The 61,697-nt window shown below is 32.2% G+C and overlaps 4 protein-coding genes and 1 non-coding gene across 7 annotated transcripts; 1 reads left to right on the forward strand and 4 right to left on the reverse strand.

Annotated features, from left to right (window-relative positions):
• Positions 1-4,062: 4,062 nt before the first annotated feature.
• LOC110649488 (partner of Y14 and mago) lies at positions 4,063-9,269 on the reverse strand. The gene is made up of 4 exons (XM_021804074.2): positions 8,894-9,269; positions 8,283-8,399; positions 6,370-6,612; positions 4,063-4,322 (listed from the first exon to the last, which is right to left on the reverse strand). The coding sequence occupies exons 1-4, from the start codon at positions 9,107-9,109 to the stop codon at positions 4,179-4,181; spliced, it is 720 nt and encodes a 239-aa protein (XP_021659766.1). The 5' UTR covers positions 9,110-9,269; the 3' UTR covers positions 4,063-4,178.
• Positions 9,270-10,678: 1,409 nt separating this feature from the next.
• On the reverse strand, positions 10,679-14,034 carry LOC110649487 (uncharacterized). Its single transcript, XM_058151030.1, has 5 exons — positions 13,628-14,034; positions 11,960-12,896; positions 11,717-11,812; positions 11,341-11,477; positions 10,679-11,173 (listed from the first exon to the last, which is right to left on the reverse strand). The coding sequence occupies exons 1-5, from the start codon at positions 13,846-13,848 to the stop codon at positions 11,011-11,013; spliced, it is 1,554 nt and encodes a 517-aa protein (XP_058007013.1). The 5' UTR covers positions 13,849-14,034; the 3' UTR covers positions 10,679-11,010.
• Positions 14,035-15,693: 1,659 nt separating this feature from the next.
• LOC110649485 (GATA transcription factor 26) lies at positions 15,694-17,085 on the reverse strand. The gene is made up of 2 exons (XM_021804068.2): positions 16,689-17,085; positions 15,694-16,247 (listed from the first exon to the last, which is right to left on the reverse strand). The coding sequence occupies exons 1-2, from the start codon at positions 16,861-16,863 to the stop codon at positions 15,871-15,873; spliced, it is 552 nt and encodes a 183-aa protein (XP_021659760.2). The 5' UTR covers positions 16,864-17,085; the 3' UTR covers positions 15,694-15,870.
• Positions 17,086-29,140: 12,055 nt separating this feature from the next.
• On the forward strand, positions 29,141-34,103 carry LOC110649489 (protein SUPPRESSOR OF GENE SILENCING 3). 3 transcript variants are annotated; one of them, XM_058151031.1, is made up of 6 exons: positions 29,146-29,331; positions 30,433-31,404; positions 31,574-31,868; positions 32,178-32,422; positions 33,288-33,442; positions 33,719-34,103. In XM_058151031.1, exons 2-6 carry the CDS (start codon positions 30,487-30,489, stop codon positions 33,942-33,944), a joined length of 1,839 nt encoding a protein of 612 aa, XP_058007014.1. In that variant the 5' UTR covers positions 29,146-29,331; positions 30,433-30,486; the 3' UTR covers positions 33,945-34,103. The 3 variants fall into 3 exon arrangements, with proteins under 3 accessions (XP_058007016.1, XP_058007014.1, XP_058007015.1); XM_058151032.1 differs by having other exon boundaries at positions 30,438-31,404; XM_058151033.1 differs by lacking the exon at positions 33,288-33,442 and having other exon boundaries at positions 29,141-29,331; positions 33,719-33,882.
• Positions 34,104-41,694: 7,591 nt separating this feature from the next.
• On the reverse strand, positions 41,695-41,801 carry LOC131182744 (small nucleolar RNA R71). The gene has a single exon (XR_009151004.1). It is a non-coding gene; the product is annotated as a small nucleolar RNA R71 (small nucleolar RNA).
• Between the last annotated feature and the right edge of the window lie 19,896 nt (positions 41,802-61,697).

Consider the following 61,697-nt stretch of genomic DNA (forward strand, 5'->3'; position numbering starts at 1 on the left):
AAGTACATATGCGAAGTCCACAATACCAGGGTTATAATAAAAAAAAAATATATATATATATATATATATATATATATATATATATATATATATAAATTAGGAATGTTACATAATTATTATAATAATTATTAAAATAATATTTATAATTAAAATTAAAAAAATAAAATAATTATAAAAATCATTAAAATATAAACTGTTATTTTTATATTTTCATATAAACCATTAAAATTAAACATTATAATTATAATTAATTACACTAACTAGAATGAAATACAATAAAAATATAATTTTCATATTATCGATTAAAATAAAAATTTTAAATATAATTAACTTTAATTATTTAAAATAAAAGGATAAAACATATATTTTTTTTACTTATAATTAAATAAGATAGAAAAATTATAATTATAATTATAATTAATTAAAATTAAAAAATATAAAAAAATATTATTTTTATATTCTCTTGTAATAATTAAAATTAAAAGTAAAAATATAGAAAAATAATTTTAAATTAATTTTTATTAAATATAAAATAAATTTGATTCCGATTCTACAAAATATATCAAACACCTTTAAAAGAAATTTGATTTCAATTCTACAATGAATTAAGTACAAATAAAAATTTATTATTTTATTTCTAATTTTGTTCGATTTGGATTTCAATACTGATTCTAATTTCAATATGTAAACCAAACGGACCTATTAATAGTTATCCTATTAATACTATAATAAATAATTATTATTATAAGGTAACTTATAATATATTAATATATATTAATTAAATATATTTATATCTATATTATATATAAAAAGATTTTAATTATTTCCATTATAATTTTTTTAAAAAAAGTTTTTGACGGATAAACATAATAAAAAAATATGTTAAAATAATTAATAAAAAAATTCAAAACATTATATTATTTTTATATATCAAAATTCGGATAATTCTCATCTGACAAGTAGCATTCTCTTTTACAGTATTGCCATATAATTAATACGTGGTATTTTTTTTATAGTATTGTTATGTAGCATTTTTTATTATTTATAAGTTATAAATTATTTAATGGTTACCATATTAATATTATAATAAGTAACTATTATTATTCGATAACTCACAATATATTAACATGTACTAATTATATATATTTATATTTATATTATATATGGATAGATTTTAATTATTTTTATAATGAAATCTTTATTAAAAAATTTAAAAGTAATAAATATAAAATTTAAAATAATTAATAAAAAATTTAAATATTAAATTATATATATATATATTAAAATTATTAATAGCCATGTGTATTAGTATGGACAATTTCCTTGTTATCATATATTATTATGGCTAGATCTTTTGTTTGCTTTTATGGATCTTCAAAAACAAATATTAAAAACCTTAATTAATTAATTAATTAATTAATTTTAAGACCCTATTTATTTTATAAAAAATAGTTGGTATGTGAAAAATATTTTTTTCATAAAAAATATTTTTTTTTTCATTATTTGAACACAATATTAAATTAATGATATGCGTTTATATATATATATATAAATATTTTTATATTTTAATAAAATTATTAAAATATATAAAATATAAAATAACTTCTTCTTCTGAAAAGAGGAAATCATTTTTCTTAAAATAAATTAATTTTCTTTTTGATACAAAAATATTTTCTATTTATATTTTTTTAGTGCCAAATACTAAAAAATATAAAAAAAATATTATTAAAAATATTTTTAAATTAATAAAAAGGAAGAACCGATAACAATTCATAGGATGACTTTGGAAATTCTTTCTATATATGGGTATGAAATGTAATTAAGAATAAAATGGAATACCAAGCTTGACCAAATTAGGTTTCTTCGATTAGAAATAATGAAATGTAATATAATATGATTAAATATTTATTAAAATTTAATAAAATATTTAATTATATTACTTTTTATATATTATGCCCTGTCAGGCATAACTTAATTAGAATTGAATATTTCATTTGGTTTAAAGTATTTAATTGAATATTTATACTTATATATAAGGCTTTTAAATCCAACTCAATATTCCTAAATATTATTAAAAAAATATTAAATTTACATTATGTAATTAATAATTTTTTTTATATTAATGTTACTCTATTAAATTCTTTTTAGTATTAGTATACTAAATTAATATTATATGATATACAATCTAATAAATATTAAATTTATATTATGTAGTTGATAATTTATGAATTAATATTAATATATTAATATTACATATTAATATTAAGGTAAATAAATAAAATATAAATAAATTAAATTAATAAATATAATATTTTATAAATTAATTTTACTACATTCGCTTGTATGTAAAAAATATATCCTTTTAATAGTTAATCAATTTGTTTAATTTACCTTAAATTCTAATTGATATTACTTAATTTTTATTGAATCATGATGTATGATAAAATTCACCTATTAAATACATAAGTTCAATGTAATTATATTTTAAATTTATGATAAATCGGAATTAAGCAAGAATTTCTCTTATCACATATCACTTATTAATAAGTACCGCATATATAAAAATCACATAATTTTGTATAAAAATGGGCGGAAAAAATCCACCTTGTGACCAGATTTTTAATTTGTAGGGATAACTTAAATCAGCCCAATTCCTAAATTTTCTGGTTGAACCAGCAGCATTTGACAGCCATTATAGTTAGATTTCAACATCTAACTTAGTTGTGACAATTACTTGACTACTTAGCAAGAGCTTATTCATATTATAATTGATATAATTCCCAATTGTTATTATGTAGTTTAAATTTTGGAGATATTTTAAAATGGCCTGAATTATCATTCGATTACAAAGTCCGTATTATTATCTGAATAGAATACTATGTAAGGTTAATAATGATAGCAGAGAGCACATGCCTGTAGAAATATTTTTTTTTCTCATGTCTTGTTTATGAATGTAAATTTTATAGTATAATGAGGAATATTGATTTAGAGTTAACTAAAGAAACCAATATATATATATATATATATATATATATATATATATATATATATATATATATATGCCTTATTGACCATATTTACACTACAAGTTTATATTTAGTTTTTTTTTTTTTTTATGTGACATCATTCATGAAGCATACTAAAATTTTCTGTATGAGATTGCAAATAGCTAAAATTTTATATAGAATTTATTGTCATTAGTATAATATAAAATATCAATTATAAATGATTTAAGAGTTATGTGTATTTAATCCTTTATAGGAGATATATAAGCAGCTTTTTGTGCGATTTAGGGAAAGTAAACTTTATTTTGTTTATTTTTAAATATTTGATTTTAAATTTCTTTTGTCATTTATATTTTATAAGTTATGTTTGGACACATAATTAACTTTTAAATTTTTGTTCTCTAATAATATTATGATTTAGTAATATAATGCTACTACTAAATAAATACCCTTAATTATTTTTGATATTATAGGCTTAATGCTTGATTTTTGAGATATATATATATATATATATATATATATATATATATATATATATATATATATGAAGAAATTTATATCTTTAGTAGCTATTATATTCGGTAAGTCCTCTCTTCTATGGAAATCTATCGGTTTAGTTTCATGTAACTATAAATTAATTAGAGGATAGGGTGTGGTAAAGGAAATATTATTATTTAATAAAAATTAAATTTATGTTATACAATTAATAATATTTTATAAATTAATATTTGATGTGAAAATTTTATAGATAAATATTAATATGTCAATATTAAATTAAATATTAATATTTCAAATTAATAAATATAAATTTTATAAATTAATTATAGCATATCAATTTGTATATTATGTCATGTTAATATTTAATAACTTGTCTAATTTATCCTTATTTAATTAAAAATTAATTATCCAAAAATACTGATAATAAATTTATATTGTATATAACAGGAATTTAGAGTTATATTTTGAAGAGACATATTGTTTTATATAAAAGTTGGCAAAAAAGTTGACTGAAGCGTCCCCCTCCAACGTAAATGCATATATATATATGGTGGCAAAAAAAAAAAAAAACTCATGAATCATAGTTAGGAAAATCGGGACAAAGAATTTCGAGTCCACAGTGCAGAGTTATACAGCTTCATCAACACAGTTAGTTCACCATAGAACAAACCCCATTCATGACGTTGTTCGTTCAGCCTTTTCACCCTCTAAAAGCTTTAGCTCCTGGCGCCAGCTTTCCACTTTTGCCAACTTCTCCAACTGCTCTGGCTTCATATCCTCTGGTGCAGTTTTCTGCTGCTGACCTTCTGCAATTCGAATCTGGACAAAGGGAACAACATTTGAATCAACCAATCATATAAAACAAGATCGGCAAACTCTAAGTTTTTGAAACACATTGGAGTCCCCGTGACTTCCAAATTTTTCATAAAACCAGTAGAGAGGCAACAAAGAAAGAAGCTATTTACAAATTTACAGGGTAGAACACTAAATTGTGTTACAAACAGTTAGTGATGTCAAAGGAGCTTAATCATATTGTAATTAACATAATTCCCAAAGTTATCATAAACCCAGCTGAGTCACTCCCTAGCAGTGTAAGTGCTCAGTCATTACAAAGCATCACAAGCCATCAATTTGGTTTTACACCAATAATATCCGATGAGTGAACATAGATCAAGCCACTGTTGTGCTTTGAGAAAAGATAAAACATAGGAAAGAGGAAAATTAGAACAAAGGGCAGAGTCTGAAGAAGCAGAGAAGAGAAAGATGGGGGGGGGGGGGGTGCGCTGGCACACAGAGAGAGAGAGAGAGAGAGAGAGAGAGAGAACTTGTATTGATTATCTTGAATGAAGCCAATTACAGCTCAATAACTCTATTTATATCCGTTTTGGCTTCAGTAACTAATAGCTTGTCATAAACCAGTTCAGCTAACAAACTAAATAAACTATTCTCAACTTTTTTTCCCTCTCCTTTGCATTTGATATTTACGGTGCTCCTCAGTCACAACTCACAACAGGCATGTACAACATGATATCTGAAAACTAATTTGGTTTTACACCAGTAGTGTCAACAATGGATGCCATCATTCTTGTAGGGAGGATAATTGAGCTAACGAGGTCATGTAGTAGAGTAATAAAAATAGTGGGTACAAGAGGGAGTATGTTATATAGAAAGGGTAAGTATGGAGAGATATTACAAGCACAAGGACTGTTGAACTCAATATAGATGAATTACTGGATACAGTTGGCTTTCGCCTAGGACATGCTTTTAACCATTATCTTTTGCTCCAGTCATGGATGTACTAATCAAGCATATTCAAGAGAGTAATTAACCATACAAGCTATTTATTGATAACATAGTTCTAATAAATGAAACAGAAGGCAAGATAGCTAAAAGCAGGAGTTGTGGAAGAATAAATAGGATCCAAAGGTTTTTCAATGAAGCAATGTACGTGCATTACAACCAGGAACAGGCAATAACTTATCATTAGATTAGATGTAGATGATCTGAAGCAGTCCCTATTTGTAATACCTACATTGTATTATACAAGGGTGATATTGAGGAAGCTATGGTGGAAGTGAATAGATAAATTCATTAATAAGAAGTGAAGGAGGCATCCAAAAATATAAAGGTGACTTTGGGGGTTTGGGGGGGGGTGGGGGGAGTAGTTTGAATAATAATTATGACAACAGAAGTAACATGGAAAGCACATTTGAAGAAAATGACTCAACACACAGAAAGTGAATATGAATATCAAACTATAAAACAATGAATTCTTAACAAGATTCCTTTAAAATGTGTGCGCACGTGTTTACACCAGATAATAATATTAGCCTTTTTTGGCATGTCTAGAAGGGGGGCCAGCTATGCAATTTCTTACAAGTGCATAATGCAGTGATTCAGTGAAGAACAAAAGATAAACAATATAATAACATGGAAGAATAAAATATGGCTAATTTATAAGATAGAGAATATATTTATAAATTATTTTTATTTAATTTTTCATTGTAAAATTAGGAAGTTTAGATTTTTATTTTTAATAAGAATTCTATAAGGTTTAGAATTTCCTAGTTAGTATTGGTTTTATGTTCCTAGTTTGAGTTTGTTTAGTATTCCTAATTTGTTTAGGTTTAGTATTCCTAATTAGTTACAATTAGACTAGTTGATAAACTATAAATACCTTTGCCTAGGTATTTTATTTGGAGAGCATATTATTATGATTATAATTGAGAATTAATAAAAGTTAGAGAATTTGTTTGTCCTCTAAATTTTAAGAATTTGTCTCTAGAGAATGTGTCTCTCTACACTTTTGAGAAATTGTTTCTCATCCATTATTCCCCTTTGTTCCCCTGGTTCTACATCATCATACCTTCTTTTTAAGTGCACGAATTCTTTTTTCAATATCTTGAGATGGAGCACTTGGATCTGAAGCCTCTGTCAAGTCTGCAGGAGGAGTACTAATGATAGGATTTGCAGAAACAGCCAGCTCATTCATTAGAGATGTCAATGACTTGACAGATTCTGAAGTGTGACCTACATCTTCAGCAGGTTCTTCATTTTCCATATTGCCATCTGCCATTGCTTCCACGTTCTTACCCTTTTCAAGTGCAGCCTGCTAACAATAATATGTTAATCAAACTTGCACTCAAATTTACAGTCAAGGACACATGAAAATTCCTTTTAAAAAATGCACTAAATATTATATTCACAAAGTTCTAAAGGACTTATTTGTAAACTTTGAAGCTTTAACAATGATAATAACTAGGCAAGAATTCACATAAAATTTAACTTCATTGACTTTATATAGAATTGACAGTGAAACCAGGTAACCTACTAGCATATTTATGAACTGCATAAAAGTGTAGGCAGCATTCATGACCAACTATCAAAACAAGCATCCTCCAATGTTGACTGGTGGCAGAGATACTAAATAGTTTTCAGATGACTGAGTAAGCCAAAATAAACTTTAGCACATAGAGAGAACAGGATGTAACCCTTACATTTTTGCTTGAAACACTGTGCCACTTAACCAAAACGCATAATGATTAGTAAATTACCCAGTTTAGAGCGCCCACAAGTTACAGTGAGACTGGTGCTGTAGGAAATCCGCAAATGTCGAGCAGTTATCGTTTAGCAAAAACAACTCATCTAAATTAAGTTTCCTACTACATGTGGCATGTCTTTTCTCAACCTACCTTCCTACTGCAGTCTGCAGAAGATGATATTGAGAACATTATTTGCTGTCATAGCAAAAATTTCTATACCCAGGTAAATCACATTAGTATCTGCTGACAAAATTTTTCTCATGCTTGTGGACTTCTTTCTACAACTTTTGGTTGCACAGAGCATCCTATTTAGTTCCACAGAGGAATACTGGATAGTGATGTGTTTTCAAGTCCCCATCTTTGTCATTTTTCTAGTCCCCACCTGTGTCAAAACTTATGTGGATGGAAGCTCCAATAAGAGCAAATCAATAAAGTTTAGCAGTTGAAAGTTTAAAAGTTGATCCCACAGCAATGTTAGGGATAATGACTTCCCTTCCAAGTATATTGGCACTCTTCTAAGGTGATTAGCTGCCTGAAATAAAGTACCAATTGAAATCCTAACAAAATTCCCTATGTTTGGCAAGTTGACCATTCCCAATGGAGCCGTTATGAGCATAACTGAGAAAACTTTCCAATATTTGACCAAACAGTATTTGTTTGATTCAAAAACTTGATCTCACTTCTTATCAATGCCAAAGGTAACCTGGTATATTCCCAATCCCAAGAGACCTCTTTATCCCATGCAAGGATTGAGGACTAAGGCTTGAACTGATAATAAATATCCTAATTTTTTTTCCTGATATCTGATACAGGAATACATAATTAGGGATTGGAGTTAGATGTGACTGGCATTGGAAAAAATTGTCAATATGCTTTGTATTTTGGGAGGTTTTTCTTTGTGCTCTCATGACTGGAATTCACAAGCAGCACATGCACAGATTGACTTTGATTTAGCAACCAACACTATCACAGCTTTTCTAAATAAAACTCAGCTTACTGGCGCAAGTGTGGACCACAATAAATCTGGTGCTGTCAGCTACATAATTACTCTTAACTGGCGCAACATATAGAGGTCGCAGGAGTAAAAAGAATCCACGATATAAAAATGTTACAAGTTACAGACCATTATTAGTTTTTCCACTTTAAGGGTGGAAAAATGAACTGATGAAAATAATGCCCATCACAAATAAGAACAGTGAAATTGAGGCAAGACCATAAAAACAAGCGAGGAACATACCTGTAACCTCTTCTCCTTCTTTCGTTCATTCCTCTTTACTGATTTCGTCTTAGGCTTTACATCCAGATCTGGGTCATAACCTGGAGGCACTACCTGAGATTGCATCTCCTTTTTCAACTGCATCACAAAAAGACAATGAAACAATATCATTTCATTTTCACTTTGCCTAAGAGAAAGCCATGCCAACTTAACTGAGCCTTTCCATTCCTTTAAATTGCTTCCATTCAAAAGGGTCTATTTCATCAATTTGATCACTTTCCAATATCATGTCAATAAGCGATAAAACATAGGAATGAGAAATCTAATCTTTCAAATTTCTTTTTATTGAATCAGCAAGCTGAAAACCATTTAATCAATAGCTACCAGAGTGGATGTTGCTTCCGCTAATAACTTTATTGTACATTGTAAAACGTCCCAACTACAAACAAAGCACTGCATTTAGCCATCTAATATGTTGGAATTAATCATACAAATTTACAAAGATTCAACTTTCTTCTTCAATTTCTGAGCAACCAAACATAAATTAAGCTACACTAGCACACTAGTCAAACACAAACCAAACTTAAGGGTTTTGTACAAAAACATGTACATGAAATAATTGATATTGATACCAGAGCGCCTTTAGATTGGTAGATGGCGACTTCGTCTTGAGGTACATAACCAGCGCGAATCCGAATGGGTTTTCGTAGAGTACCATCGGGTCGTCGGGTGGGAGCTACAATTCTCTCTCCTTCTTTTAGGGTTTTGCTTAACTCTGCCATTTTCTCGAGCTGCTCTTCTTCTCGTCGTTGTCCTCCTCCTCCTCTGCTGTGATTACTGCTAGCCATTGATTAATTAGTATTTCTTAATTGCGAAATCAAATTGGGTGATTGATTGATTGATTGAACGATCGATCAATCATTGATTGATTGGAATTTTCTGTTCTGAGTTCACTCACTCCCCTCCCTTCCTTGCTTCGCTACAGCTTTGCTGCAATGATTTTTAAAAAATAATAAAAAAAAATCCATTTGCATTTTTTAAATTTTTTTAATTTATTAACTACTTGATTCTTTAATTATTGATTATAAATTTTAATTCATTAATTATTATATTATATACTCATAATTAATATAATTTAAATAAAAAAAATTAAATATTTCATATGGAATCATGTGCAATTTTTATATAATATTTAGCAATGAATTAGTAATATTTATTTTCAGATAATGGCTTACTAATTATGACAAATAATTCCTCTTACTCCTCTTCCAACAAAATTTTAATAAAATATAATTAATAAAATTTTCTATAATTAATAAAATATATAATTCTTTTTTATATGATAGTTTTAAATTTCATTTACTATTAATTTAATTTATATAATTAACTGAATTGCTTTGTTAAATAACAAAAGCTTGCATTACAACGCATATAGATTTTTGGGGTAAAACTTAAATTCATGTCTATGTATTATATTGGATAATTTATAATTTAACTTTTAAAATATTATAAAACTAATATTAATTTATTTTTTAAATAAATTAATTTTGAGATATATTTTATGTTAATAAAATATTATTTTATTAAAATCATTATTAATTAGTGTATTAAAATTATAATAATTAATTTTATTTTATTTTTATACAGTTTAATATGGCCTTGATTTATAATTAATAAATAATTGATTTTAATTAAATAATATTTATTAATAGAAATATATCTTAAAAATTAATTTATTTTTATTAAAAATAAAAGAATTAAATTATATTTTAAAATATATTAAGTACTAAATTATATATATATATATATATATATATATATATATATATAATTTAAATTATGATTTTCAAATTTAAATACACCATATAAAGGCTCCATAAAATTTATTTTGTTTTATTTTCACTTTCAATGAAGAGTGGTTTACGAAATTAGTTAAAATTTTTAAAGAGGAAAAATAAGGAAAAAAATAATTTACTTTTATATTTTTTAGATAAATCATTAAAATAAAAAAATATAATTTTTTAAAGTATAGGAGAAAATAATTATTATATCCTCATTTTCTTTCTTAGTAAAATATGGAAGTAAATTAATGTAAATAATATTTTATTAAAATTAACTCTCTCTCAAGTACAACCATATGCTTATTATTTGATAATTAGTTTACATTTTCTAATTATTTAACAATTAGTTTATATTTTTTAATTATAAAACTTTATAAGCAGTTGAAACCTATAATTTAATAAAATAAATATTAAAACTCAACCACTTATATTTATCATTTAAGGATTATACTTTTTCAATGTGAAATTTATAATCTCAATAAAATTTTTTTTTCTTCTCTTTATTTTCCCCAATCCAATCAGAGGGTCAAAATTAAAAATCTGATGAAAAATTATCTCTTCGCTTAAAAAAAAAAGTTAAAAGAACAAATAATAGATAAAAATCATTACAAATCACTATGATCTAAGCCCCAATTAGGGCATTAAAATTCAAAATGTTTTCATGTACTCTAACAAAGTATCCATTTCCAACCCACCTTTTGTTCATTGATATACAAATACAAGAAACCTGGCAGTTTTTTTCACTCTGGACAATTAGCATAATCACATTATGTCAAAATTTTAATACTCTGCAGGTCTAGTGGAAGTATCTCTGAAATAATAGCTAATCACCTCTTCGAGCTCAATCGACACGATTTGTTCAGCACTGCTGAATGAGGTTGCAGCTGAAAGAATTTGTTTACAAATAATCATTCTCTTTTATCCTCTTCAGTTTCATCATAAACATCTGTGGTCCCAGCATTTTTCTCTTTCTTTTCAACTAAACTGATATCACCATCTGTCTTTCCCCTTGTTAAAGAATGAGCTTCTTCATCATCAGATTCCTCTCCCACTTCTTCTGAGTAGGCATACCTGTGTAGGTTGGCAGAAAAAGTCAGGCATAAAAAGGTGGTACAAGGACATTGTGGCAATGTGTTTTGGGTGAAAATTGGCCAGAGACCTGGCCCAAATGCTAATGCGCAGGCATTTTTAATAAGAAAAAAAATAATAAATTGAACAACTTTCAAAATATGCTATACCGTTGCGAGCTTTGAGATGGAGCCCAGAGATAGCAAATAACACAAAGCAAGGCGAATGCAACAATGTCCCAGAAAGCAGTAATGATCCATGCGCTTAACCAGCGCTCATTAAATGGATCGGTTGCTTTGAAGTAAACCTATAAGAAAGCAAATCAGATTGATTAAAAACTGAGCAAAACACATCCACAACTTAACGTTTAGAAGAGCAAATTATATGCATAAAGATACTTTACATCTATCTTCCAAGACAATCTTTGTAGATTTGTTTGCATTTTCTCATTATTTGTGACTCCACAAATAGTAATGAAGAATATAATTAGAAGTAAATCTAATAAATTTGCACAGAAACCGATCTGCTCTATGCCACAGATCATACCTCATAAGCTATCCAAGCAACAGAAGCTATCACTGCCACAGCTAGCGCATTTGAGAACTTCCTATAGATATCCAACTTAACAGAACTTCTTTTTGCCTGCATAATAATAATAATTTTGGAATCCAAAAGTCAGATGTTAGGAAGCAAAAATTGTAAAAATGACAACATGAAAAACAACAAGCACTGATAATAGCAAGACATTAAGATTTCAAACAGAAACAGATGACCATCACAAGTTATTACCTGTAGCTGCTCCAATGTCCTTGAAAGAGACGTAAATATCCACAGTATCAAAAATGCATCCAGGAATGCATCAGGAAGGACTAGAAACAATCTTGCTCTTCCTGATACGTCATTAATATTCCCCACATATTCAGTAATATCTAGCAACTCAGATGCCAAAAAATATGTAAATCCAAGAAGAAGCACCTTTGTGGTAAGACCACCGAGGGTGGGCCGCACAACACCATAACCCATTGAAATTGAGAGCATAAGAAGACGAGCTAATGTTTTCCTTATAGCTCCAACTGTCACAACCCAAGTTGTAATTGCAACTGGCCTTGTTCCTGTGCTGTTAAAATTTGCATACTCAGAATACCAAAGAATCATCTCGAATAATCCTAGGGCAATAACAGCTGTGATGCAATGCTGAAGTTGCAATATGTCCTTCCAAAACCTCATGTATTGGGTGAACCAAATAACACTAAGTAGAAGATATGCAAGAGACATGAGCACATAAAACTTCATTAAAGGGGCCATCCTACCAGGCAAATAACCATCAGGATTCTTCCAAACTGTCTTTCCACTCATTATTAGACCCTTGAGTTTCGGATCACAAGTGATAAAGAACAAGTTATACATTCCAGTTTTTGTGATGTTAACATACTCATCTCGAATGTTTGTAGATAAGTAGTTACCACTGAATTGTACATTCAAAACAATAGGCCACTTAATGTCTGTAGCTGAAGGTATCCTAATGACTTCACCTTGCTTGCAACCTTCCAGCTTAGCAAGATCAGGGGTACAACAAATAGATCTTTGTCCACCATAAGCAGAACCACCAATATTATTCCGATCAGCTGCCTCAAAAATCACAACCTGTACCAATCCTGTACTGTGTTCCATTTCTGAATGCTCATCAGCAGCATCCTTGGTCCTCCAAAAAGTGATATCCCTAAACCTGTTCGAATTGCATATACACACTAAATCAAACTTTCAAGATAAATGCATGAATTAAACAACCAGGAGAATACCAGAATGGATAACATCATATGGTCTTTAAAAATATGATGCATTGCTAGGAACACAACACAATTAAATCCAGGGATTAATACCTGCACCAATCTAAGAACCATAATCTCTCTCTCTCTCTCTCTCTCTCTCTCTCACACACACACACACACACACACAGCCCGCGCATGCCACTGACTACTTACAAATTATATTTTGGCTAAACTCAAAACATCTTTCATGCAATACAAATTATATTTTGGCTACTTAATTTTCCTCCTTAACATTTTGATTTTGCAGTTAATTGGAAAGCAAAGAATGCCATGCAACAATTTTGCGAAGTCACATAAATCTGTCTTCCATTTCTATAATTTTCACTAGAAACAATAACGTAGAATCGCTTTAATAAGATTGTAATCTGATAACTGGCTAAAACAAAAAATGCGTAGCTTCCATAATCTCCTGCTTTAGATTCCTCAGCTCTCATGGCACCTAAACTCAATCAGCAACCTCAGATCTCATGTAAGCAAAACCCACCCAATGCTTCTTTAAACCCAAAAACCCACAAATATTTTTCATCTATGCAATGCAACATCAGATCCAATTTTGACTTCCACTAGAAAAATCGAAGACCTTCAAATCACACATTTTTCCAATAATTCAGAAGGAATTGATAAGTACCTGATATAAGAACGGCCATTTGGGGTGGAAGAATCAGAGGCAAAAATGCCTTCGCTGCCACCGGAAAGAAGGTAAGCATTTCCAACTTCGTTCAAGGATTCTTTGTCGTAGATGTGGATAGAGGCATTGGTGAGATTTATTGTTGAAGATAGGAAGAAGAATGAGTATGTGAGAATGAGAAGAAGAATGGGATAAGATCTGCTTCGATATGCGAAATCCATGGCCAGAGAGAGAAAGAGAGAGAAGAGAGAGAAGGAGATGTTAGCGGCGAATTTGAAGGGGGAGATTCAGAGATGCAGGTGACGGTGGATGTGGACGGAAGGAGGAGGGAGTGTGAAAGAAAAGCAAGGATCGCTGTCGGTGAGGAGAGCACAAATGTGGGTTTACGCGCCAACGAGGACGTGATGGTCCTGAATTAGTCTATGATCTTTCTTTTTAAAAAAAATAGTCAAAATTAAGGATAATTATATATATTTTTTTCTTTTTTAGGACATGATTTAAAATTAACTTAATATATTTTATATTATGAAAATATGATATTAAGACATATTAAGTGTATTTTTTTAGTTAATTAAAAAAATTAAAATATCTATCAATAAAATAATAAAATCATTGTATTTTTAAAGAGAGAATTTAAATTTAATTATTAAATAATATATTATTAAAAAAGATATTTATAAGTTCTAAAAGAATCCGTAAAATAAAAATGAACATAGATAATATTTTGATTTATTAAAATTTAATTTTTTTGACAAGTTACATATTAAGAAATATTTTTATTTTTCTTTTATAAAGACATTTCATATAAATAGGATTTAAAAATTTTTACCAGAAATTTTAAATTTTAATTATTGGGTGTCCCATAAAAAAAGATGATTTATTTTAAGTCATGTGAAGTGGAGTGATTAGTGATATAAGATGAATCATCACATTCAATTAGATGAAAATAATTGAATAATTCTCATCAATCAATTTTCTTTAAATTATAGAAAATGACAATTCATCAATCAACTTTATTTTTATATATTATGAAAATGACAATATATCCATTGTATAATAATAACAACCAATAAAAATGACATAATTTGAAATTGCATGATTTTTCAACCATCAAGAAATTACTAAAATGCTGCAAATTGTCATTCAACTAATAATTTAGGTTAATGGTTATTATTGCCTCTTTCATTGATGGATTGGAAAGTGAAGCTGGTGGAGTATTAATTTTCCGAAGTTCAGGCCTGAAGGGCTAATAATTTAATTTAAGGTTAATGATTATTACTGAAAAGGCTAACAGATGGAAGCTTTCATAACAAAACACTGCAAACCAAAAGCCATTGCCTTTAAACATCAACCCAGCCAGTCGCGGGAGCTCAAAAGCAACAATCACCACCATCAAATAGCTACTAACAGAGGGGGAACTGGGTAGAGCTCATGCCTCTCAATCTTCTACAGCTTATTAGAGGAAGGGGAAGGGGGTCTGCAACCAAAAGAGCTAAGCTCAACGATCTTAAGATACCCACATTCACACATGCAAATAGACCCTTCATATGACGATGGACTCTGACGACGAGTGGTGCCATTCCAACAGAACAAAGCCACAAACATATCAAATTGATAAAACTCTTACCAAGTCCTTCAGATCTGTAGAAACCAGACAACAAAAGCTTATTTATTCCCACACCCAGATAGGGAGAGCTACCCACACTAGGTTGGGACAAAATTGTTTTTACTGAGGCAATTTGAACCTAGAGGCTTAGCATGATAATAGGTGTAGAAGCATTGCAGAAACATCAGAAAAGAGATACTTTCCTGGAAAAAATTTCAACCTGGGTAGTAATATAGACTAAAAAATATTCAAAATTTGAAAGCAGGAGCATTAAATAAACATTTTGAAACTGATACAAGTTCATCTAGATATCTAAAGTGCTAAGAGAACGATATTAAAAAAAATCATATTGATTCATTGAAAACCAAAAGAAATGCAAGAAACCCTGACCTAATCCACCAAATGAATATGAACTGTAGAATCAAATTGCTATCTACCTCAAGCAGAAAATCGTATAACATAAACACTTGGAATCAATGATTGATTAATATAGATAGTATTGATCATCAATTTTCCAAAAAGAAAAACATAAACTTCTTGTAAATCCAAGACAAGTACTTGAAATTCTCAGTAAGTAGAGGAATTAGATAGCCTAAGGCACTCATTTTGGCACCTCCTTAAACACACATCATTCCTGCTACTTTGATGAGGATCTATTTTGAGACTCATTGAAGCCAGAATCCATGATATCTACTGAAGACGGTTTGACATCATCCACTAGAGAAGATTGTGTCTCAACAGGTGGTGCAGGTTCTCTAGGAAAAGTAGTAGCAGTAGTAGAGTTGGGTTTGAGAAGAAAGCCTCCAAGACCAATTTCATTGTATGATATTTGCAGGTTGTTTGCATTATAGATAAGCAGATCCTCTTCATTTTCAGTCAAGATGAAAGGATCCTGCTTCAAAATATTTCGAAGATCCCTTTGGAGTCTTTCAATGGCTGTACTGCTCTGTTGAAACATTAAAGACCTCTTTCTCGAAGGTATACAAGACTTCCAAAAGCTTCCCTGGATTTCCCCTGCAAATCATAAACATTTCATTAAAATTCCAGCCTGATTTTTCGGTCCAAGTTTTAACAGGCCTGAAGAGTTGCTTTTGTGGTAGTTTGAAATTTTTAAAGACAATGAGGGGCTGTCAGGATTTTACAATACCGAAAATTTTGCTTAGACTCAATTTATCATGGATCTAAAACATGATATGTATGGACGTATTTATTTATTAGGTCTATAATAAATCAGGTTACATTTTTCCTTAGGATACAAATGTTGGACCATTAAACTATTAATTCATTATAACTACGGTGAATCCTATCATAATCAATGATCGAAATCTATTGACTGCACAACCATTGCGTGAAATTATTAAAGGAAATTCCACATTTACGTGAGTGAAAGTGCACAGGGTATATCTAATTTCTCCAATTCTTCAATGGTTTTACCCAATACCGACAGGAACTTACCTGGAATTTCACCTCCAAGCCCTTCTTTTATCTTGCAGCAGCTCTGGGGACATGAACATGATATTGCAAACTCTGAGCTAGATTTATTCCTTGTAGAATCATCAGAAGCAGTAGAATGGCAAGCCTTAGAGGAGAAGTTCTCTTCCACTTTCAATTTGCCTTCCTTTGGAACCATCCTTGAGCTAATTCTTACCCTTTTAGCAATTGGTTGTCCTTGGGCATGCTTAGGTGCATAGTTTGCAAGAGTTCCTCTTATCCTGTACCTTGATCCACAGGCATTGCATAGCACTGGCTTCTCAGGTGGTCCATTTCGCCATAGTGGAGTGCCTGTTCCAATGCTTGGTTGAATGAATTTTAGGTGAAGGGAAGCAATCTTGAACGAGAATACATAGAACGATACCAAGGCTTGGTGTGTTTCACGAAAAGTAACTCATATATGTAACATATTTTCAATGGAATTTATTTTCTAAAAAATTTTTTTTTATAAAAATATTTTCTTTTACATGTTTGTGTTATTCATGTATAAGAAGTCTTTTTTTTTTTCAAAATAACAATTTTCTCTTTGACTATGAAAAATTAACTATTTTATAAGCGTTCCAAATGTTAAAAAACACAAAAAAAAAAAATTCTATAAAATATTTTCACAAAACAAATAAAATCTAAATAAAAGCTCAGTGTTGCAATTATTTTTTGCTTAATTATAAGATTTCAAGTTTGAATTCTAATCGGATAAGAAATTTATAAGTAGATTTAGTCTATCACATATTTTAGAGATTAAACCGACCAAATTATTCCATGTTAATAAAATCATGAATAAAACATGTGATTTCATTTTTAATTATCTTTCTATAATAATAGATAAATGTGTGATTTAATTTTAAATTATTCTTTAATTATGGATGGAGTTGAGTGATTTTATTAACTTAGTCTATGATAACATAGTAGACAACATTTAATTAAGAATTTCTTTAATCAAAACTAAATGGATAAAAAATAAAATAAATGATTTTCCCTTCAAATTAGTGTCAATAATTTGATAATTAAATAAAATTTTATAAGATAAGTGTTTCTTAAATTAATTAATGATATATGGCTAACCTTATCATAAAATGAAAATTCATGCCATTAGAAAGCACATTCATATGGTGAGAATTTTTCTTGTATATATATTAAGAGTCAAGAAGGCTTACTCTGGATGCCACAATGGTAACAAGGCCCTTGTTTTCTCATATTGATATAATGTTCTCAAAATTAATCCAGCTTTCAATTTGCTTTAAACTCTCAGGCACACAAATCCAAAATCAAGCTGCAAGAAAAACGAAATTCAAGGAAAACTTCCATCTCTTATTTCCACTACAAAATAATCATAAATAAATTGAAATACAAGCAATTAATTACCTTCATAATATTCATATCAAGTAGTGAGAAGAAATCAACTTCATCAAAATTGGGAATTCAAGCTAGATCAAGAGAGAAGCAAGAACACCCTGCTAGATGATGAGCTTCGGGCAAAGCTGCTTCTCTAATCATCTTGATTGGCATCAGAGAAGACCATTGGATGTGGGTTTTGTTAGTGGTAGTGAAATTGAGATGGTGGTGAAATTTTTATGTGCTAGGGTTAATGAAGAATTGAAATATGATGGAGACACATGCACAATGGTAATTGTAGGATTTGATTAATTTCATTAATTTCCAAATGGTAAGTCTAATAAGGAGACAGATAACAACAATGAATTTGTTGGTGGAAGGAAAGGTTGATGAAATTTTATTAAAGTTTTATACCTAATAAGGGGAAATTCTTACAATTCTTGTCTTTTCTTAACCCATTTCCTTCTTTGGATTCTCTTAAAAAATAAATAAATAAACTTCCTTTTAATTGATAATTATGTGCTCAGAATTCAGACATTTGTATGCAATGTGTGGGTATTTATATATTATATATAATAGACTGAAATTGCTTTGCCAAAAATTAATTAGCAATCAAAGCCAATTAAGCTCAGTTTAATTTTCTTCACTTTTAAAGATGTAGAGAGTGATAATATTTTCATTTTAATATTTATCACTTCTATTTAATAAAAAAAATCTCATTATATATTCAATTAGTTGTTATTCAATTTAATGAACTTTGATTATTTTTTTTTTAAATAAAAGCTTTAAGGAATTGATTTCTTTTGTAGGAACTTTAAGGAATTGTTTTATGGTTTATATAATGTTTCATTTTGAGAAAGTTTGTTTTATATGATTTTTTCTATATATATATAAGCTAATATTTTCCATAAAAACTATTTTCTAAAAAAGTATTTTTCATAAAAATATTTTCTGTTGTTTGATATATGTCTAATATTTTATATCATTATTTACACAATCTACCGAGTCAAGTATTGTGAAAGTTTGGGAAGCGAGGTTAAAAAAATTGCTTCCGATTTTAAAAATGGGAAGTCATTTCTTCTCATTTCGAGGTTATTTCTTTTCACAAATAATTTATTTTCCTTTGATCAAATTTCTTAAACATCTCAAATATTGAAAAATAATATATATATATATATATATATATATATATATATATATATATATATATATTTCACAGGAAAACATTTTCCTTCAAACAAAAAGAGATATAATTTAAAAAGTTTTATTGTATTATATACATTCAATAAATGAATTACCAACTCAATAATTTTATATGAAATATATATAAATAAATAAAACAGTAAAATTTACAAGTTCTTCTAACATACATACAAAATTGAAATTAGTTAGCTAGAGTCAATCTCATATCAACAACTGGAGATTTAGAATTAAGACACTACATTTACAGTGGAACTCATTTATTAATTATTTTATATTTTTAGTTCATAAGAGATCAGGTTTGGATAAAAATTTCCAATGGTGTGAAATGCTATTGTCCCAATTATGAAGTCTTACATCATAATAATACAATATGAATAAAGTCAATTACGATTACAACTTATCATAGGCAAATTAAGTAACCAAACAATCATGCACAATAATTAGAAATTATTAGATAATAACAATGGAATTAGATATTGATATGGGTTAAAAATATTCTATTCCTTAGATGGCCATACGTGTTTTCATTAGTAAAGTCTTGATTCCAAAGAAATGATCTCCTTGATGCAGGTCATAACTTTTGATACCGATTGAATCCAACTCCTTAGTCTCACTATGAGGACCCCTCATCAAAACTAATTTGAGACTCTAAGCTCGTTCGCAAGAGAAATTATATAATAAAGCAGTGATTATATGTAGGATATACTATATGAGATGACAATTTAAAAATAGCGGACATGTATACATGTGTGGGTCTCAATGAGTCAACATATATACATTAGCGGATATCAAAATCTATAACTATTTTGCAATTTTTTTTAAAATAATAACTCTATACTTTCTTATATGTTTAGTTATCATTTTTTTGTCATTCTATATCAGGTGCTGACGTAGAATCTCAATGATATTATATAATTTCTCCATTCGCAAAGCCTCAAAATTAAGATCTCCTTATTTGACTAAGACATTCAGAATTGGAATTTCCAATAAAAAGATATTGTACTAACTCAATCGCACAAAACTTCTGAGCATTGCCAAAAAAATGTTGATTTTCATCGAGTGTGCACACAACACTTTCTACTGCGAAGTAGTTCCAAACAAAATATCACCTTTTGCTATAAGCTAATCTATGACAAGAGCTACAAACAGAATAATGACATAGAAGCTAACCTAGGACAGGAGTTGCAAATAAAAGAACGATAATCACCATGTAATACTCCATTTTTTGATAAAAACAACAATTTGGTCAATTGTAAGTGAGACATTTTTTACTGAGACGGTTTTTGACAAAATATCATCATTTTCCATAAGCTAACCTAGGATGAGACTTGTAGATAGAAAAATGACAATCACCATATACTACTCTATCTTTTAGGAAAACGACAACTAGGTCAATCATAAGTGAGACTTTCTATTGCATAGTAACTCCTGACAAAATATCACCATTCCCTATAAGCTAAGCTCGGATGGGACTTGCAGATAGAAGAAAGACTATAACCATATAATACGACCATCACCATATAATACTCTATCTTTTGAGAAAACGACAACTAGGTCAATCATACATGAGACATTTTTTGCTGTGGCAATTCCCGACAAAAAATCACCATTTCCTATAAGCTAACCTAGGATGAGATTTGCAAATAGAAGAACCGCAATCACCATATAATACTCCATCTTTTAAGAAAATGACAACTGGGTCAATCATAAGTGAGACGCTTGTTGTTGCGTAATTGCTCCTGACAAAGTATCACCATTTCTTAGAAGTTAACCTAGAATGGAACTTGCAAATAGAAGAACGACAATCACCACATAATACTCTATCTTTTAGGTAAACGACAACTAGATCAATCATAAGTGAGATTCTCATATATAAATACCGCTAAGATTCTAACTAGGAAGGTAAGCAAATAGATGTCAAAATTAAATGCAAACAGAAGAACGACAATCACCACATAATACTCTATCTTCTAGGAAAACGACAACTAGATCAATCATAAGTGAGATTCTCATATATAAATACCGCTAAGATTCTAACTAGGAAGGTAAGCAAATAGATGTCAAAATTAAATCTAGATGGCATGGAATTAAGTCAGCCCTTTGAGGGGGAAAAACACTCTTCTATGTTCAATTTTCAACTTCAAATTTCTAACTAAATCATCGAAGGTCTTACGGTGGGGAATCTCTCTCTCCACCAAAATCTCTGTTCATTGCATATGGATTCTATGTTACAAACATTTTGGAGTTAAAAAATTAAATTTTGAGATACTAAGATCTCTTACTTTTCAGAGTCATTGACTCTTGAATTACTAAATCAAAGTTTATTCACTACAATAAATTAAAAAAATTGCTACAAAAATTACCGACAAATAAATTTTATTGGTAATTACCGACTAATTATCGACTATTTACCTACAAAAAATCAAAGTCAAAAGAATTAAAATGTAAACTAATTACTACCGACAAATTACCGATGGAAACTTTACCGACGACTAAATTTGTAGGTAAATGTTGAGCTAAATTATTGCAGCAAAATTAGCGACCAAAAATAAATATACCGACGACAAAATTCGTTGGTGATTACGGACTAAAAGATATTTCGTAGCTAACTTTAAAGAGGAAACAAAAATAAAATAAAATTTTAATATGGCCAAAAACTTACCTACCAAAATGAGTAGTTGGTAATTACCGACTTTACCATATTTCGTAACTAAATTTAAATAAGGAAATAAAAAAATAAAATTTTAAAATAAAAAAAATTACCTACAAAGTATTAGTTATTGGTAATTACCAACTAAAAAATATTTCATAGGTAAATTTAAAGAAGAAACAAAAAAAAAAAAAAAAAAAACATGGCAAAACAATTACCTACTAAATTGAGTAGTTGATAATTACAGACTATAACCTATTTCGTAGCTAAATTTAAAAAAGAAATAAAAAAATAAAATTTTAAAATAAAAAAAATTACCTACAAACCATGAGTCGTTAGTAGTTACCGACTAAATAGGATTTCGTAGGTAAATTTAAAGAGAAAATAAAAAAATAAAATTTTAATATGGCAAAAAAATTACCTACCAAAACAAGTAATTGGTAATTATCAACTATTACTATTTCGTAGCTAAATTTAAAAAAGGAAATAAAAAAATAAAATTTTAAAATAAAAAAATTACCTACAAAGTATGAGCTGTTGGTAATTACCGACTAAAAGGGATTTCGTAGGTAAATTTAAAGAGGAAACAAGAAAAATAAATTTTTAACATGGCAAAAAAATTATCTACTAAAATGAGTAGTTGGTAATTATCGACTAAAACTACTTTCGTAGCTAAAGCTACAAAAGGAAATAAAAAATTAAAATTTTAAAATAAAAAAAAATTACCTACAAAGCATGAGTCGTTGGTAATTACCGACGAAAAAGGATTTCGTAAGTAAATTTAAAGAGGAAACAAAAAAAAATAAATTTTTAACGTGGCAAAAAAATTACCTACCAAAACGAGTAGTTAGTAATTACCGACTAAAATTTATTTCGTAGCTAAATTTAAAAAGAAAAAAAAAATAAAATTTTTAAATAAAAAAAATTACCTACAAAGCATAAGTCGTTGGTAATTACCGACTAAAAGAGATTTCGTAGGTAAATTTAAAAAGAAAACAAAAAAAAATAAAATTTTAACATGGCAAAATAATTATCTACCAAAACGAGTAGTTAGTAATTACTTACGAAGATTAATTTCGTAGCTAGATTTAAAAAGAAAATAAAAAAAAAATTAACATGCTAAAAAAAATCTCTCTTTTATAAACCATTAAACCTTGTAATGCATTCGTATTTTATAGGGTTTTAGAACATATTTTGCATACATTTGTCCTTATAAATAGTTATTTTAATATATTTTTAGTAATATTTTTATTTAGTTTAGTTTAGTTTTATAATTTTATAAATTTCAATTGTGATTAAAAAAAATTAATAATAAATATAAAACTACATAGTTTTATTTGAAACTACGTAGTTATGCATAGAAATTTAAAAAAGACTAAAATTGTAACACAATCAACCCCCTCGTTCTCTTTTATATAGTTCTTAACTTTCACTCTTTCAATTGCCTATAGTCCTAGTTACATTCTATATTTCTCTTCCCTTCTCTCCTTGATTCGGTTCCGTCAACTTGCTGTTTTGATTTCTTTTCTCGTCGGCTATTCTATTTAGACAAGGTAAGCATTTCTTTTTCGATTCCATCAGTATCAACACCGTCTTTGATTTCATCAGTCTCAACACATACTCATTTTCAGCGCTTCTTCTTTGGTTTCATCTGGCTTATTCCAAATCAATAGATTCGACTTATTCTCCAACTACTCATTCGATGCAAACTAATAAATAATATAAAAGTGATTACATATTTAATTTGGATAGAATTGATCAAAATAAAATAATAATAATAATAATAATAATTATAATTATAATTATAATTATAATTATAATTATAATTATAATTATTTTTAATTAAATAAAATCCATATTATGAAAAAATTACGTAGTTTTAATTTAATTATAGAGATTGACAAATAACATTTTATTGTATAATGTGATTGGATTGGATAAGCATGTATCGATGTGATAACAAATTTTTAACATATTTATATATAAATTAATTAATTATATATATATATATTTACTAATAATAGGAAATTATTATATATTTTCAATTAAAATTGATAAAAATATAATAAATTCTAATTATAATTAATTAAATAAAAGTTAAATTGTGATTACAAAACTACGTAGTTTTGAAGTCTTAGAACATAACCAACTTTCATTTGTTAGCCCTAGCCACCTACCCAGTCGACAGTCCTCTCTTCAACTCTTCGACCGCTTCTCTTCGGCCATTTCTCTTCAGATGTGAACTTCACCTCATTCCTATTTGGCATTTCTTCAATTGCTTCTTCTTTGGTTTCATTAATCTCAACACAGAATCATTGTCAGTAGATCTAACTCATTCTTAGCAGATTTGGCAAAATCGTTCTCAGCAGAACCGTTCTCGACAGATTCAACTCGTTCTCTAGCAGCTCATTCGCTGTAGACTTATTTTCTGCAAACTAAGGTGAGTTTATCTTGCTGCAGACTTATTTTTTTCGTTTACTATGCATTTTGCACATTACTGGGCGACTTATTTTTTTCGTTTACTATGCATTTTGCACATTACTGGGGTTGAATAATTGCCGATGGAATGTGAGTTATTGAGGTTAAAAAATTTTCATTTCTGATAAAGAATTAGAAAAAAAAAATACGGGACTAAGCGATTGAAGCCAAAAGAATATGGATGTTGAATAGTTCAAATTTGAGGCTACAGTGTCATCAATTCTCATCGATTCAGGCTAAGCTTTTGTTTGACATTGCGAGTCATGAGTAGCGATAGTAAGAAAGAGGCCTGCCATGAGTGATATGCAAAGAATCTTGTGGGCATTTGTGTGCATTTTTGAAATTTCTGAAATCAGCTTCTACGACGCTTAGGGTGCATTCGGTATGGATTACCCCTTGGTGCTCGTCAAGGTTGATATTTCAGCATTTGCATCCTATTAATCCGTTCAACTTCTAAATTAGTAGAACTTCAACAATGTATTTCCAGTATAGATGTCTAGTGATGATGCAATTCAAGTGTTGGGATGTATGCTGCTGTCATTTAAATTGTCTTGCCTGAGAGTTTCTTTTTATGAGAGTTTTATGCTGTTGTCGGTAAGGATTTGATGAAATCTTCCTCTTTGCCTTTTTTATGAGAGTTTTTTTTTTCTATAATATAATGAATACTAATATTAATTTTTTGCTAATAAACAGTGAATTTAAAAGATAATAAACAATGATTAAAAAATGATTTTCAAAATTTTAAAACTGAAAATAAAAAATAGTTTCTTGTTTTTATAAAATAAAAAACAGAAAAACAAAAATTGCAATTTGTCATGTAAACCTTGTGGCCATTGGGATGTTAAACTACAGAGAGATGAAATTAATAATGCATTTCTACAAAGAGATGTTAAACTACTGTTATTTTCCTGGAAGTGAGTTAATCCACAATGCATACATAACAACAAGAACCGCGAAATCTACATTGGTATTATAACAACAAACTTCTTGACTTCCATGAGAGTTATAATCTGTTAAAGTTAGCCTCTCTTCCATAAGTGATAGTGGCTAGAAGGGAAGAGCTCCAACAAACTACATCTGACACCATCGATGAGAATCAAATTTATTTGGATGTTGTTGAGGCTGGCCAGAAGAGACGGATGGTGTATGGGCTTGGATCACAATCATCTGTCATTTACCATTCACATCGAGCATCTTCTTCTAAGGGGTCCTCATCACATGATCCTCAATCTGCTGTTTTACAACAAGAAGTAGAACATTTGAAGAAGCAACTTGAAGAAGAGAGGCAATAGAGGCAAGCAGAGAAACAAGTTATTATTGAGCAACTTGAAGAAGAGAGGCAACAAAGACAAGTAGAGAAGCAAGCTATCATGGAGCAATTTGAGACACGTTTGGAAGACATGAGACAATCAATGTTAGAGGAGATGATGAGATTAGTCAGAGGCTTACCAATACCTCTACCTCCAACTTCGCCTCCACCTCTGCCAGATCAGGATTGATGGTTATTTATCTTAACTTAACTTATTAAACTTTAATATTTTTATATTATTGTTTAGTTTATATTTATTTTATAACATGTATGGAGTATTATTATTAATAATATTATTGGATTTTATTATTATTATTATTTGCATTTGTTATGCATTATTTATTTTTAAGCCATTAATAATTAAAATTTAATGCATAAAATTATTTTAAAAAAAATTCATCGATGAAACAATATGGTAGGTAAAAATTATTAAAAAAAATTACCTACGAAAACTATTTGGTAGGCAAATATTTTTTAAAAAATATTAAAAACTTACCAACGAAATAAAGTAGTAGGTAAATATTTTTAAAAAATATTAAAAAATTTACCTATGAAATAAAATGGTAGGTGAAATTTTTTAAAAATTATTACTGGCCAAAAAATTTGTTGATAATTCTTAGATTTCTAAATTTATTTTACCTACCATATTTCTTTTGTCGGTAATTGGGGACAAAAATTTTTGTTGGTAAATAGTCGGTAATTCATTTTTAGCCTACAACCCTCACGAAATTACCTACGAAAAAATCTCAATTTCGCTACAAAATTTTTGTTGGCATAATTACCTACAAACGCTTTGTCGTCGGTAAAATTACCTACGAATTTTATTTCGTCAATAAAAATCACCTATGCATAAATTTATGGACGAAAAAAATTTCGTCAGTAATTCGTTGGTAATCTTAATTACCTACGAAATAGAAGTAAATTTGGTCGGTAATTTTTGCCGCTATTTTTTTAATTTCTTGAAGTGATTGACTTGATATTTTTTTATTTTAAACTTAAATAGTAATTATTTATAATTTTATTAATATGAAGAACTATAAATTTTTAATGGATTAAAATGTTTTTTAAAGAAAAAAGTTAAAGACTAAAGAGTAGTTAAATTTCAAAATTTCAAGACTAAAGTATAATCTAATTTACAATAATTATACACTTTTATCCATCGTTTAAGGTTTTCATATGGTGATCAATAAATCAATTAAATCACTTAAATTATAATAAAATACTTTTTAATTTGAGTAATCTCAACTAATTAAGAGAAAAAGGGAGGTAATAAGATAAGTTTTAAAAAATTATAGAAATAATTATTGTGTTTAGTCCACTCCTTCCTCCATCCATCACCATTAAGGTATTTGAATTTTGAGGGTTTGATTTCTCTATATATCTAGACATACTTCATTGAATGATCCACACACCACAACATAAACATTAGACATTTGACATGTAATCTGGAAATCACCTTAGTAGATCTAACCATAATTTGATTTAGAATCGGAATAAAATTGAATCAGTGTAATTTAGAATCAAAATTGAATTAAAATTAATTAAAATTGGCATCGACCTCAATCTAAACTAGTTGGTTTGATTTTGAATTAAAATCATATCGAAATCAATTGGTTCATTTCCGTACTAAAAATTAATTTAATTTTCTTTAATATAGTCTTAGGCTCCATTTGTTTCACGAAAATAACTTATCTACATATGAAAAATGTATTCTAAAAAAATAATTTTCATAAAAGTATTTTTCATTATTTTGGTCGTAATATTAAACTAATGGTATGTATTTATATAATGCATATATAAGTGTTTTCACATTTTAATAAGATTATTAAGACTTAAAAATAACATAATTTTCTCTTTAATTAACAAAATATTTTCTATTAACTTATTTTTTAAAATATTTTTTCAAGAAAATATTTTTCATAAATTAGAAAACTCCAAGAATACACCCATCTTTTTCAACCCCATTTTTAGTCATTTCACCTGCTAAGAAGACTAGACAGAAAATTGAAATTCTTGGATTATTTTACCTGGAAAAATGCCTCTTTTTGTACAACATTTTAAGCATCATTTACAAGGAATTGCTGACTTACGGTTGATTTAAGTAAGCAGAAACATTGAAAAGAATATAATTAAATATAAAAATTGATTAAAAAAAATTTAAATTCTCGTAAAATTTTAAATTTCTAACCTGGTGTGAACATATTCAACAAAGGGTCCATCTTTAGCGAGTTGAACCTCAGCCTGAAAAAGATGGAAACTTTCATAATCGTGTGGCTCATCACGAGTCCCACGCATTACACTTCTTGTTGTTTTCTTCTATCTACCACATGTTTTTGTTCTTTATTTAAATTTTAGCATTTTAATTGCAGTGAGTTAAAATTTATTGATTAAAAATAACATCTTTACTTTATTAATCGTATTTTTTATTATTATTAATAATAAATTTAACTTTTAAAATACAAAATTTATTTTTAATTTATTAAAATATCAAATAATTTTAAATTTTATTTATTTGCATTAATCACTATCATAAAATTTCATACATAAATCGCTATCAGCTTATCGCAATCCTTTATCTAACTATATTTGCTAAGGTCACATAAGCGGAGTTAGATATTTATATAAATTTAGTGTCTAAGAGAGCTGAATGATAAAATAATTAATGATTGTCATTATTAACAAAATTAGGCAATCAAACACAACGTATTTAGCATTGAAAAAAAAATTCATTTTAAATATTATTAACAATAATTTAAATATATTATATAACTATTTCAAAATTTTATAATTAAAATATATTAAATTTAATAATATATTTAAAAATAATATTTTTTTCATACTAAATAAATCTATAATATGCTCTTTTTATAATGTTAAGATTTTGATCATGGATGTGAATTAGGATTGACATTATTCTCATTGATGGTATTATATGATGATGATTAATAAAAAAAATAATTATCAATATTAATATCAACACATAAATTAAAAAATATATATATTTTCTGAATTTAGTGAAAATACAATAAAATAAATAAAAATGACTTTAAAGGTTTTATTTGGTAATATTAATTATTTTAATAATTATTAATTATTTTATCAGGTATTACATATTTTAGTAGTTGGCTATCGTTAGATATTACCTATTAATAATTAATTATTTATATAGTATAAAGTTGATATGTTTAGTGAAAATAGTAGTTATATTAGTTGTTAAATAAAAAATTATTAATAAAAAATAAATATTAATATAAATATTATTTTATTAAATAATATTTAATTTAATTAAATTTTTATTTTTAAAATTTAAAATTAAATATATAAATTTTTTTTATTCACTCTAAACTATTGTGAATTAAATTTTTACAAATATAACTTCACTAAATAATATAAATAAAAGTTTTTTTTACTAAATTTAAAACACTGAACATTAAAGGAAAAAAAAAGGCAGCTATGGAAATCGAATAATTAAAAGAAAAAAAAAAAGCAGTTATGAAAATTGAGCAGCTTTTTTCTTTTAGCTCCTCTCCTTATCCTATATATAATGCTAGTGGTAAGCCATTATATGACGAAACACTGTCTGTACTGCGGCGAAGCTGATTTTCGTCTGATTTCATGATATCGGCAGACAGCAGGTACAGTCTCTTCATTTTCTATAATCCTTCTTTTTTAAGATTTTTTCTTTTTTTATTTACCCATCTCTCTCTCTCTCTCTCTGTGTGTGTGTGCGCGCGCTTTTCCGATTCTTTCTGCTTGTTAGGATGAATATTTATGGCTATTGCCTGATTTGTCAAGGCACATTCTTGCTTGTAATGTCTTATCTTCAATGGGAAAAGGGTTGTAATTTATGAGGTAATGTAATGGAATAGTTAGCTTCAATTCTCCTTGTTCTTTTGTTAGTAAGTTGCAGGACTAAATGTCTCTTTCAAACGCTTCTGGTTGGATTAGCTCAGGAAAGGTTTATTGGAATGATTTTAGAGATACCCATCAATAAAATAGGAGTTGCAACAGCGCCATTTTTCTTTCTTGAATTCTGTGCCTTCTTTTATTATCTTCTGATTTTGAATATAAAAAAAAAATGAATTTTGCTAGTGGAGGTGTGGAGAGACTCGTAGCTACAATACAACGATGAACAGTGTCGATTGAATTTTAAAAATTTTAAATATTTAATTTACTTTTTCTTACTGCCACGCATCCTGAAATAGAGGCTTGATGTGCTGCTAGTACCCGCGAGAAGAAGATGTGGGGTCAGCGGATTAATGGCAGTCACTCGGCTAGTTAAATCAATAAATGAGTATGAAAAAGCCTTGTTACCTACACGCATCCTTAAATGTGCTGGATGATACTTGTGCTATCTGTCTGTTGGCTTGCCGAGGTAGATTTGATTCGGATCGGTTAATCAGTAGTTTATTGGTCGGTATCCTGAGAACCGATTCGCCCGGTTCGTGTTTTGGTGGCCGGTCATATCACTTTTATATTTTCACTATTTATTTAATTTACTTTTGTAAAATTTACAATGCATATAATTGCGTACCATTTTTAGATTTTGTTTATTACATGCAATTTTGGTTATTAATCAATTCATTCTGGATGGACCTTCAAATTAAATTATAAGATTTGGTTACTGAAAAGATGGGATCCACTTGGTTGGCTCCAAATTTGTCCATAGCTGCTTGTTTGAGAAACAAAAAAGATTATTGAACTGATCCATTTTGCTGAAAAACCATGTAAACCAGGACAGTGTCTGATATAAAGAAAGCTTCTAGGTAAGGCACTTAACGACCCACATCATGGATGATAACAGTGATCCATTTCCCCAGCTGGGGAGTGTGTATAGAAAAGGTTCTGGTGGTAGCCATGTTAAACGATCGAGTAAAAATGTGGCAAATGTCATTATAGAATCTGCACACAGATACAGTGGAAAGATTGCTGCAGAAGGCCGTGGTCCTCAGATCTCTACTCCTAGTGCATGGGAACGTCCAAAATTGATGTATAAGCTTGGGATGCAAATAAATAGCAATGCCAAGACAAATCAAAATGCTGATTCTAAGAATTACTCTAGCTGTGGAAATGAATTTTCTTCTCAACAGAGCAGCTACTTTGAGCAGGGTCAGATTGGGAGTGCTCCTCAAGTTGGTTCCCGTAAGTTGAATGGTGGGGAAGAGAGGAAGATCAAAGATGAGATATCCAACTACCAAGTTGGTGGTGTTAGTGATGACAAGAATAGGATTGTTGATAACAGAGATGATGAAGAGATATTTGGCAGTAGTGATGATGATGAACTCTTTGATGATGATTTTGATTTATATACAAGTGAAAAGAGCACTGAGATGCGTAAGAAGAGCAAGTGGTGCAATGCATTCTTTGATGACTTGGAAAAATTGACCGTTGAGGAGCTGAATTCACCGGGAAGAAAGTGGCATTGCCCTGCTTGCATAGGGGGTCCTGGTGCCATTGACTGGTATCGAGGTCTGGAGCCCTTAATGTATCATGCTATGATGAGAAAGACAAGAAGGGCAAAGCTCCATCGCGTATTTGCTGAACTTTTGGATGAAGAGACACGGAAGAAGGGACTTTCACTCTCTCCACTTGGTGTAGCCTTTGGCAGGTGGCAAGGTCTAAATGAGAGAGTCAAAGATTATGAAATTGTTTGGCCTCCAATGGTTGTCATCATGAACACAAGATATGAGCAGGAGGAAAATGGCAAGGTAATGCCATGTCTTCTGCTTTGATAGCTGAATGATTGAGTCTATTTATTATGCTAAACTTTCATTTAACGAAAATGTAAGTACGATGAATAATGAATTTGTATAGTTGAGCAAGATTTCTTGAATTTGTTAATAGTTAATTGTTTTCTTCTAAACTGGATTCTAGCAGTATATTGGCATGGGAAACCGAGAGCTTCTGGATCATTTCAAAACATATGCTGCATTGAAGGCTCGACATTCATATGGTCCGCAAGGGCATAGAGGGATAAGCGTGTTGATTTTTGATGACACAGCAGCAGGTTATTTAGAGGCTGTTCGGCTGCATAAGCACTTCAAAGAGCAAGGAAGAGACAGGGATGCCTGGGATAGCAATCGATTTCCATTCTGTTCAGGGGGAAAGCGCCAACTCTATGGATACATGGCTTTGAAAGAAGATTTGCATATTTTCAACCTGCATTCCCAAGGTCCTCTCTCTCTCTCTGCCCACCCCATAACTCTGCATGTGCGTGTGTGAATATGCCGGCTAGTCAATTTTTAAGACTAACAGTTGGAATGCACCCTCCAAATCTGTCAAATATTCCATGCTTATTATGATTGATGATTTCAGGTATCTAGAATTTAAATGTGACTTGGGAACCATGTTGCTTCATGATAAAACTGATAGTGCAATATATTTCAGTTTCGTTCACTTCTCTGCTTTCTGATCCCATACTGACATTTGAATTCTGGCAATAACGTTTTTGTCCTATTTAACTATACGTATAATTGATTAGGGAGGTCCAAGCTGAAATATGAGATGAGGTCATACCAGGAGATGGTTGAGAAACGAATAAAGCAAATAAATGAGGATAGCCAACAGCTTGTCAGGTTTAAGGACAAGATTACTCAAGAACAAAAGCATTCGAAAGTTCTTGCTGAGTCTGTAAGCAGATTGAGTGAGGAGCTCTGTAAGACTATAGAAAAGAATCACAGCATGAGACGGCGAACTAAATTGCTGCTTGAAGAAAACAAAGGACAGGTGATTTTTCTGAATTACATGTTGCTGTTGTTATTACCTTGTCCTTTATAAAACCCAGCATTTTAGGTCAAAATGAAGTTCATGGAGGTTGTGATCTAATTGTGACTTCTATTGAGGCGCTAGTACCATATGCTCTGGTTCATAGAACATGTTAGGCAGCATTAGATGCTGGTATTTTGCTTAATCAATAGATTTGTTAGACGCAAGAAACCTATGAGACTGTTAGTTATCATGGTTTCTTTATATTAAATGTATTTCAAGGAACTGTGTGTATATACTTTACAAATGATTTATGCAGACATAGTCTTACATACTGGCATTAGCAGTGGATTTATGAGTATTTTCCACACTCAGGAGCTACATTATATTAAATTATTATTTGCTTTAATATTTGCATATATCTTAGTGAACTCTCATGCAATGCAGTATTACCCATGATAAACTTTGATGATTAAAGCACTGCCCCCTTAACTTTTACATATACTTGGGCCATTGCCGGGTTATCCTCTAAGAGGTGGTTGAATTTGAAGTCTTGTAAAATTTCACATTATCACAAAATCTTAGTTTCATCAAAAATAGTCATTCCTAGGTCTGCTTGGTATAATGTAAAAGTTAGGCCTAGTCCTTGCCTAGTTTGAAGGAAATTATTGCCATTAGAGTTAGTATAAGCCATGTTTTACACTGAAAATCCTTCAGATTAGAAATTAATCAGAATCAGGAACTCATAAAGTTTAATTAATTTTCACCAATTCAGTAGGAAGAACAAGCCAGGTTTTCCTCTCTTTTCTTATCCTCCTGTTTTGTACTTCTGCATCAGTTTCAATTTCTTACTGTTGTATTTCTGTGATAATGCATTCTTTTTCAGACGAATTTCCAAGAACAATTTTTCAATGATCAAATCAAAATTATCCATCAAGCTATAGATGCAAAAGAAGATAATTTTGAGAAGTTGCAGCAGGAAAAGTGGGAGAAATTTGAGCAGTCAAATGCAAATCTCTCGACTATAAATGATACAAATAGGTAAAGTGCATACCATATCAAGCTATGATGCTAAGCTAACATTGTCCTTTGAAAAAAAGTAGCTGCTTTGTTCTATTATGGAGGTGTTGGGATACAGATGAAACCAGTTACACGAACAAAAACAATCTAGGCTACAAAGCATTCAATCAGAATAATTGCAGTTCCTTTCAGTTTGTTAAGAAATTGATACCCTATTATTATATTAATTAATCAGAAAATCCATACAATTCTATGCTTATATGACTTGCAATGTTTTCGAAATCTGTGTGCAAATAGGATGGAGGATATGGTTAGTTTCATAAAATCCCAGGATAAAGAGAGAGAAGAATTTGAAGCAGAGAGGAAGAAGCTGATAGAGACTCATGAAGACAAAAAGAGTTCAATTATGAAGAGATATTGGGAAGAGCTGCTTGAGTTGGAAAAAGAGTTGGAAAATGAGCTAAAACAACTTATGGAAAAGTACAACAAAGATCATCCAGGGATGAAAACCAGCAACAACTAGCCATAAATTTTAAGCTGAGCAGAGTGGAGAAGATAGCTGAATACGGAATCTACACATGCATACATTGGTAAACATCATCAAAAAGGAGAGAATTCATTTTTCTTTTATGTTATGTTTGGATATTAAAATTTGAAATAAAGGGTTTGGATTTAATTTTTACTTGTTAATTTTAGTATAAATTATTGATAATTTTAGTATAAATTCTTGATCAGTATTCCTGTTTTGTTTCTGTTTTGCCTGTAATGGTATTGCAAAAGTTTCAACTTCTCTACTGTATTTATGTGATCCAATTCTGGAATTGCCATGTAATGAAATCTTGTGATTTTTTCGCCTGGAACTGGGTGATCTAATCAGGAACTGAAACCAGATTGAAAAAATTGATCTAAATTAACTTGATGGAGGCCTATTTGGCATTAAGTTTCTAAAAGCAACTTTTAGAAAAAATATTATTTTACATGCTATTAAAAGTTATTTTACTATTTTGGAGTTATGATTAGAACATATTAAGTTTTTAATTTTAAATTAATTTTTAATACTTTTTAATTAACATATTTAAAATATATATATATATATATAATTTTTTTTTTCTTGATAGCAATTTCAATGGCAGTGTTAAACAAGGTCAGATTTTAGTTTTTAAAATGGATCAAGATTGATTGGTTCAATCCAATTCATTTTAAAAAATATAATTAAATTTGATAAGACTGAATTGAATGGAATATGAAACTATAATCGAAGGTTTGAACCTGATTTTCTTAATAAATCAAAACCGAGGATAAGAAATAAGTACATTTATTTTTACAAAATATACCTTTTTCTAAATTTTATTTGTATTTTAATAAAATAAAACTTTTTGGACAAAATATCCCAAGCCCACATCAATTTGGGCCCATCCAAGTCCACCCCTGCTTCGAAGGCAGCAAGGTTTCTGCAAGTCCTCCGACAGTCCGCGGTGCTGAAAATGGAAACCGAGATGGAGAAGAGGAAACCAGTGGCTCTTTTCATGGCTTTTGGTAAAAAAAAGGCTATTTTTACCCAGTTGCTGTAAGTGCTTAACATCAAGTAATTTCACACTGTATGAGAATCTGGATGCGTCGATGGCAGGCATTATCTCCATTTATTGTGGATCAGTTTTACTAGCTTGGAGTTGCTCCAGAACTATTGAAAAGAGACCATTTGGTTTGGTTCCAGATAAAAAAGATGACTTCAGAATCAGCATAAATGCAGTAAAAGTGCTATCAATAGCCATAGCTTTAACTTATGCTTTATCTGCTAATGTGCTATCAGGAGCCATAGCTTATGCAATAAATGAAATTAGAAACTCTTTGGACTTTGGAGGATAACTCTATAATCTCACAAAAATTTTGTTTTTCGAGAAGAGATATGTGCATAATATGTTATGATATTGAAATCAGAGCACAGCTGAGTTCTCTAGAATGTCAGCATCGATTAATATAACAAGAATTCAAAGATACTGGCAGTTGCTCTCATATGTTTCTTACCAAACCCTTGCATCCTGCAAAATCTTCAAGAAGGATTTTTCCCCCCCGTTTTCTAGGATGCATCCTAAGTTTTATTAACTGGGTTTCACTCTTCTCGCTCAAAACTCAACAACCACAGAGGCATCTTCTCAAACGGAGTAGTAGTGTTCGTCAAGGTCAATGTCAAGTCCCTTGGTTCTTGCCACCGATTGTGTGAAGTGTTAGTAGTATGTCCTAGAGTATATTATTTAGTATGTATCTTATACATATTTTTATTAATAAAAGGCATTTTTACTTTTTCGTTTACATAATATATTTATGTGTAATAGAAAAGGTCCATTGATATTTTGTTAGAAATATTATTCTTAAGTTGTTAAGAATATGAGTGACAATATTTCTAGCACAAAGTATTATAAATAGGTTCACAATCGAGGATACTTCATAATAAGGACATGACTTATCCAGAAAGATTGTATTCATGTTTGTTCCCAAGTTATTTATATGAGATATAAATAAGATAGAATAGTGAGTCTCATGCCATATAACAAACATGATAGGCACTTATAAATGATAAGTAGGCCGAACCAGTGCATATAATCTTTAGACCTGAGATAGCACAGTTATCTTGTATATAGGTAGTTTGAGTTTGATACTGCTTTCATACTTGTACTGTGTATGGGTATATGGGCATCTGTTGGCTCCTACTAGTTATATATGGAGGTAGGTGTTGATCAAGATGGAATCTGTTCCTCTAAGTAAATAGAGATAAAATCCTATGTTCATTTAATTGTTCTTGATGTTTCAAGTTCCTGGCCAGGACAGATAGATTTATTCAGAAAAGAGTTTCTGATGAGAAAATCTTTTTAATCAAGAACTAGAATTAAAAGATAACAAAATATTCATAGCAAATGGAGTTTGACATAAACCATGACTCCAGCTTGAGTTGGGATTTTGTAACAAAGAGATTCTAGTGCATGGTAACATATGATTATAGGTTCATTTAAGGTAAACCTTATTACTAATTGGGTGGCCATGGCATGCTATGCTAGGTGTTAACCATGGTCTATAAGGTTCATAAAATGATTTAGAGAAATCATTTATGGTAAGAAATAGTTCTGATGATATTAAGAGTTGATATCATGTCTCATTGCCAATTAGTGATAAGCCTAGTAAGTCACACACATACACAAGTTATCACCTAATTAAATATGATTTAATTAATTAATTAATTAAAGAGTTTAATTGATTAATTAAATAGGTTTGGTTTACAATTAAATTGCAAAGTCCCTAGCATGACTTGAAACCAAATCTAGATTATTGGATGTATAGTATAAGTTAAATTTATATGTAAAGTGTTTAAATATGAATTTAATTAATGAGAAATTAATTAATAGAGATTAATTAATTAATTTATATTTGATATAAATTAGAAGAAGGAAGAAAAAAAATTAATTATTTTGGGTTAAGAACTCAAAATTAAGACACAAGGGCATTTTGGTCATTTCACAGTGTGACACGTGGCACCATGAGATGGTGACACATGGGATTACACATAAGCTTGCCAAATGTTTTTAATCATGTAAGATGATTAAAATTAAGATTAAATATAGGTTTGACACTTGGCACAATGTGATTGGGTCACTTAAACCTAGAGCTAATCAAAGGGTGACATGTGGCAAGGGTTTAATGTGTTAACCTAGCTATATAAGTGTTGTTATGAAAAAGAAAAACAACCAGCAGCCACTCCTCTCCTTTGTCACGCCATTTTGAGGCTCTCCATCTATTCTTCTTCATCTCTCATCAATTCAAAGAGATTAGCCATCAATCTCTTGAATTAAGAACACTAGAAATTGTTTCTAGTGTCCTGTTTACATCTTTAATCTCTTAAAAGGCAGAGCTTGAATTTCTAATTAATAGAAAAAGCTTTAGAAGCTATTCAAGGGCTGCCATAGGTGTTCTTGGTGTGGACAAACTAGAGGGACAACATCTAGTGTCCTGAAGACAAATCTCAAAGGCACAGACACGCTGCAGTGCATCAAGAGGTTAGTGTAATCGTTTTTTATTTAATCTATGGTTCTAAAATTAATCTGATTAATTTTAAAATCTTAAATGGCAAATACAGATCCAAAACGATATTAAAAGAGTTTTAATATATTGTTTATCATTGAAATCAATTAGATAAAAATAAATCTTGCATGATGCATGTGACCCTAGGTGAAAATTTTTGAATCAATGGTATAAACTTGTGTTTTTCACGCTTCCGTTCCTTCAATTGGTATCAGAGCCACTATATTTGCCATTTAAATTGATGTTTATATGATTTAATTGTGTGTTTGATCATGAGATCAAAAGTTCATTGCTGGTTGCAAAGCCAAGGAAGAGGCACAAATGATGAACACCATGGTGCGCATGGTTGATGCACCACAATGGTGTGCAAAGGTAAATGGATGGTGAATGTGCAATTGTTGTATGATCTAAGATCCATTTTATGTCTAATTAAATTGTTTAATTAGAATTTTTATCACACAATTAAATTATGATTCAAATCAGAATTTTAAAAATTGTTTGAATGTGATTCAAATCTGAATTTTAAAAGTTATTTGAATGTGATTCAAATCTGAATTTTTAAAGTTGTTTGAATCATATTTAAATCTGATTTTTTAAAATTGATTGAATAAAATTCAAATCTAATTTTTTTAAAAAATGTTTGAATGTGATTCAAATCTGATTTTTTAAAAAATGTTTGAATGTGATTCAAATCTAAATTTTTAAAATTGTTTGAATGTGATTCAAATTTGAATTTTTAAATTTGTTTGAATGAGATTCAAATTTGAATTTTTAAATTTATTTGAATCATATTCAAATCTGGATTTTTAAGTTAAATATGAGATATTCAATTTAATTTAAGTATGTATGTTTTATTTAATTGTTAAATAGTGATATGCATGATGGATGATCATGGACTATAAAAGACCAATGTGATTGGATTTATTTCTTTTATGTTTCTTTGGGATTGTAAATTAATTAATTTATTTTAATTTATTTTGGGCATGTATTATTAAGTTTGTAATAATTTTTGGGTTGTAATTTCATTTATTTATGTTCTTGTAAATTCACCTTGGTATGCCAAGAATTACTATGTAATATTGGATTGCAAGAAGTTCAAGGAGGTCAAGAGTATTGGTGGGACCAGTGGGAGGAATTTAAGATCAAGTGTTGATTATGTACTCCTTCAGCAACTCTTGTAAAATGAATGAATGAAATTCACCTAGGAATGTCCTGATTCAATTCTTGGTAGCTCAGAATTGAATCCCTTAGAAAGTCCATGATCATACCATATTTACTGCTTATCTATGAATGTATGAGATGTATGGGAATGTATGCAATTATATGATATATGCATGCTAAATGGATAATGTGCAAAGTGAGACCTTAATAGTAATTAGAATGACCATAAAATCTTCCAAACAAATGATTAAGTTGGAAATGCTATAATTAAAGTAATTATAACATGGGCCCTCCATTGGGGCAATTATTTTAAGAAATTTTAAATAGTTGCATAAGATGCAATTAATATAAGAGATTTTCTTAAGAACAATTGTTAAGCATGAGATGTTGTAAATATGTAAATGGTTTGGTGGCCAATATTGGATGTACCTGAGATTTTGAGCATTAGGGGCTAGGTAAAGGATTGAACCTCACATGAGATGTGATGGGCAAGGAGTTGCTCACTTATAGTTTATTGTAATTCCAATAACGGATGTACCTAAGGATGATCAATAGAATTATAAGAATTCAATCACCCACTAGAAATCCATCCAACTAGGATTTCCGTTTTCTACTTTGGAAGTGTAGGATTCGCTAAGTTAGTGAGAGGACCAATTTGATTAAAAGACCATAATCATTTTGGTTAATTACATGATACATGATGCATACATTTTGCATAGTCATTTAGGTCTAATTTTATAGCCATTTTATTCTATTATTAGTTATCTTTAGCTAATTTCATTAGTAAATTAGTTAGTTTTTCATAGTTGTCAATTTTGCATTAATTTGTAATTTTTACTTTGTTTTGTAGGAAAAATGGTGTTTTTGAAGGACTGAAGAGAATTTTGCCATTGAGGAGTGTCTCCTACAGCCAAAAGATGTCAAAAACAGGTTTTCAAGCTGAAATATGCATTGACCAAACTGTGCATAACTTGCCGCATAAGCTATGCAGATCTGCATAAGGAGAAAGATCATCGTTCAGAACCAAATTAAATGTGCATAAGGAGATGCATAGCTTATGCACATTCTCGCCTCCTTATGCACCTTCACGGATTGTGCATTACCTATGCACCAAGTCATGCGACTTCGCATAAGTGACCTGAACCAGTAAAATCGCATAAGGGACCGCATAACTTATGCACCACTTATGCATCCCATGAAGAGTTCATTAATGAGCTGGCAGGAGATTCCCTCAAATAATTCCTCCTAGAACATACCATTTTAGGGCTCCATGTCAGAAAAATGCTATAAATAGTCTCATTTTCCCATTTTAAAGGGGAGACAAGGAGCAAAGAAGAAAAGGAGGGGGGCTGAGCAGAATTTGAAGAGTCACCTTCACCTTCCACACCATTTTCAACCAAGATTTGCAGATTTCTTTCTTCCCTTATATTTTTCTACATTTCTAGTGTTTAATTTCTTACTTCTTAACTTAGATTAAAGCTTTATTTCCATTTGAACTCATCATATCTTGTAAGCATTATGGATAGTGAGTAGTTTACTTTTGATTCTGGAGTAAGGGTTGTAATATTTGAGATATTTTGTGGATCTTGATTGGGTAATCCATATTTTGTGGTCTTAATGAGTTTTATTCATTTCTTGTATGCTTAATGACATGCTTAGTGTAGGATCCCATTAAGTGATGTTCTTAATCCATGGTTGAAGCACCGAAAGGAGAAGGCCTTGTGATAGATAATCAAGAAATTGGACTTAATTAACTTAGACCTAGAAATAGGCTAAGGATTAAGAGGATTCACATATTAATTAAAGAACTTAATGGGTCTTAATTAATTCTAACTCCACGAAAGTAGGATTAGTTTGATTAAGGCACTCTTTGTCTCACTCGAAAGGGAATTCAAAGGATTTAAGAATTAATCTCCTTAAAACCCATTAGTTTCATAAGATTGGATAACCAATTTAAAATCCCAAAATAGCTCGAATATGAAATCTCGAACTCCGGAATCATCTTTTTTACCATTGTTAATTTTCAATTGAATTTAATTGCTTGCCATTTTCAATATTGCCATATTTGAACTCGCTTATTTCAATTTGATGCAATTTTAGTTTAACGCAATACATTGTTAAATAAAATATTGATTTTGCACATATAGATTTTACGCTCCATTACTCATCAATTCACTTCTTTAATTTCATAGATACTTCGATTTAGTCAACTTTTATATCGAAAATTCAATCATTAACACAACTCCTCGTGGGATCGATATTTTTCTATACTACTTGTACGACCCGTGCACTTGCGGTAGGGACGCATCAAGTTTTTAGCGCCGTTGCCGGGGAGTTGTTTGTTTAAGATTGAATTCTTGATTATTTTAGTTGATTATAGTTTTATTTTTGTTATCTTTTCATTTTTGTGTTTGTTTGTTCTTTTTCAGGTACTTTTAATCTTTTATGAGAAGAGCTAGAAGCTCAAGTGATACATCCTTATTGTTCAATCCTGAAATAGAGAAATTTTGTAAGGCCAACAAGAAAGAAACCAGAAAAAGGAAGGAAGCTTTGAGAGAAACCGAAATTGAAGCAGATATGGCTGATGAAAGAATTAGAATTGGTGTTGGTAATGCTGGAAATGGTCAAAACAATGAAAATGAAGCCCAAGGAGAAGAAGTTGTTAATGCAAACGTGCCTAGGGGAAGTATGATGGATCATGCTTTTCCTCATTTTGATGACTTGAGGGAGAGCATAGCAAGACCAAGGATTGATGCAAATAGTTACAAGATGGATTTTGGAGTTCTTCAAATGATTCAAAATTCTCAATTTGGAGGACATCCTTCTGAAAATCCACACACACACCTGAAGAAGTTTGCTATGATTTGTGACATGCAAAAACAACCTGGAGTGTCGATGATGCAGCAAGATTGAAGCTATTCCCATTCTCTTTGAAAGATAGAGCCTTTGGATTGGCTCGATTCTTTACCTCACAACTCCATCACAAATTGGGAGCAACTCATCGATGCATTTCTTGCATAATATTTTCCACTGAAAACTCAAGAGCCGAGGAATCAAATGATGACTTTGGACCAAGAGAAGATGAAACTCTCTATGAGTCATGGATGAGATGGAAGGAATTAGAGAGATTATGCCCACATCATGCCATTCCAAAATGGATGATAAATCAGAATTTTTACACAAATGTCACTCCTGCAATCAGAGGGATTATTGATGCTCAAACAGGAGGAGAATTTATTATTAAGCATGAAGATGAAGCTTATGAGCTGTTGGAGAAAATTGCAAAGAACACTCATCTTTGGAGTAGTCCAAGAGGACCAGCTCAAACTCAAAAGAGGCAAGCTGCTGGAATGTATGATCTTGACCCATTCAACATGATTAATGCAAAATTTGATGCACTTACAAATGTCCTTGCTAAGAAGATGGAAGATTTGAGTATGTTGGTTAGTTCATCATCATCAGCTGGAAGTTCACAACAAGTGGCTTATGCAGAGGAAACAACCAGCTGTGGAGTAGATTATGGAGAACAAGCAGCATATGTTGGTAATTATGGAAACAAGCAAATGGGGAATCCTTATTCTCAAACTTACAATCCAAATTGGAGGAATCATCCCAACTTTTCATGGGGAAATCAGCAAAATCAAGTTCAAAATCAGAATTTTCAACCACAACAGCAACAAGGAGTTCCATATCAGCAAAATAGGCAACCACTGCCTAATTTTCAGTAGAAAAATATGAACCCTCCACTAAAACAGTAAGAACGAAATTCCACCACTGAAGCTTTATTACAACAGATACTTGCTAACCAAAATAAGCATGATGAGGAGATGAGAGAGGTGAAAGCAAGGCTGGAACAGATGCAAACACACAATGAATCTTTGGAAAACCAGATTGCACAACAAGCATCCTCCTCAAGTGCCAAGTCTTTTGGAAAGCTTCCAAGTCAACCAGAAAATCCAAGAGAGCAGTGTCAAGCTATTACTTTAAGAAGTGGAAAAGTTATAAATGATGAGAAGAGTGAAAACAGTGAGAAGAGAGAAAATGAAAAAGGAACTGATGGGAGTGAAAAACAAGAGAGTGCAGAAAAATGTAAAGAGGAAATTGAAGAGAAGGAAGAGAAATATATACCTCCTGAACCCTACAAGCCACAGCTTCCCTTTCCACAAAGATTTCACAAAGCCAAGCTTGATAGGCAATTTGGGAAGTTCTTAGAAGTTTTGAAGAAACTTTACATAAATGTGCCTTTTGTTGATGCTCTTTCACAAATGCCCTCTTATGCAAAATTCTTGAAAGAAATTCTCTCAAACAAGAGGAAACTTGAAGATGATGAAACTGTAGCTTTGACAGAAGAATGTAGTGCTATCCTCCAAAGGAAACTTCCTCCAAAGCTTAAGGATCCAGGGAGTTTTTCAATTCCATGCCACATTGGAGAGTCTTGTTCTACAAAAGCTTTATGTGATTTAGGGGCTAGTGTTAGCCTTATGCCCCTTTCCATTTATGAGAAGCTCAACATGGGAGATCTTAAACCAACCCACATTTCTCTTCAGTTAGCTGACAGATCAATTAAGTATCCTGAAGGGATTTTGGAGAATGTGCCTCTGAAGGTTGGGAAGTTCTACATACCTGTTGACTTTGTCATCTTGGACATGGAGGAAGATTTTAATATCCCAATCATCTTGGGAAGGCCTTTCACAGCTACAGCAGGAGCATTGATTGATGTTAAGGGAGAAAAATTAACTCTTAGGGTTGGTGAAGAGCAATTGGTTTTCAATATTAATAATACTATGAAAAAGCATCATTCTGAAGCTGATACTTGCTTGAGAGTTGATATTATTGATGAGCTGGTTGAAGAACACTTCAGAAAGAAATATCCAGAAGATCCACTTGAAAATTGTTTGGTTCATGGAGGAGGCATAGATTATGACAACTCTCATGTAGCTGCATATGCTCAACACTTAAAGGGAAGTCCACCATTCATTTCTGCTCCAGTTTTTCAACTCACACAAAAGGAAAAAGTCGAATCTAAGCAACCATCATTCAAGGAAGAAGATGCACCTAAGGTAGAACTTAAGCAACTTCCTTCTCAGCTCAGGTATGAATTTCTTGGCACCAATAACACTTATCCAGTAATTGTAAATGCAAATTTGAGTACATTAGAGGCTGATAAGTTGTTAAGAGTGTTGAGACAATTTAGGAAAGTTTTGGGATACACCATAGATGACATTAAGGGAATAAGCCCATACTTTTGCATGCATAGAATCAGTTTGGAAGAAAATTGTAAACCATCTATTGAACATCAGAGGAGGTTGAACCCAAATATGAAAGAAGTTGTTAAAAAGGAAATTTTGAAGTTGCTTGATGCAGGGATCATTTACCCTATCTCAGATAGTACTTGGGTGAGCCCAGTACATGTTGTCCCAAAAAAGGGTGGAATGACAGTTGTCAAAAATGAAAATAATGAATTAATTCCCACCAGAACAGTGACTAGTTGGCGAATGTGCATAGATTACAGAAAATTAAATGTTGCCACTAGAAAAGATCATTTTCCACTTCCCTTCATTGATCAGATGTTGGAAAGACTAGCTAGGCATTCTTACTTTTGCTATTTAGATGGATATTCAGGTTTTTTTCAAATCCCTATCCATCCAAATGATCAAGAGAAAACCACTTTTACTTGTCCATATGGAACCTTTGCTTATAGAAGGATGCCATTTGGGTTATGTAATGCACCAGCCACTTTTCAAAGGTGCATGATGGCAATCTTCTCAGATTTCATTGAAGACATAATGGAGGTTTTTATGGACGATTTTTCTGTTTATGGATCTTCATTTGATATATGCTTGGCTAACCTTTCTAAAATTTTGCAGCGATGTGCAGATACTGACCTTGTGTTAAACTGGGAAAAGTGTCATTTCATGGTTCAGGAAGGGATAGTGCTTGGACATTTGGTGTCTAACAGAGGAATAGAGGTTGATAAAGCCAAAGTTGAAGTGATAGAGAAGATGGCTCCTCCTACCAATGTCAATGGAATTCGATGTTTCCTAGGACACGCGGGTTCTCTACAGACGCTTTATCAAGGATTTTTCTAAAATAGCTAAACCTTTGTCTAATTTGTTAAGTAATGACACACCATTTGTATTTGACCAAGAGTGTTTGGATGCCTTTTGCAGGTTGAAGCAAGCTCTTATCACTGCACCAATCATGCAATCACCCGATTGGAGCCTACCTTTTGAAATTATGTGTGATGCTAGCAACTATGCAATTGGGGCTGTTCTTGGTCAAAGAAAGGACAAAAAGGCTTATGCTATTTATTATGCTAGTAGAACAACTGGATGAGGCTCAAACAAATTATGCAACAACCGAAAAGGAATTTTTGGCAATTGTCTTTGCATTGGAAAAGTTCGGACCTTACATTATTGACTCAAAGGTGGTTATATTTTCAGATCATGCACTATCGTGTATTTGCTCAGTAAAAGGAGGCCAAACCTAGGCTCATTAGGTGGATTCTGATGTTACAAGAATTTGATTTGGAGATTAGAGATAAGAAAGGAGCTGAAAATGTAGTTGCTGATAATCTGAGTAGGTTGAAATTGGATGGTGAAGAATTGGATGAAATCCTATTGATGAGTTTTTCTTGGATGAACAACTTTTCTCTCTTGTTGCTAAACTACCTTGGTATGCAGACTTTGTGAAATATCTATCTTGTGGAGTTTTACCTCTAGGTATGACATGGCAACAAAAGAAAAAGTTTTTGCATGAGGTGAAGTTTTATAGATGGGATGATCCTTTACTCTTTAGGAGATGTTGTGATGGTCTAATTAGAAGATGTATTCCTGAAGAGGAGGTACAGAGTATTTTACATCATTGCCATGCTTCTGATTATGGAGGTCATTTTGGCATCTCTAAGACAATAGTAAAATTTTGCAAGCTGGTTTCTTTTGGCCAAATCTTTTTAAGGATGTGAGAAATTTGTGTTGGATTGTGATAAATGTCAAAGGAGTGGAAATTTGTCAAAAAGAGATCAAATGCCCTAAATAATATTCTTGAAGTGGAATTATTTGATGTTTGGGAATAGATTTTATGGGGCCATTCCCTCCTTCATATGGTAATAGATACATCTTAGTTGGGGTTGACTATGTGTCAAAGTGGGTGGAAGCTATTGCAACTCCAACTAATGATGCTAGAGTGGTAGTGAAATTTTTGAAGAAATTTGTCTTGAGCAGATTTGGAGCTCCTAGGGCTATAATTAGTGATGGGGTTCCCATTTTTGTAATAAGCAATTTGAGAGCTTAATGAGGAAGTATGGTGTAGTGCACAAGATAGCTACCCCATACCATCCTCAAACTTGGACAAGTTGAAATTTCTAACAGAGAGCTCAAGCATATTTTGGAGAAAGCAGTGAATAATTCTAGGAAAGATTGGTCTATTAAACTAGATGATGCTTTATGGGCATATAGGATCGCCTACAAAACCCTATAGGAACTACTCCCTTTAGGTTGGTGTATGGTAAGTCTTGTCATTTACCCGTGGAGCTAGAACATAGAGCATATTGGGCCATTCGGACCTTGAATTTTGATCTTAAGCAATTTGGTGAAAAAGGTTGTTACAACTTAATGAGCTTGAGGAATTGAGGATGGATGCTTATGAAAGTGCCGTATTTACAAAGAAAGAACTAAAGTTTGGCATGATAAGCATCCGAGGAAAAGGAATTCAAAGAAGGTGATTTAGTTTTGTTGTTTAACTCAAGATTGAAATTGTTCCCTGGAAAACTCAAGTCAAGGTGGACTGGTCCATATAGAATTTCTAAGGTTTTCCCTTATGGAGCAATTGAAATTTGGAGTGAAAAATCAGAATTTTAAGGTCAATGGGCATAGATTGAAACATTACATAACTGGAGACCCAATAATAGGAGCAAGCTGTTACAAGCTCTCCAATCCCTCACCTCTTTTCAGTGAAATTCATGAAGAGTCCAGCTAAGGACTATAAAATAGCCCTCTTGGGAGGCATCCCAAGTCCTTTTATTTTGCTTTTGCTAATTTACTTTCATTTTCATTGATTTTGTTTTATCTTAAATCTCCCCAAATTCAATTTTTGACATTGTTAAATCTTGTCCCTTGTAGATGTAATTCAATGAAGAACGGCTGGTGAACTGTTGGGGAAGTAATTCTTAACTTGAAAAATTTTGTCCTTCAAAAGAACTGATAAGTTTTTGCTGCATAATCTGTGCAGGAGCTGCAATCTAGTTCATGCAGAGGAAAAATGAAATCTGCAGCAAAAAGGGTGTCTGCAGCAAATGGCTTGTATTTTTGGTGAGGTTGGATGTATATAAATGGAGGAAGGTTGGTGAACTGCTGAAGTTGCTATCTGGTTTATGCAGAGCAGAAAAATAAAATCTGCAGCAGATCACTTAAGTTCTTGGTGAGGTTGGGTGTGTATTTTTTTTTTTTACTTGTGCTTTTAATATTAATATGGTGGTAAGTGAGTCATTTTTGCAGTTTTGAGCTTCTTTGGTTTATAGGATACAAGGCAGAAATGCTGCATTTTCTTGGCAAATCTTGGAGAGTTCATTTCTCATTTGTGGTTAGATGCAACTTTATGCAAATTTTTTATGGAGTTTTATGTGCTGAATGTTGATTTGCAGAATTTGAGTCAAAATGGCATAGCTCTCAAAGGTCTTTTATGTAAGATCAATGTCTACATGCCTGTGTGATGCATTTTTGATGAACTTTGTATATATTGATGTGTTTTTGGTGAAAAATTCTCATGGTTTATGCTTCATGGAATTATATTTCCTCATTCTAGGGTATTTTTCACACTTGCAATCCATGTTCTATTGCATTCTTGATCTTGTTAAATTGTGCATAAGCAACTGCATAGCTTATGCAATCCTGCATAACCACAATTCTTGCCATTTTTCACCTTTATTGCAAGTGCATAAGGAGAGTGCATAGCTTATGCAACTCTGCATAGCCTAATTTTGTCAAATTTCACATCTCCAGAAACTTGCATAAGCAGAGTGCATGACCTATGCACATTTGCATAACCTCAAATTCTTCATTTTCTCTCTCTGCCAAAGTTTGCATAAGCAGAGTGCATAACCTATGCACTACGCATAACCATAACCAAAACTCAATTTCCAGTGCCGAGGGGTGCATAAGCAGAGTGCATAACCTATGCACTTCTGCATGACCAGAAACCCAGAAAAATCAAACTTGCCGAGGGCTGCATAAGCAATGTGCATAGCTTATGCACTTCTGCATAACCAAAGATTCTGAATTTCAAAACCCACCGAAGAGTGCATAAGCAGAGTGCATAGCTTATGCACATCTGCATGACCACCAACCAAAATTCCAAAAATTGCCGAACAGTGCATGAGCAGAGTGCATAACCTATGCACTTCTGCATGACCCGCTTTTCTGAAAAACCACTTCTGCCGAGAGATGCATAAGGGGAGTGCATAACTTATGCACTCCCGCATGACTTCGCTCCTCAAAATTTCTAGGGTCACCGAAGCTTGCATAAGGAAGGTGCATGACTCATGCACAACTGCATGACCACTAACCTAAGCTTTCAATACCTGCATAGGTTATGCATAAATCATTTTTCACTTATGCAGTCTTTTACATAACTCATTTAAATCAAAATTTTTTCCTTTTTCTTTCCCACCTTCAACCCGATAAACCCTGTTCACTTCCCTTCCTCTCTCAAAATCCTCATTCCGGCATAACTTCTTCTCACACCTTCTTCTCCATTTCGATTTTCACTACATTTGCCCTAATTCTCACTCTTCTTCGATTTTCTTCTTTCCCCATTATCTTTTCCATCTTCCCATCGGCAATGGATTCCCCTCCACATTCCCGCCCCGCTTCTCCTCTCGAAGTCTCTCCATTGTCATCGATACACCCCACCCCCATTCCTCCTCCACTGGCGACACCCCACCACCACCCCAACCACCTACAAACGCACAATCCGGTCCAAATCATGCGACCCATGTCCTTTGCTCCTCCTCTGTCCAAACGCAAAGACCCACCCATCCCATTGTGAACCGCCTCCCAAAAGCCAAAAGCTCCAAACCTCTACACCCTCTGCCCGCAACAAGACAATTTTGGCAACCTCATTTGTATCAAAACTACCCTGGCCTCTCCCTGATACGATTCAAAAAGCAGCTTTTAAGCGACTTAAGGATAGGAAGGTACAACCCACTAGGTATATATCTGCTGATGCTTTACAATCTCTTGGTTTATTTGACAATGTAGTTGCATATCTTGATGGTATGGGTTGGACAGAATTTGTGCATAAGCAAGAGGTAGTTTATCCAATTCTAGTTTTGGAGTTTATTTCTTCATTCTCTGCTACCCTCAACTTGCATGATGTAGACCATAAGCCAATTATGAAATTTAGATGCTTGGGGCAAAATAGAGAGCTGTCATTGGACCAATTTCATAGCATTTTTGGTTTTGCAATTGATGGGTTCTTTAGAGTACCACATACTGGAGTAGAGGTAGCCAACAAAGGCATTTGGAATGCTGCCCAATTTTGGAGAATCATAACAAACCAACCTCAAACTTTCTCTGCTGGAAGATCAAAAACATCCCAAATCCTTGACCCTGCACTTAGGTTTATTCATAGGCTGATGGCTAGCACCATATTGGGCAGAGGGACTAGTTCTGGTGCTGTGGGAAAATCTGAACTTTTTATGTTATGGTGTGCATTTCACAAAGTTAAAGTTTCTCCTGGTTATTTCTTTTGTGAGCATGTGCTGCATATTGCCACCAAATCCATAGGTGACATTGTTTTGGGTGGGCTCATCACTGTCATAGCCAAGCATTTTGGTTTTAATCCTGCAGAGCACTTAATACCAGCACTTGAGGACACTTCATATTTTGATACTGCACACTTAACCAAAACAGGGTTCAATTTGTCATGTTTTGATCCTGTCCACCCTGCAGCAGAAACTGAGCCTATTGCACAACCAGAAACCCAACCTTTCACACCAGTCCCACAGCACCCTACTACACCTACCCCACCCCCACCGCTCAGACATTCCAAACCTCGCTCTACCCATACCTCCTACATATTAACCTTCCTCATCCACAAGACTCTCTCGCATTCAACACTAATTCCTTATTCACCTATCTTGATAGGCTTAGTGATGATATATTCTTTGTGGATAGGAAGCTTGACACTGGTCTTGATACACTCAATGATCGTCATGATCAACTATTTGACCTTGTCATGGAAACCAGGACAAGCGAAGAATCAAGGAGATGGTGAAGCAACTCATGATCTTTTTGGGCATGCCACCCCCACCTCCATCACCTCCTCCAGCACCATCCTTTCGACAGCCAGCAGCAGCCACCAGCCCCTTAGCAACATCCTTGGACAAAGGCAAAACAATAGACATAGATTAGTGTTTGTTTTACTTTTGTTCAATCTTGTAGGACCTTTTCTTTGTAAATATGTTCAAACATTTCTAGTTTGTTTCAAATTATGTTTGTTTGTTTTGAATTAGGTTGTTTTAAATTTTGTTTTTCTTGAAGTTTTATTGAATAGCTATTACATTAGTCTTCTTTAATTTTCATTACACTTATTGCCCTTTTGTACATATTTGACCATACTCTGTATATATTTCAATACTTCTACTACTGGTTGTACATTTCCCTTGCCAATTCCTATGCAGCAGCTTTTGTATACACTGCACAGGCTATGAATTTCCTCATGCAACTGTTTTGCACAGCCTGTGCAACCCTTTTCACTACTTATGCAAAGATCGCATGTGTTGTATTCCCTTATGCAACTGTCCTACATAGCCTATGCAACATATATTGCCTCTTATGCAGACCGCACGCTTATGCACCTTACTTATGCACATGTCTCGCATGACTCTTAACTCGCATGACCTATGCGTTCTTATGCATCCCTTTATCTTGAATTCTCATCTGCTACATACCTGTAACACTTTCTTCTTGCTCTTAATCTTTACAATTCCTGTAATTACTATTTGCTTTGACTTTTGCTAATACATTGCTTGACACATTGAGCACAATGTCCAATTTTGAGTTTGGGGGTGCACATTCTGATATTTGCTTAATTTTTGCTTCATTTTTCACATTTTGAGTATAAGAGCATCTCATCCCATTTCATTTACATATATTGTAAATATTTTACATATACATCCATACATACATATTCATTACACATTTACACACACATTATACATCACTTAGAAATTGTACAAATTGCATACAAATAGACTCCTTCCACTTAGTTAATGCATTACTCATTTTAGGAATCATGCATCATGCATTAAAATCTTTTGCCAAATCCCTTGAGTATTGAAAATGTGCCTATGAGAGTGATTTGACTCACCCTTTAGTTGGGTTTGTGGATTGAAAGTTTCCTAAAAGGTGCAAGGTTTTGAAGTGTCTATCCCTTGCCTATATCTTCTTAGCCAAAAAGCCACCCAACTAGTCATTTGGAGGTGGAAGTGTTTAGAGGGAGTTATTGGATATAAGGTAGTCAAATGATGTCTCACCAATCCTAGAACAAATTTTCTAAACCTTTCAAGGCGAAATACCAGCTTATACTTGAAAAGAGAGATGATTAGGCATTCTTTGATTTAAACCTTCTTATTTTAAACCTTTGGCCTTTTTCCTAATTAAAATTAACCCTTGCAAACCCCTTTGAACCTTTTTATTCCTAATTTTTCTTGAAACCCTTATTGCTACCTAGCCAATGAACCAAACACTCCAACCCTTTTCATGAGGATAATTATTCATAATATTAGGTACATAAAAAAAATAATAAATAAAAAAATAAATAAATAAAAAAAAGAAAAAAAATACAATAAAAGGGAGAAGAAGTGCTTGTCATCTTGTAAAAGTGCTAGTATATGTGCTTTTCACTATTGCCATTCAAAATGAAAGAAATCTACCCAAAGTATTAAAAGAAATGAGTTTGGGGGTGGCATTTTTTTTTTTTAGGGACAATTATCAAAAGAAAATGCAAAATACAAGTTAAAGTATCAAAATGTCCCTCCATTTTTATGTGTTTTGTAAACTATGCTAGCACTTGACAATCCTCATTGTGTATTTCTCTCTCCCATATAAAAAAGAGAAAAAAAAAAATATATATATATATAATAAAGTGTACCTTATGTTTCAAAATTGCAACATATTCTCATGCTTTGAATACTTTTTACCCATTCTTCTTCTTAGCCTCATTTTGAACCCCATGGCCCCATTACATCCCTAAAAAGACCTTTGATCTCTTGAAAGTACTTGCTACATTAGTGGAGATAGGAGTGGGGAATTTGCCTATGGGATTGGAAAACTATTCATTCATTCATTCAATTCCATCATTCCATATAGAGACACTTTGACTATTGATTGTTCTAGAATTCCTTTTGAGCATGACCCTCTCTTTTGATTGGTTGGTTTGGAGATTTTGAATGATAATTGACTTGATGGCTAAGCGGTGAAAGCTTGGATAAGCATTAAATTCTTTGCATTTTGAAGGATGGGTATATGGATTGCTGGTATGGCTGAAGGTGTGTTAAGTTACTTCAATTGGTAATTTTCATAACTCTTTGGATAAGGCACCCCTAAAAACTTTGCACCACATTTTAAAGTTTGCTTGAGGACAAGCAAAAGCTTGAGTTTGGGGGTATTTGATGCATATATTTTGCATAGTCATTTAGGTCTAATTTTATAGCCATTTTATTCTATTATTAGTTATCTTTAGCTAATTTCATTAGTAAATTAGTTAGTTTTTCATAGTTGTCAATTTTGCATTAATTTATAATTTTTACTTTGTTTTGTAGGAAAAATGGTGTTTTTGAAGGACTGAAGAGAATTTTGCCATTGAGGAGTGTCTCCTACCAAAAGATGTCAAAACAGGTTTTCAAGTGAAATATGCATTGACCAAATCAGGCATAACTTGCCGCATAAGCTATGCAGACTGCATAAGGAGAAAGATCATCGTTCCGAACCAGCGAAATGTGCATAAGGAGGCTGCATAGCTTATGCACATTCTCGCCTCCCTTATGCACCTTCACGGGATTGTGCATAACCTATGTACCAAGTCATGCAACATAAGTGACCTAACCAGCCGAATCGCATAAGGGATCGCATAACTTATGCAAATCCATGAAGAGTTCATTAATGAGTCAAGGAGATTCCTCAAATAATTCCTTCTAGAACATACCATTTTAGGGCTCCATGTCAGAAAATGCTATAAATAGTCTCATTTTCCCATTTTAAAGGGAGACAAGGAGCAAAGAAGAAAAGGAGGGGGCCGAGCAGAATTTGAAGAGTCACCTTCACCTTCCACACCATTTTCAACCAAGATTTGCATTTCTTTCTTCCCTTATATTTTTCTACATTTCTAGTGTTTAATTTCTTACTTCTTAGCTTAGATTAAAGCTTTATTTCCATTTGAACTCATCATATCTTGTAAGCATAATGGATAGTGAGTAGTTTAAATTTGATTCAGTATTAATTGTTTTAATATTTTAGATATTTTGTGTATCTTTATTGGGTAATACATATTTTGTGTTATTAATGAGTTTTATTAATTTCTTGTATGCTTAATGACATGCTTAGTGTAGGATCACATTAAGTGATGTTCTTAATCCATGGTTGAAGAAACGAAAGGAGAAGGCACTGTGATATATAATAAAGAAATTGTAATTAAATAAATTAGACATAGAAATATGCTAATGATTAAGAGGATTCACAGATTAATTAAAGAACTTAATGGGTCTTAATTAATTCTAACTCCACGAAAGTAGGATTAGTTTGATTAAGGCACTCTTTGTCTCACTCGAAAGGGAATTCAAAGGATTTAAGAATTAATCTCCTTAAAACCCATTAGTTTCATAAGATTGGATAACCAATTTAAAATCCCAAAATAGCTCGAATATGAAATCCCGAACTCCGGAATCACCTTTTTTACCATTGTTAATTTTCAATTGAATTTAATTGCTTGCCATTTTCAATATTGCCATATTTGAACTCGCTTATTTCAATTTGATGCAATTTTAGTTTAACGCAATACATTGTTAAATAGAATATTGATTTTGCACATATAGATTTTACGCTCCATTACTCATCAATTCACTTCTTTAATTTCATAGATACTTCGATTTAGTCAACTTTTATATCGAAAATTCAATCATTAACACAACTCCTCGTGGGATCGATATTTTTCTATACTACTTGTACGACCCGTGCACTTGCGGTAGGGACGCATCAATACATTTACTAATTAATCTGATTATTTCTGCAATTGATTTTTGATAATAAGGAGCACAGAACAACCACCACCATCCAATATTATTGCAAGTATACTTGATCGCAATAGGTTGACAGGACCTAATCTCTCTGATTGGCTAAGAAATTTGAAACTTGTCCTAAACCTTGAACATATAGGATATGTTCTAGATTCAAATGATCTTGGTCCCTTACCTCCAGAGGCCACTCAAGAGGAATATGAAACTTTGGACAAGTGGAAGGAGCATGATATGAGAGCTAAGTGTTACATGCTTGCTTCCATGAGTAATGAATTACAGAAGCAACATGATAACATGCAGAGTGCGAGTGAGATCCTCCTTCACCTACAAAAGTTGTATGGTGAGCACAGTAGGAATGCTAGGTATGAGATATCTAGGCAACTGTTCTGCATGAGGATTTCTGAGGGGCAGAATGTTAGGGATCATGTCCGCAAGATGATTCAGCTGATTGAGCAGTTGGAACATCTTGACTTCAACATGGATTTCCTACTACAGACGGATTTGATCCTTCAGTCCCTTCCTGAGTCTTTTGGGAATTTTATAACAAATTTTCATATGACTAAACAGGAATGCACCTTAGCTAGTTTACTCAATATGCTGGTTATTGCCCAAAAGAATATGTAGGGCAATAAAGGAAAAGAGGTTGCTTTGATTGCATCTTCTTCTGCTGGAAAGTCCAACAAGAAGAAGGGCAATAAGAAAAAGAAATCTCAGATTCCTGGTCCTTCTAAGAAAATAGCTAAACAGAAAAGGAAGACTAAAGCTGATGGAGGCAAAGGAAAGTGTTTCCACTGCCAAAAGGATGGGCACTGGAAAAGGAACTGCCCAGAGTATCTTGCTTCTCCGAAGGACAAGAAGGATACACTTTCGGAAGGTATGTCCATATCTTATTATTTAGATTCTGATGATACTCATAGTTCATCTACAGCTTGGGTTTAAGATACTGGTGCCAGTTCTCACATTTCTAATGATATGCAGGAACTAGCAAATAGTAGCAGCTTGCGTTCTCAAGATATTAGAGTCCGGATTGGCAATGGCTCAAATGTTGAAGCTTTAGCCATAGGATCTAAATCTTTTTACATGTTTGGACATGTTTTGTGTTTGGATAATATTTTATGTGTACCTGATGCTTTTAAGAACATCATTTCTATATCTAGTTTGACTAGAAATGGCTATGAATTTCAGTTCACAGATGATGTTTGCAATATTTATTTTGGAAATAAATATGTTGGTTCAGGTTATATGAATGATGGTCTTTATTATTTGGATAATAATGACAAACACAAATTGAATGCAAGTGATCTAAAAGAATGCAATGCCATGGTGAAAACCAACTCAAGTTTAAAATATATTTGGCACTTAAGGTTATGTCATGTTGCAGAAGATAGGATTGCAAAACTGGAGAAAATGGGGATTCTATCCTCATTGGGCTCTGAGCCTACTCCAATTTGTGAATCTTGCCTTCAGGGCAAAATGACTAGATCACCCTTTGTTGGACAAGGGCTAAGAGCTGAAAATATTTTGGAGCTAATACATAGTGATATATGTGGTCCATTTAAAGAAATGGCTAGAGAGGGCTTTCATTATTTTATTACCTTTACTGATGATAAATCAAGATTTGGGTATTTGTATTTGATGAAATACAAACATGAATCCTTTAAAAAGTTTAAAGAATTTAAATCTAAAGTAGAAAATCAAACAGGAAAGAGTATTAAAGCTCTTCGATCAGATCGTGGAGGTGAATATTTGAGTACTGAATTTGATGAATACTTGAGAGAGCATGGCATTGTTTCTCAACTGACTCCTCCAGGAATACCACAGCTGAATGGTGTATCTGAAAAGAGAAATCATACCCTATTGGATATGGTACGTAGTATGATGAGCTATACTGATATGCCAATCTTCTTTTGGGGATTTGCATTAGAATCAGCTTTGTATATTCTGAATAGGATTCCATCAAAATCAGTTTCTTCCACACCTTATGAGATATGGCATGAAAGAAAACCAAGTCTTAAGCATGTTAAGATTTGGGGTTGTCCAGCTTATATAAAAAAGCTGAACACTGATAAATTGGAGACCAGATCAGAAAAAGGTCGATTTGTTGGATATCCAAAAGATAGTTTTGGATATTATTTTTATTTGCCTACTTCACAAAAGGTTGTGATAAGTAGAGATGCCACATTTCTTGAACAACAGTTTGTTCAAGAAGGAGGCAAAGAAAGGCAAATAGAGTTAGAATTGGAGAATTCTGACCAACCAACAGATCAGATGGATATAGATCCATCTAGTCAACCTATACCCATTGATAAAACATCTACAGTTGTTCCTCGTAGAATAACCAGGGTATCTCACCCACCAGTGAGATATGGTTTTCTTCATGAAGAAGAACAAGAGTTGTCTATCATGAAGAAGTAGATCATGGAGATGATCCACTTACCTATGAAGAAGCTATATATCCACTTACCTATGAAGAAGCTATATCAGATATAGACTCTTCAAAATGGATTGATGCTATGAAATCCGAGATTGATTCCATGTATAAGAATCAAGTTTGGGATCTTATTGACCCACCTGAAGGTATTGTACCTATAGGGAACAAATGGGTTTTCAAGAAGAAAATTAGTTCTGATGGAAAGGTAGAGACCTATAAGGCAAGGCTAGTAGCGAAAGGGTTTCGCCAAAGGCAAGGAGTCGACTATGAGGAGACTTTCTCACCTGTTGCTATGCTTAAATCAATTAGGATTTTATTAGCAATAGCTGCATACTATGATTATGAGATTTGGCAGATGGATGTCAAAGCAGCTTTTCTCAATGGATACATTGAAGAAAACATTTTCATGAAACAACCTAGGGGTTTTGAATCCCAAGATGGTTCCAAGGTATGCAAACTAAAGCAATCCATTTATGGGTTGAAACAAGCTTCGAGGAGTTGGAACATCCGTTTTGATGAAACCATTAAATCCTTTGGTTTTATAAAAAATGAAGATGAGCCATGTGTATATAAGAAGGTTAGTGACAGTGCTATCACTTTCCTTGTCTTATATATGGATGACATACTATTGATGGGTAATGACACAGGTATGTTGACAACTATAAAGGTATGGTTGTCAAATACATTCTCCATGAAAGACTTAGGGGAGGCAACCTATATTCTTGGGATTTGCATATATAGAGATAGAGTGAAAAGAATAATTGATTTATCTCAAAGTCTATCCTTGGAAAAGGTGTTAAAGAGGTTTAACATGCTTGATTCCAAGAGAGGATTATTACTAGTGAGACATGGTATCCACCTTTCTAAAGAGATGTCTTCAAAGACACCTGAAGAAAGAAATAAGATGGTCAGGATTCCATATGCTTCGGCTATTGGAAGTTTAATGTATGCAATGTTTTGTACTAGGCCGGATATCGCATATGCTGTTAGTTTGACTAGCAGGTATCAATCCAATCCAGGTTTGGAACATCGATAGTCACAAGAATATCCTTAAGTACTTGAGAAGAACTAAGGGTTTATTCTTGATTTATGGAGGTGGAGACTTGCAATTGGATGGTTATACTGATTCTGATTTCCAATCAGATATCGATGATAGAAAGTCTACCTCTGGATATGTGTTCATTTGTAATGGAGGCGCAGTCAGTTGGAAGAGTTCCAAACAGAGCACGACTGTAGATTCTACTACAGAGGCTGAGTATATTGCTGCATCAGATGCTGCAAAGGAAGCTATTTGGATAAAGAAGTTCATGACAGAACTTACAGTAGTTCCTTCCATTGAGTCAGCAGTTCCACTACACTGTGACAACAATGGAGCAGTCATGTCACGACCTAACCTATGGGTCGGACCGACACTAGGACCTGGGCCAGCCTAAAGCCTCCGAGGCCCGTAGTAAGCCTAACTATTCATTAACCCAACTCTAAGGCCCATTTGGGCCCAATTTTAAGATTTCAACCGGACAGAGTCCGGCCATAAAATAGACCTTTCAACGGGGAGTTTCTGACTCACCCGACCTGTAAACACAATAAATAATTAATTGGGGAGCTCAGCTCACCCTCCACATACTCAAATATCATAAAATAAATGGGAGCTCAGCTCCCTCATCCAACCCATCAAACATGCATAAAATTAAGCGTTTACAGGTCCAACATGATAATATTATTACAGACCCAAATCAAATAAATACTTCTAACACATGCGGAAATTCTAGGAGTTAATAAAATTATACAAATATTAATAGACAACTTGCGAAGAAGAAAAGCAGGTTAACTACAAAAAAATCCTCCTGTAGCCTGAAAAAATATTGAACAGGAGTGAGCGTTCGACTCAGAGAGTAAAATATCAATTTTAACCATAATCTCTATAACTATCTAAAACTAATGCACCCTATAGAGTGAAATGCAACAACAGCAATAATTTCACGTCATAACATCAAAAAGGTAATTTGAAGCACTCACACACCCAGTAATATCAATCATAATATATGGGAGCTGATCCCCTATACAGTTCTCTTAAATCCAACCTGTGCCAGCGAAGAACTCAGCTCGGACTTCCACTTAATAACCAAATCAGGGTCCCAGTGAAGAACTTAAGCCGTGTCTGCCCCGAAGGACCGGGTACCAGTGAAGATCTCAAGCCGTGTCTACCCGTCCTATCCATAGTCCACACCACATCACACGCACGCCAACGCACGCACACTGCTCCAAATTACCACAACAACATCCATGGCACTTTAACAGTTATGAATGCAACATAAAATGTGCCTAGAGTTTAACTACATAGATATATACATATAAGTGATGTATGGACATGCTTGAACATATAATAATATCGAAATTACAATTAAAATTAATATTTTACTCACAGACTTGACAGCGGTCACTGTAGTGGCTGGGCGGAGGAATAAGGCTATCCCGGCTCACCTGACAGTTTTATTACAATCATTTAATAAATTGACTCAATACAAACTTAAGAAAAGACCAAATACGTCCTAAGTCGTGCCAAAAATCCGGCAGAGTCTCCCCTATACCTAAGACCTACCCAACCTGCAAAAAGGGCTCAAAACACACTTCTATATTCGCAACCCATATATCCACAACTCAATCACATCACACAGCCCCTCCTGGGCCCATCAAATCAGTCATCCATCACAATATGTAAAATTTCAATTTAGTCCTTATAATTGATCATTTTTGCAAAAATTACCCAAATAAGCTCTAAAAATTCTAAAACTTTGTCCCGCGGTCCTTAGTAATATTACTAGGCTATTGCAAAAAGAATCATAATTTTCTGAGCTACCACGAATATTTTATGGATTTTTTTTAATCCTATTTAAGTATTAGAAAATTATGAAAAAGCAAAGTTCGGGTTTACCTTTGCCGATTTCGACTTCGGGGACGCGCTCGGGACATCTGACCATGGTGGGGTAGCCAAAACCTCGATCCAATTCGGAGATATTTTCGGTAATCGGTCCATCTGGCCGGAAATTCACAGACCTGGACAACTGTCGAATTTCTGTTAATTGAAGATACCTACACGAAGCCCACAACACGGAGGTTAGTACATAAATTTTACGAAATTTTCTAAGCTCATTTAATGCTCAAAAAAATACTACGAAGTTCTGTGGGACCCACCGAAAAACGGTATCGAAAAAATTTGAAATTTATATCGCCGCGAAGCTCTCGACGAGTGGAGCGCTCTGGTACTCTTGGTTTTCTCGTGGGATTCACGATTTGCGAGAAATCTAGCCCAAAAGTCAAAATGGGCTAAAATTTTTCGGCCAAAAATTGGACAAACCGCTTGATGGATCTCGACGTTCTTGGTGTCTATGGAAAACTCTCGACGAGTAGATGGATTTAAACACAAGACCAGTCCGATTGGTGGCCGGATCGGCTAGGAAGATGAAGGGTCGCGGCGCGCGGCACGTCGCTTCGTGCGACGCTTGCCGGCGCTACGGGCGGCAGCCGGCGAGCTAAGGCAGCTGGGCACGGGCGCCAGCGGGCTGGGGTGGCAGGGAAGGCGATGGCACAGCAAGGGGAGGAGGGAGGAGAGAGAAAACGGGAGAGAAGGAGAGGGAGGTCGGGACACTCGCGGGGAGGAGGAAGAAAAAGGAAGAAGACCGGTCCGATTCGATCGGTCCGATCCGATTCGGTTCGATTCGGCCGGTTTGATTTAGGATACAAAATTTTGAATTTTTTACTCTGCCTTGGGATCGAAAACGAGGTCCAAAAATTTCAAAAAAAATTCTAGAAAACTCAGAAAAATGCATAGACTCCAAATATATTTTTAGTTTTACCACGTGGTTTTTAAATTAATTTTTAAAAATCATCAAAGTTTATATTTTCAGAAAATCAAACCCGATTTCGAAAATCAGAAAAATTTCAAATAATTTCCTAAAATTTAAATAAAATTAAAATATCAATATTTACCCAAAAATAATAATTTAAAAAAATTAGGGGTTTTACAAGTCATACAGGCTAAGGAACCAAGGTCTCACCAGAAATCCAAACACATAAAAAGGCGCTACCACATTATCAGAGAAATAGTTGGGCGAGGTGATGTAGCCATGCAGAAAATAGCATCAGCTGAAAATCTAGCTAATCCATTCACTAAGCCTATGTCACAGACTCAGTTAGACCTACATCTTGAGAAGATAGGTCTAAGATATTGTAATGAATGGCTCTAGTGCTAGTGGGAGTTGTTAGTAGTATGCCCTAGAGCATATCATTTAGTATGTATCTTGTACATATTTTTATTAATAAAAGGCATTTCCACTTTTCCGTTTACATAATATGTTTATGTGTAATAGAAAAGGTCCATTGATATTTTGTTAGAAATATTATTCTTAAGTTGTTAAGAATATGAGTGACAATATTTCTAGCACAAAGTATCATAAATAGGTTTACAATCGAGGATACTTCATAATAAGGACATGACTTATCCAGAAAGATTGTATTCATGTTTGTTCCCAAGTTATTTATATGAGATATAAATAAGATGGAATGGTGAGTCTCATGCCATATAACAAACATGATAGGCACTTATAAATGATAAGTAGGCCGAACCAGTGACACTTATGACAAGCATATGGAGTTTACGCTTGTCAATGTTTTGTCATAAATCATATCAGTGCATATAATCTTTAGACCTGAGATAGCACAGTTATCTTGTATATAGGTAGTTTGAGTTTGATACTGCTTTCATACTTGTACTGTGTATGGGTATATGGGCATTTGTTGGCTCCTACTAGTTATATATGGAGATAGGTATTGATCAAGATGGAATCTGTTCCTCTAAGTAAATAGAGATAAAACCCTATGTTCATTTAATTGTTCTTGATGTTTTAAGTTCCTGGCCAGGACAGATAGATTTATTCAAAAAAGAGTTTCTGATGAGAAAATCTTTTTAATCAAGAACTGGAATTAAAAGAGAACATAATATTCATAGCAAATGGAGTTTGACATAAACCATGACTCCAGCTTGAGTTGGGATTTTGTAACAGAGAGATTCTAGTGCATAGTAACATATGATTATAGGTTCATTTAAAGTAAACCTTATTACTAATTGGGTGGCCATGGCATGCTATGCTAGGTGTTAATCATGGTCTATGAGGTTCATAAAATGATTTAGAGAAATCATTTATGGTAAGAAAGAGTTCCGATGATATTAAGAGTTGATATAATGTCTCATTGCCAATTAGTGATGAGCCTAGTAAGTCACACACATACACAAGTTATCACCTAATTAAATATGATTTAATTAA

This window comes from Hevea brasiliensis, chromosome 8, assembly GCF_030052815.1.
Source record: "Hevea brasiliensis isolate MT/VB/25A 57/8 chromosome 8, ASM3005281v1, whole genome shotgun sequence".
Lineage (NCBI taxonomy): Eukaryota > Viridiplantae > Streptophyta > Magnoliopsida > Malpighiales > Euphorbiaceae > Hevea > Hevea brasiliensis.

Coding starts and splice junctions, on each gene's coding strand:
- LOC110649488 (XM_021804074.2), bottom strand. CDS start 9,109: ATGGCTAGCAGTAATCACAGCAGAGGAGGAGGAGGACAACGACGAGAA. Junction 8,400..8,893: donor ACCAATCTAAAGGCGCTCTG/GTATCAATATCA, acceptor TTTGTGATGCAG/TTGAAAAAGGAGATGCAATC. Junction 6,613..8,282: donor AGAAGGAGAAGAGGTTACAG/GTATGTTCCTCG, acceptor TATTGTTAGCAG/GCTGCACTTGAAAAGGGTAA.
- LOC110649487 (XM_058151030.1), bottom strand. CDS start 13,848: ATGGATTTCGCATATCGAAGCAGATCTTATCCCATTCTTCTTCTCATT. Junction 11,478..11,716: donor TTGCTTGGATAGCTTATGAG/GTATGATCTGTG, acceptor GCTTTCTTATAG/GTTTACTTCAAAGCAACCGA. Junction 11,174..11,340: donor CCATCTCAAAGCTCGCAACG/GTATAGCATATT, acceptor CAACCTACACAG/GTATGCCTACTCAGAAGAAG.
- LOC110649485 (XM_021804068.2), bottom strand. CDS start 16,863: ATGGTTCCAAAGGAAGGCAAATTGAAAGTGGAAGAGAACTTCTCCTCT. Junction 16,248..16,688: donor GCTTGGAGGTGAAATTCCAG/GTAAGTTCCTGT, acceptor TATGATTTGCAG/GGGAAATCCAGGGAAGCTTT.
- LOC110649489 (XM_058151031.1), top strand. CDS start 30,487: ATGGATGATAACAGTGATCCATTTCCCCAGCTGGGGAGTGTGTATAGA. Junction 32,423..33,287: donor TTGAAGAAAACAAAGGACAG/GTGATTTTTCTG, acceptor ATTCTTTTTCAG/ACGAATTTCCAAGAACAATT. Junction 33,443..33,718: donor ACTATAAATGATACAAATAG/GTAAAGTGCATA, acceptor GTGTGCAAATAG/GATGGAGGATATGGTTAGTT.